Source organism: Anas acuta, chromosome 9 (genome assembly GCF_963932015.1).
Source record: "Anas acuta chromosome 9, bAnaAcu1.1, whole genome shotgun sequence".
Taxonomy (NCBI): domain Eukaryota; kingdom Metazoa; phylum Chordata; class Aves; order Anseriformes; family Anatidae; genus Anas; species Anas acuta.
The window spans coordinates 858,523-928,053 of NC_088987.1; the positions used below are offsets into that span (position 1 = coordinate 858,523).

The 69,531-nt window shown below is 41.7% G+C and overlaps 1 protein-coding gene and 1 long non-coding RNA gene across 2 annotated transcripts; both read left to right on the top strand.

Moving 5' to 3' along the window:
- Positions 1 to 7,798: 7,798 nt before the first annotated feature.
- On the top strand, positions 7,799 to 12,496 carry RAP2B (RAP2B, member of RAS oncogene family). Its single transcript, XM_068691709.1, has one exon. The coding sequence runs from the start codon at positions 8,052 to 8,054 to the stop codon at positions 8,601 to 8,603; it is 552 nt and encodes a 183-aa protein (XP_068547810.1). The 5' UTR covers positions 7,799 to 8,051; the 3' UTR covers positions 8,604 to 12,496.
- A 26,958-nt stretch (positions 12,497 to 39,454) lies between these two features.
- Positions 39,455 to 52,736, top strand: LOC137860909 (uncharacterized). The gene is made up of 4 exons (XR_011099243.1): positions 39,455 to 39,951; positions 45,210 to 45,366; positions 46,591 to 46,752; positions 47,728 to 52,736. It is a non-coding gene; the product is annotated as an uncharacterized lncRNA (long non-coding RNA).
- Positions 52,737 to 69,531: the final 16,795 nt, after the last annotated feature.

The window sequence follows — 69,531 nt, forward strand, 5'->3', positions numbered from 1 at the left end:
TCGAACGTGGCTTACAGATCAAGCAGTATCAACATCATTTCATCTTATCTGTTCATTCTCATGAGGTCATCTGTCAATACAACAGAGGCTGTTTATGTGCCATGACTTGGCCTAAAGTCAAGCTGGGTGGGGTTATCTGCAGGGGCCAGGTGTTGCAAGAGTTCGTTTGCTCCCACATTCACCTTAATCTGGCCCAGCAGCTGAAGGCCTGGAAGATGAAACAGTATTTAGTGAGTGCTCTGGTGACACAACCAGTGGTCAGACACCGTGATCCCTCCAGCCTTGACCAGACTGCAACAACCTAAGAGTAAGCTACAAGCAGCAGACCTTCTAAAACATTCAGAAAATGTGGCATTTTGTTCAAGAGATCCGAAGTCTATTGAGGCTGCAGATAACTTGCATTAGTCTGAGCCTGTTGTGTCTTACTTTCCCTCAGAAAAGCTTATCTCCTTTGTTGTTATGCTGACCCAAAATCTACTTAGAAATTAATACTCAAATATAAGGCTGTGCACATGTAAAGAATGCCCACCAGCATTTACTCTCAAACATTTTCAGTTTCCTAAGATGCAGCAAAAGAGCTCTGCTGGTTAGAAAGGAAGCACGGATACTTCATAAACAACCGTGTAAATTTCAGTGCTGAAATGATGCCATTTATCCTAAACTCCTGTTTTACATATTCTTCACAGATGACTGAAGAGTGAAATTATGTAACTGGCATTGAAATGGTTTTCACTGACCTACCATGTGGACATCATAAAGGCTGCCAAATTTGGCACAGTTGTTTCATAAACTGCCATTGCCCATATGGCCACATAGCTTGCAGAGATTTGCTGATCTTGCAGTCTGCCTGTGCATTACAAAATAAAGCTCAATTAAGCAGGCAGATCCTCTTGTCTAGTTTAATTTCTTTTCTCCTGCAGTCTTAAGGACTCAATCAGGGCAGGGCTGAGGGATCCAAGGCTTGCCTGTCTTCATGAGAGCTAGAGATGCTCAGCATCCCAAAGGGCCATACTGTAAATATTTTATGAGTTTGTGTCAAGCGCCTAAAATTGGGTGCAATTTTTGTGAGCTTCTGCAACTTTAGTAATATTATTATTGATAAAATCCCGTGGGCATAGGTTCAAAGAGCAAAACATGCTTGTGTATCAACCTTCCCTCTTGGACATCTCTTATTACCAGTTCTCTTGACCATGAACCACTAAACACTGTTCAAGAGACAATTAGAGATTTTGGTTAAATTATATTCTAGGGGATAGTTCCATTCTGTCCATTGAAAACTGTAAAAAAAAAACAACCCAAAAAAAACACCACCAACAACAAAAAAATCTGTTATGTGTTTTTGCCATGTTTAAATCCCTTTTCCTTAGTGATTGGAATAAGTATTTTCATTTCTCTTGTTCTGGTACATGGGGGAAACAGATCCTCTTACCTCTCTCAATTACCAGCCCCTTGCTTACACCTCTTTAATATTTACACAATGTCTATGGACTCACTGATTTTCTGGATATATCTATATATGAACGTTCTCCATAATGTTCATGGGAGTTACAGGAAATGAGAAAGGAAAGGAATAAAACTCTGATTTTATTTAGGACATTTCCTTCCAAAGATGAACTCTCATTCTTTAAAGTGAGAATGTGTTTCTTTCATTATTACCAAGGGAAAAAAGCCCTAGACTTCAGTTAAACTACCAATATTTACAACCATAGTTTTACATCACTAGTCTGAGACCAAAGGCAGACTGTTACAGTGATTCCTACACAGAAGACCACAGCGTAATGAGCTGCAAACACTACTGTCTGTTCTTTAGGACTCTGGAAACTCCCGTCTCACTTACGAAATATGATAAGATCACAGTTGAAAGCATTCATTCCTCACTGCCATGTGACCAGAAGTGTCTATCAAGAGAAACTCCTTGTTCCTGGTCAGGTGATGGAAGAATAAACAAATTCAACTAGTTGAAGAGGGAAGACTCTCAAAATTACACCTTTTACTGTTTGTGAATGTTGCTGCCAGCAGAGTTAATATTGCAATGCAATATAATACCAGTCAATGAAGAACAAGCATTTTCCTACAAAAAGGGCCTTTGCTGCAGACAGGAAGTCTATTTTTGGAATTAGTCATCAGTTTCACTTCATGCTGATCATACCATTTTCATTACCATACAATAGGATTGTTTCCATGCAAGTGCTATCAAGATTACATTTACGGTTCCAAGAGCTGTTTCAGTCCACCTACATACACCCTGACTGCTGCAGATAGTAAAAGAGAAGTGTTCTCTCTTTGTTTTGCATGCTTATCTAAATTCCCAATCTTCACCACCTTTTATTTAAACTGCTACTCTGGTAAATACAAAAGGATTGACACTTAGTGAATATTGATTGATAAGGATTGATATTTAGTGAAGAACAGAAATACAGCTGCACTTTGATAAACTATGCATATTTTGACTATAAACAAGACATCTAGGAGCGGGCTAGGAAACATGCCATTGAACACTCCCATCATAAAGAAAGATAAACTGGTATTGTCACACCAGATCTAGGGAGATGCCATGTAGTAAGTTGTGGCAGCATGGCTATTTTTTCAGTACCGATAAGATCTCTAGCAGGGCTTTTGTTGGAAATTATGGACTTTTTTTTCTGTATGTCCTACCTTTTTTATTATTTATTTACATCCAACAGCAACTGCTATTTTTTCATTAAAATGAAAGCTGGGTAATCCCGCATTTCAGAATTCGTTTTGCAGAGGGGAGTCACAGTAGGGCTGCATTTTCCAAAGAGGTGTGCTAGACCTGCTAATACAGACAGGCAGGAAAAGGATGACTCTGCATAAATCACTTCCTCCTCAGGAAGGAGCTGGCAGAAGGGAGACTGTTCAGCTGGTTGAGTCAGAGGAGAAACCAACTCATGCTCCTGCAAACATATCAAATTACGGCGTTAAGGAGTACCTTTGGCCTGAGTCACTTAGCAATTTGTCTTATCAGTTTCTTTCTGATTATCTAGGTGTTGAACAGATGGAACAGTTTCACTTATAATAAAACTACTCTGCCCATGGAATTACCCTAATTGACTATCTCATTTAACTCCTTGTGTAGACATCTTGGTTCTAGAATAAGAATAGTTAATACCATAGGATTAAGATAAACAGAAATTAGGCAGTCTTGTTTTAGATACATATTCATGAATAGAATTATCAGCAGTAACTCAAGGTGCAGACAAGTTAATTATTATTAGATTTAAATCCCGTTGGAATACCGGATTATTTTTATGAAGAATTTTGAAAGATCTTTTCTCTCTTAAATATGAATCTTCTGTAATGTAGCATAGGTAAACAAGTGCACTTCTATTAACAATCATAACAAGGACACAAGAGTGTCCAGCTTTTTGCACAGATTTTTGGGCAGAGCATGCGAGTAGCCTAGTTTATTAGAGCAGTATGTTTCATCGCCTTCTGATCAGTACTTGGGCTTCCTGTTACTGGAAAGAGGAAGGATGAAGCAGGAGAAGTAGAGATAGGATGACACAGATCTTCAGCCACCCATTGCCAGGATGTGGACAGATTTTAAAAATTAGTCAGCAGCTTCCACTGCTATTCTTAAAACGAGAATAATGCCCACTATGTAAATCTTTCTTGCTGATTTTAGGTTAAAGTTTACCAGCAAATTTTTAGGGCTGAGATTATCTCTTGCACAATGCTGAATGCATTACCATTATTTCAATAGGAGCAATCCAATTTAAATAAAGAAAAGTGAAGTTGTTTCAGAGCAAGAGATGCACTGAATGTCAGTACTAATGTTATTAGACAGTACTGTGACAAATAGAATTAAGTATCAACCAGAACCACTCTTAGTGCTATTAAAGGGGTGAGGGGATGATTTATGGATCAAATGTGCACACAAAATCTTAAAAATGTTGTTTATTGTATATTTATTAAAATTGGCAAATACTTTAAAATGTGAGTATTTACATTTTTGTGCTCAGAAGGTCATCTTCTCATTCCTCAGCTCCCACCAAATGAATCCTAAACCAACATACAATCATCCTGCTGATGAACCCAAAATAAAGACTTTTTTTGTATGCCACTGAATTAAAAACTGATTCAGGGCCAGAGAACTTACTCAAATTCATATATTCAAAATGAATATACATTGAAAAATTTCTCTGGATTTGTTCAATGCCAGAAAACACTTAGTGTAATTCTGTGCTTTGAACTCTACAGAGATTACTTTGTCATCTTAGTTTCCCTCAGTAAGTATTCGCCCTTTACCTTCTCCCTTTGCCTTACAGTACACTGCTAATATTAATGCCACATACTATCCGTACGGGAGTGAGCGAATAGCATCGCTTCCTCAGATCATTCCAAATCTTCTCATTTTAACTATTTTATATTGAATTTTGAACTGGTTAAGCCATTAAAACTTAAGTGGATTGAAACAGATCTCTATTATGTCCAGGGAACATTTCAGACATTAGGACGTTAAATGACCGTGTACAGTATTCTTTGACCATGACTTCCCGTAGGATTTATCAGCAGCAGTGCTGAATTAAGACATTCTCTGCCCCTTTAGTTCTGCTGAAAACACAGATCAATTCACTGCTCAGCTCTTTGTATTTAGCCCCAGTGGCCTGTAAGCAGTTAAGCAGAACCCACAATAGAAGGACCTATTCTCACCCACCACAGATCAGTTCATCATTTTTAGGGCCTATTTACACCGTGGACCTAAAGACTGTTGCTGTATAACTGAGAGCAAAAAAAGGTATGAAGTCCTTTGGCCACCATCACCATGAAATGCATATGGAATTGCATCTTCACGTGAAATTGAAAGTTGTTACATAAAAATATGCTACAATATTGTTATTAATATCACTATTACCTCATAAACCTTGAATGACAAAGTATGATATTTAGTATTATTTGTAGCTTTAAAGTTCAATTATCATCATACCTAGCTAGTAAATGGCAGAGCACTATGATCCCAGAGGAGTCTCCTTCACAGTCACAAGAGCTTCCGATGTATTAATAAAAATGATTTAAATGAATAGCCACTAACTGAAGTCAAAGAAAATCTAAATAAAGGCTATCATCTCTTTGCCACTTCCACAGCATTTTAGAGTTTCAAATACAAACGTGTTCATTCACACTCAACTAATTCTAAGCATACTTTCACAGGGTCTGTTTTAAGGAAAGCCACACACTTCCGACAGGTTCTAGCTCTGTTTCACTGACAGAGCTCAGGCTTTCTGAAATTCACAAACGTACAGATTCTAGCAAAGCAGGACATGTCTTGCAACTTAGCCCACTCTTCACATCATTTTTCTGTTCCCCAAGTATAGCACAGTTTTTCTGTAAAATATTCATCCTAAACAAGCTCAGTTGCACTTAATCAGCTCAAAGGTTACATGCCCCTTTGCTAACATTAACCTTGCCTGGGCCTAATCCCATGGCTGTAAGTGGTTTGGCTATGAGTCTTTTGAGAGAGTACCAGAGGACCTGGCTAGAAAGTCCCTCTAGTAACACCAGAAGATCTTCACCTATTTTCATAGTGCCAAATCTTGATGTTACCAGACACAGATGAACATTCATGGTACTGAAACCTTATACACAATAAAACACAATAAAAGGTAGTTATATATGTAAATATTGCACGGTAAACTACTTAGTAACCAAATTTATACTTTTAAGATGATTCCTACTTTGGCATTTTCAAGATGTCAACAGCGTAAAGATCAGTTTTTGCTTTGAACATAAAACATTTCCCTCAGAAATGACAGCAATCAACAGCATCATGAAGAATGAAAAAAATACATATACTGAAATTTTATTCTGTCCCTGAAATAAACAAATGATTCAACAGTGAATTGTGATTAAATGGATTGAATTTAAGCCAACATTACAATTGTCTGGTCTTTATAAAATCTTCTGCTGCCATGTTAGTGGAAAGTGCAGTGTAAGTAATTTACATGTGGGATGCTGTAGAGGTGATGGAGGTAAACAAATCTGTATGGTACCCAAAACCTTAGAGTAGCGCAAGCAAAGGAAGTCAGCAGAACAAGAAAATACAGTATTTTCTCAGTGATACTGTAGCCTTTCAACCAATTTTTTGTAGCTGCTTTTAAATATAACTGCAAACAATGGCTGGTTGATGACTGGTTTTGGCTGGTTTAGCTGAAGGTGGGAGTGCACTGTCAGGATTAGATGTGCTAGCCCCACCTCTGGAGTACCTCTAGAAGGGGGAGTCATACAGACAGCGAAATGAGGAACAGGGAGAGGTGGGGATTAAAAGCCTCATTCCGGGCTCAGTTAGTTTGTTTCCAAAACCAACATCTCTGCATGTCCATGCAGGAGGTGAGCAGTGGTCGAGGCTCATTCGGGAACATGCAGTTAGAGGTGCTCACAGAGGTGCATTTCACTTTTTCAAAGAACAACAGGCTCCTCTGGAATAAAATGGCCTTAGGTTTGTCACAAGTTAAGGGTAATGCGGTAGGTAGAGTCTAGAACAGAAAGGCAGCCGAAGCCCAGTCCTCGGGATTCAATATCAGGTAAAACATTCACTGGTTGATCTGTAGAGCTCTGTGCAGTGACCTAGCTGAGGGTCAGCCTGCAGGTGACACTTTGCCGACGGGCAAGAAGACTGCACCTGGGAGGAACCAGGCGGAGGAGGCCTGGCACACCGGCAGCCTGTCTGGGGACTCGGCAGAGACAGGCACAGGGCATGACCTACACCTACAAAACAAACACGGAGCGTGCCAGGCTTCAGCTACGCGATGCGTTTAAGGAAGTTGTGGCCCGCCACTTCTCTTCCACCCTGAGTGACTGCGACACCCTTTATCTGCAGTCACAGCAAGCCGTGGGCGCGGGCGTCCTCAGCACAAACGGCTGGAACTGTTAGCAGCCCCACAGCGCGGCTGGCAGAACACAGCTTTTGTCCTCACGGGGAGATGTTTCATTGCACAGACCCGCACAAACAGCACCGGGGTGTCATTGAAGCTCCTGCAGGGATGGGATTGCCAGAGTCGCAGCTCTCCCCTGAGGATCACTGGAGATGCAGCGCAGCCAGACCCAGCAGAGCAAATCCCCATAGTGAATTCTGGCAAAAATAATTTAATCGGGATGTAGCCGTGTGAGAACTGTCTGCTAGTAAGAGAATGCTGCTTGCAGTTTATTTCAAATATTTCTGTCTTTGTCTGCCAAGGCCTGTTGCACCAACTACTGTGTTTAAACTAGATTTGTAAGCACAAAGGTGTGATAAAAAGGCCTCACACGCCACAATTATCTGAATAAAGACTGAGAACAGTGAAGAACTGGATACAGTGTAAAAGCAAGGACCAGAGGGTGCCAAAAATAACTGCGGATATTTTATTGAAAGGAATGCCGGATTGATGTGAGGGTGACTTCTACCAACAGCGGCAAGCAGCCAGCCCCGGGACTCAACCCCACAGGGCGGGATGGCTGTGAGCAGGCCACGGGCCGCCGAAACAGCGACACGGGGCAGCTCCGGAGCCTCCCGGGCCGGGGGGGCACCACCGGGGGGAGCGGCCCCGGGAGGGCCTCGCCTGTGCCCGGCCCAGCCCCGAGGGCACGGCGACCCCTGCGGAGGGCCGATAGGGGCGGCAGGGGCGCTGCCGGGGCCGTGCCCGGCGATAAGGGGCGGCCAGGCCGGGCAGCCCCGGCCCCTTCCCCGCCGCCACCGGGGGGAGGCGGAGCGGGGCCGTGTGGGCGGGCCGCGGGGCGCCATGGGCGGCGGGGCCGGGCGCGGCCGCTCGGCGCTTCCCGCTCCTCCTCCTCCTCCTCCTCCTCCTCCTCCTCCTCCTTCGCCGCCGCCCGGCCCCGGGGCGCGGCGCTGCCGGGCTCGGGGCTGGCCCGCAGCGGGCCCGTGAGGCGCGGCCGGCCCCTGCCCGCCCCGGCGGGCCCCGCGGAGCGCCCCTCCCTGCCCGCCTTCCTCCTCCTCCTCCTCCTCCTCCGGCGAGGGCGGGCGGAGGGAGGGAGGGAGGGAGGGAGGGAAGCGGCAGCCCCGAGCGGGAGGCGAGGGAGGCGGCGCGCCGGGAGCCATGCGGGAGTACAAGGTGGTGGTGCTGGGCTCGGGCGGCGTGGGCAAGTCCGCCCTCACCGTCCAGTTCGTGACCGGCTCGTTCATCGAGAAGTACGACCCCACCATCGAGGACTTCTACCGCAAGGAGATCGAGGTGGACTCCTCGCCGTCGGTGCTGGAGATCCTGGACACGGCGGGCACCGAGCAGTTCGCCTCCATGCGGGACCTCTACATCAAGAACGGGCAGGGCTTCATCCTGGTCTACAGCCTGGTCAACCAGCAGAGCTTCCAGGACATCAAGCCCATGCGGGACCAGATCATCCGCGTCAAGAGGTACGAGCGGGTGCCCATGATCCTGGTGGGCAACAAGGTGGACCTGGAGGGCGAGCGGGAGGTCTCCTTCGGGGAAGGCAAGGCGCTGGCCGAGGAGTGGAGCTGCCCCTTCATGGAGACCTCGGCCAAAAACAAAGCCTCGGTGGACGAGCTCTTCGCCGAGATCGTCAGGCAGATGAACTACGCCTCGCAGCCCAACGGGGACGAGCAGTGCTGCGCCGCCTGCGCCATCCTCTGAGAGCGGCCGGCGGCCGGGGCTGCGGGAACAAAGGTCCGCGGCGGCCGGCACCGAGCTCCGGGACCGAGCACCGGGCACCGGCACCGGGACCGAGCACCGGGCATCGCCGCCGCCACGGGCACCGGCACCGGCACGGCCGGGGGGCGGGCGCGGCGCCCCGGGCATCCGCGGGGGGGAAGGAAAAAAAAAAAAAAAAAAAACACTTAAAAAAAAAAAAAATCGCGTTGGAAACGTGGCTTTTCGCAGCATGTACGTTCATCCAGTCTCCACCGTCGCGTGTTCCCTGTGGTGTCTGCCGCAGCCGGCCGTGGGCAGCGGGACCGGGAGGAGGCCGCGGATCTATGCAAAGCGGGCACCGCACGGCCACCGGCACCGGCGTGCGGCGCCGGGAGGCGTCTGCTGATCACTTGTGAAATAATTTTCTATTTTGTTTACCTGCTGTATCAGATGGGAGTTTGCAGAGAGTGGTAGCGTGTTGTTTTATTTTTTTTTCCTTTTTTTTTTTTTTAATCAGCTGTGAAAATGTTACAAATCTGCACAATTTTTTAGGCGTGCGTGTGTGTGTGATTTCGTTTTTGTTTTGCCCTTTGGCGGGTGGGAGCGGCGGTGTTTTGGTTTCTAGGGTTTTTTCTTTTTGGGTTGGCAATAACTGATTTTGATGACTAGCTCTCTAAAAAGTGCAAAGACTTCCTAAATGCGATACAGGGCCAACAGCAGCCCTGTGTCTGTAGAGTGCCTTCAAAACTCAGCTGTTCCAGCCGGTGCCAACCTGTGAAAGCTCCACAGAATCCCATTATCTACTACTCCAAAAACTACTTAACAGTTTCCTTTCAGTAATCATACTGAACAAGCCAGGACAAAAGGGCCTATTGTTAGTGGAATTTATTTCTTATTTCCATCTGAGCCTTTTAACTGTAATTTCCATGTCTTGCAAGTTCGGGCTTCATTTACTTCAAATTTGCAAGAATTTAGCCTTTTGGGATTTTGGGGGTGGGCTTTTTTGTTCTTTCAGTTTTTATTTTATTATATTTTATTATTTTCTAAGTGTGGGATGTACCTCCAGCCAGCAAAGAAAGAAACCTTAACGTTGTGATGTACCAAGAAAATTCTAACAACTGTCATTTTGTTTCCAGACATGCGTTTAAGAGATGTCTATCCATTTTCAGAATTTTAATACAAATGCTGTTTTTTAGAAAACAACTTTGTGCGCTTTTATGTATTACACAAAACACTTTCACATAGGCCGTTAATCCTGATTTATGTTGTAATAGATGCAAAAGTGGCGGGGGGGGGGCTAGGTTTAGCTAAGGACAGCGTTTAAAAAAAAAATAGACAAAAAACAAGCCCCAAGATTACTAAATATTGGGTAAAATAACAATTGGTGATGCAGCTTTTCATTTGTGTTTAGGTCCTGGGGCTGTGTGATGCCAGCATGCGTGTGGAACGCTGTGGGCAGTGGGCAGCTTTAGGAGGGTAGCGCGGCCTCAGTGGGAAAACATCTTGTAAGATTGGGACCTTATCCTTTACTAGGAACAGGTTTACTAGGAAGAGCAGAATTCTAAAGATCAATTATTTAAAAATTTAAACTTAATCTTGCTACATTTTAACTCTTTGAAATTATGCATCAAGACTATTGCTACTTCCCTCCAATGAGGAAGGATTGGGGTGGGAGGACACCTGTACCTTCTGTGATTTGGAAGATCTAGGGAGTTTGTTTACCTCCATTACCTTCCTCTCTTAGCCCCTTCTTTAAAGATTAGTACACAAAAAAACACAGTTCTTTTTCTGCATCCCAAGAAGACTTGAAGTTATCTATATGACATGGAAACAGAAATTAAGCAATGGTGTGTAAAGGCTTTTTAATTAGGCCAACTGAAAACAAACCGCCTTGATGTCTGCCATAAATCTGATCATTTCCTCTTCTAACTAGGAAAGTTTTCTGCTTCAACACTGGAAGGAGTGGTTTTAGTTTTAGCTTAATTCTACACAGTGAAACCTCAGTGATTGAAATTAAAATGATAATATTGTGTTCCAGTTGGGGATTGGATATTGATTTAGCAATATGCAGTATCTCCTGAAAATTTGGATAAGAGTATGTTCTGAATATTAGGGGCTTCTTTTAACAAAAAATACTGTATTGAAAATGATGAAAGCTTGATTGCAGGCATATCTTGCACTGAAGTTTTAAAAATACAATTTGCCATAAATTTATGTCTCAGCTATTGTGATGGTCCAATTTTGCCTTAAATTCAGTGGGATTATATATATATTTCTAGCACCTAACAAGCCTTGCTCCAGATCAGTGTATTGAAAGCAACTCACTCAGCTTGGTAAAAGCAGATACTCATTCTGTTCTCCACAACAGGTAGCAGAGTATTGATGTTTTGTAGTGCCTCCTGTTCGCCTATTGCCTGTGTTGTGATTGAGGAGTGATGCAAAAATGGGTGTAAGTAGCACACAGTGGGGCGTGAAGTCCAGTTTTCCTTAGCCTAACAGAGCAGCTGAAGGCAACTTGCTAAATTCTGGATTATGACTTTTTTTTTTTGTAGATATACTCTAGTTCTTGCCAAAAAGGTGTGTTTGTCAAACAGTGAAGGATTTAAAAAAAAAATCAAAAAAAAATATGGCATGGGTCTAATCAGAGTTTTGAATGTATTTAGATGTTCAATGTTCTCTATGACTTGGTGAGGACAGTACAAATAGTTGAGCTCAGTAGTCTGATCTTCCAAATACCTTGAAGTGTTTTGGTGCTTGTTAAACGTAGGCCTTGTCTATAAAGTAGAAAAAAAAAAACATACTGCTTTAACTTGACTGAATAATGAAAGCTATATTTGCTTCTACACTAGAGGAAAATATTGTATCAATATAAAGGTACTCTTATTTCTTTTCCCTGTGGGAATATGTTATACCAGTGTCAATATAAAGGTGGTATATAGCTCTTTTCACAGTGAGAATTGCAAAAATTTAATTGGTTTGGAAGAAAAATGACATGCCCAGCCAAAATACTTCCTGACAGTCCAGAAATCATGTAAACAAGGCCTTAGTTTAAGGCTGGTCCTATGGCCACATATTTTGCTGTACATTATGATTGTATCTTTAAAAATCCAAGCTTGTTCTATCGCAAGAAAGCATGCCTTTGAAATGCCAGTCTCTGTGATTGTAACTGTGCAGTATTTTAAACCTCATTTTCAATACAGTTGTGGTTCTTCTCAACGCAGTGCTCAGGCTTTATTGATGCTTACAGTTCTGCAGACCACGGTACGTTCTGTGGCTGTGGGGTTCCTTGGTGGTTCTGCTTCTCTCAAAAGAATGTTTGGCAAGTTTTTTGCAAAGGGCATTTTGAATAAAGGGCAGCTGGCTCTTTATGACTTCTTCATCTGGATGCTCCTTGCATGCAGGTGTTGTTAAGTATCAGATTTCTTTGAGGAGTGACAAAATGCAAGAAATTCCATTTTCTTTAAGAGTTTTATGTGAAAAGGAGTGGCATATGTGTCCTCTTGAATCTGCTGCCATTCAAATTAATGGACAGCTCCTGTGATGGTAAATGGAAAGTGTTTGGAGCTGTACTGCTATTAGAAGCTGTCTTACTTTCCAGATTTGTATAGCAGGCAACCCAAAAAAACATCTTGACAGACCTTCACTGTACCCTTGGGAATTTCTATTCTGAGTGCCCATTCATGCTCTGAAGAGGTTTGAGACTTGCTATAGAAGCAAGTTTATGTACATGAGCTCTGTTCAAAGGTGGAATAGTTTCAAATAATGATCTTTATAGCTTATAGCCTCCTCCTACAGTGTTTATAGCTTTATACAAAATGTGTATGTCAAAAAGATTCTCGTTCTTGTCATGTTGTTATAACATCATGATATAAAATCTCATTTTTGTAGGAATTCAACATTTGCCTGACTTGTAATTTTATTTTATTTTTTTTATTTGGGGGTGACAGTCTTTGGCAAACATATGAGTAGCAGCTGAGAGAATGATTGAAAAGTAGGTTTTAGTTCAAATGATTAAAGGAACTCGAGTGATAGTGATGATATTTGAAGCGTTTTGCTGGGAATGAGTCTTGTGTGTATGTTGGTTTGTTTTTAAGTAGACTAAGGATTTATTAGTCTGTAATCAAGAAGCTCACTGTATTTCCCAATGAAGAGTGTATGTGTGCATGTATTTCTTTTGACTTTGTTCAAGTTGGAGTCAAAATTATTGCCCTTGCCATAGGTGGTCTCACCCTTTGTGATCTCAATTCTGCATGCAGTTACCATCACGATGAAGAAAACACCCAATGAAACCTGAACTAGTCAAGTGATAAAGGCGTCAAGCAGCGATTTCTGCACAGAAAGCTTAAGAACAGCCATTTAAATCTCTGTATAGCAATCTTAAAATGCCTGCACAGGTATGACTGCTCTAATGCACAACAGTGCTGATTTAAAACTGTTGATGCTAGTGCAGTGCTGCACTGGATGACATTATGCATAAAGCAAATACTGTAGGTAGGTAAATACTTAATCTGCAAAATCTAACAATATGTCTTAGTTCCTATCTAAACCACTATAAAGTTAGAAGCAAGTTAACCAGAACTTGTAAGCTGTTCAAACAAGTTGCAAAAGATTGGAAGCAGCTGTTGTGTGATGACTTTATTTTGGCAGTCTCTGGGTCTTTTGGAGGTTTGGGCAAAGAGAAGACTAAGTGATCGAGAATCCTTGGCTTTGTTTGGGATACAGAGAGATTTTTAGGAAAATGGTGTATGACATGTAACGTAAGCTGTAATGACTTAAGAAACATTTACTAAACTCTTTGCTTTTAAGATAACATTATAAAAAGTGCATAGTAAATAGACCAAATGTCTCCTCTGCGTGACTACAAGTGTGCAAGAAGTTCCACAGCAACTGGTCTGATCAAAGTGACATTGTGATTTATTTTTTTCCTTTTGATAAAGGCTAGTTTTTCTGTTGTATTACAACTCTAGGATGAAAAGGGATGTTTGAGAGTAGTCTTGTGAATGGCTGTAAATCAGCTTCTGAGTAGAAAAACTAATCTTTAATGGAAGTGTTTTTTCTTTGACTTGGGTAGCGAAAAAGGTACAGGCCAGCCTGTGCATTGGTATTCCCTTGGTAAATTTCTCACAGGTCTATTGACCTAATGCTTTGTTTCTGCAGTGTTACTGTTAAACCAACGTAAATAACTAGTATGAATGCTTACAAGTTGGTGTTAAGCTGTTGAGGATAGCATTCCAGGTAAGGCAGCAAGCTCTGCGCTGCACCTGCGTTTGACCTACTGTTAGTAGGCCGTGTGAGCAGGTGTGGGCCCCGATGTGGGTGCTTGGAAGGAAGTCTCGTTTTAGCTGTTAGAAGTTGTGCACCTGATGGTATTCCTGAGAAGGGTGGCTGTCGGTTACCTGTGACACCTGTGCCTGGAGGCTGAGGGCAGGTCCCAGGCCGAGCCGTGTTTCCTGCTGCGATGGCTCGGGAGGCGCCGTGCCCGGGGCTCCCCCAGAGATGCCCACACCAGCAGGGCTCCTGCAGCCCTGATGCTGACAGTCCCGAGGAAAGGAGGCATTACATTGTCCTGATGAGGGGAATTGTTTAAATTCCTTGCCATCTTGCTGTCTCCAGGTAGTCTGCAGCACCTGTGACAATTAGAAATGAAAGGAGGGGCAAGGCCTCTCAGAGCTGTGGCAGGGGCTGTGCCCCCAGCCCTGCTCTGGTTTCCAGCTTCAGCACCTTTCTGGCACGCCTTTTTGGCTTCCTACACCTCCATTTTTCAACTGTGTGTCATGTCAAAGTGTTGATTCCAGTGAAGATTCATGGAATTCTCATGAAATTCTGGCTCTGGAGTTGCAGTACCAAATGAAGCAAAGGAAGAAGATCAAGAGGGAGCTTGAAGACAACAAAGTCTGCAGAAATGATGCTGTTCCTTAAAAGTGCATGTGACCTTTTCCCTCTAAGACAGACTTGAATGTTGGAAGAAATTTTTTTAAGAATGTCTAGCAGAAATCGTGGTTTAATTAAGCCCTATGCTTGAATCAGAAAAGATACTAAAAAGCACTTTGAGTTGGAGGTAGGATACTTGAATGATTTCAGAAAACATTGTTATTTTTACTGGCCTTGGTTTAAGTATTCTAATATTAATTATTGTGATCATTATTGCTAAATAGAGCGCATGCTTAAATATGATTTAACATTTGTGTTAATGTAGCACTATAAAAATCGCCATGCTGTAGGGACTGAGTTATTTTCTAAATTATTTTTTTTTTTTCAACCCAAAGGTTGAAAAAGGCGCTGAGAAACTGTTGGATTGTTTTCGTAAGCTGGTAGTATATGCTGTGTGGTTTGTAAGATCTTGTGAACATCTATTGTGGATTTTTCTGGTGCTAAATGAATTCAAAAGTGCAAAGCAAGGTTGCGCAATCAATGTGTTATCTACCAGGGATGATTTTACACTAAGTTTTCATAACTCCCCGACACTGCTGCCTACACTACTAATCACCAAAATCTCTGTTAACCTGCCTGGAGCTTTACAGTGATGATAGTTGCAAAGTGACTCAACGTAGTTGGAAGCCATATGTACTTAAAGATGATATTCATGGTAATTGTACTCCTTGAATGAACTACAGTAGTGCTACGTGCCTCAATTTAGTATTGGGAGTTTGCTGCCAAGTTTACTTGATGATTAACAAAGTTAAGATGAAAGCATGCTAATGAAGTACTTGAGTAATTAAGTTTCTAATGCTTGAGATCTTGATTTCCCATCTTTTTTGAATACTCTGCCACGTTCCAGATTGGCTGTCTATTTTCTGCTGTGTTTCTTGTTTCAAATATTATGTTTCCTTTAGTGTGGGTTTTGCTTTCTCTTTGGCTGTTGAATCTTTTGTTTTTTCCTTTAATTAAGGGAAAAAATAGAGAGGAGATTCACATTTGAATTACTGTACAGCACAAGCTGCCTGGATTCCAGAAATACATGCCATATGCTTCACGTATTTTTGCAATAAAACAAATATAAGGAGAACACTGTATATTTAAGGTATTTCCAAGGCTGGGACTCTCAGCTGAGAAGCAGCTTGAAAATCTGATTTACCAAAGAACTAGGTCGGTCTGGTAGAGGGAACTAGAGTGTTCACAGGTACTTTGATATTTATTTATTTACAGTATTGCTCTACTTCAACCTCAGTAGCGATAGCAAAAGTTACAGATTTCCAAGCATAAATATTTATGCATACATACAAAGTTGTATATGATATCTACAACTCAGGAAATGTCCACTTTTTTTTTTTTTTTCCAGTGTCCATGTGCATTGGGTATCAGACAGTAGCATAGAAACGTGGGTACCTGTTCATTCAGCCAATTATAAGCACCAAAAAGAGTCTTGTTCCTTTTCAAGCATTTTTGACCTGGCAGAAATTAATTTTCAGCATTGCTAAACCAGAAAATCACTGTGGTTGTTCAGCATGTACGATGTGTAGCCTTTTACCAGATGCAGGGATAGCAACCTGTCAAACGAGTCAGAATTGTTTGTGGTCAGCGCTGTCTGTGAATAAAACTCACAGCTCGTGTCCCGCTTGTGTATTTCTCGTGATAAGTAAGTTGAAACCAAACCTGTCTAGACTGAAACGCTAAGAGTTCAAGGATGGATATTCTTGGATTCTTTACAGACTTTATGATTAATTGGAATTGCTCAACGTGCATCTGGTTGTAGCTTGTTTCAGGTCTTTGTAAGATGCTGACTTCCTATATCAGTCACTCGGGATTTTTCAGCACTTAGCTAACAGAAATTAATTGACGGGTAACTGGAGTTCATTTGGCAAGCACATTAGTGCATGCTGATGTGAAGACATAAACTGTATTATTCCAGGATGTAAACAAACGCCCAACAAGTGTGTTAGGTGTCCTAATTGCCTTCGGTAGAATTTTCAGTATGACTTTAGTTGTGAAGTGATATTTGTGTTGATCTACTGCTATGGATCTGAACTGGACTGACTTATTCTCTGATTCTACAAGTGTATATGCTCAATTTACTGTTCTTCTGTAACCCTTTTGAAACCAGAGGCTTATTTGAGCAACCGAGAGCAGAATTTAACTCCAGTTGGTATTTTAATTATTTCCTGTGTACCTAATATTGTGACCTTTTGACCTTAAAAGCAGCAATTGCATTTAAAAGAAAATCCTAACTAATTCTGCAGGGTTTTTGAAGTCCAGTTTATTCTAAATTGTGTGGTTGGTTTAAGAAAAATATTGTAAAACATTGACATGTATTTAAAAAAAAAAAATACTGTTCTCTAAGCAGTAACCCCTTTAAAAAGTTTTTTTAATTGCTTACAAAGTCCATCGGTCACTAAATGTGCTTTGGGGCCCCACCCATGCTGGTGAATATTTTCAACATGCAAAATTGAGCAGATGACAGAATGATCTCTGGGATGTGGAGGTGGCGCTTTGTCCCTGAGGAGCGTGCTCGCCTGTGAGGACAGCAGGGGCCCTTCGGCTGCCCCAGCCTGGGGCTGGCTCCTGGGGCTGGAGCGGGGAGGCAGCGGGAGGAGGCTGGGGTGGCTGCGGGGGACGCGCCTCTGCTGCCTTCTGCCTGCCCCCAGCCTGCTAAGAGACTGCATTTCTGGTTTTGGCTTGCTGTTCCTGGATGTCTCCTTCAAAGACAGCTGCTTTACTGCCTCTCTTTACTCTTCAGAAGGCAGAAGGAAGTGAAAGCCTCGTGCGGGGTGCCGTGAGCTCATGGTGCTCAATGCTAGCGAGGCAACACTGGCAGATCTCAGGCTGCTCCGCGGTCTGGCAACTACCTGGTACATAAGGAAGAAGGCTTAATGAAATGCCTTTGCCTGTGCCTTTATTTATTTTTCCAAATGTCTAAAATGTAGGGTGTTTTTCTTTCTTTTCTCCTCTTAGTGGGTATTTCTGATCTTGAAGTCATGCTGGGTTGGTATAAATAGTTAATGCCATCTTGAAATGGCAATAGGTGGATATAAAATTTTTACTTTGTACAGTTCTTTCTTCCCCTTTCCATTGGGATTTATAGTATGTTGTATTCTAGTATCAGTAAGGTTTGTTCATACTCCTTATTCACACCCATTAGGCAACCTTTTATCCTTGCAGCATTATCTAACGCAACCTAACGTGCAGGAGAGCACGGGCCCTGCACACTGCCTGACCAGGAGGCTGGGGCACTGACAGGGTAAGAGCTCTCCTAGACCCTGGTGGTTCATTGCAAAACCTCAAGACACCAGTTCTAAACGGTACCAACTACCAAATCCATCATCTTTTTAGTATGTGTTTAACAGCATTTTCTTGTGAAAATGAAGGAAGAACGCTTTACTGTATGCTGCCCAAAGGATGTTGAGACAGGCTCCATGGGCACAAAGGTTTGTTTGAGTCCATAGCTGATAGCCTATGGTAGTTATAACAGAAAAAGTTTCTTTTGCTGAAAATGTGATTAAGAGGGGAAAAAAAAATTAAGTGTTTTAAGCAGCTACGGTGAGCACCTGCTGCTCACTGCCAGGCCGGGGCCGTGCGCTAAGCCCTGCAGCTGCTCTCTGCCCTATCCAAAGAGCAGTGTCAGAGGAAGGCATTGCTTTTTTTTTTTTTTTTTTTTCCTTTAATGGACGATGCCAGGAGCTACATAAGTCCCTGAAGTATGTCAGAATTGGAGGGAGAACAAAGGTGCCCCAAACTTGCCTTTTCCTCCTACCCTTCTGCCTCTTCTGCATTCAGAAACAGATGAACTCTGTGAGTCTGGGGGTCACTGCAGAGGCACATTGTCTACATATATGAAAACACACATATTCTAAAATAAAAAGTGTTGCAGTTCTGTACTTCTGGAAGCAAGACTTCTGTGTTGCTTTGGCGTAAGTACTACATCATGCTGCAGGACCTGTGAAAAGAGAAGCATTGGTTCCTTCGGATTGCCCCACTCTTGAAAAAAGCTGGAACTATTTTCCTGAAATCCAAAGGTTTGATGTAAAATATACAATTTGAATGTGCTCAGGAATTAATCTATTCGCAACTGTTACTATTTTAGTTCACTTCAAATTGGGTCTATTGGGTCTATATCTTTTGAAAGACTGACCACATTTCTAAAGGACTTTTGTGATGGCTCCTCACACTGCTCAACAAATTAACTGGAAGTTGATCCAGTAGCATGTTGAAAAACTTGTAACAGGTAAGAAGGTAAATACTCAGTAGAGGCTACAACTTCTTTCAAGGGTAGGTGTTAATTTTTAAGTCCAATAATTATCCTTAAGGAAAAGGAAAAAAAATGTTTAAAACACCCAAGAAAATTTCAATCTGAAAAATAGCGGTTGCAGGACTTGGGGAGGAGTATGGTAATTTATTTCAATTACCAATGCAAAATAGGCTATATGTATCTCTGTGCTTCACCGTCTTGTGAAAAAATTAACATAAAAAGTTGCATTCAAAATGTGGTGTTACCATACTTTGATTTATGCGAGCTCTCCCTGGAACGCAGCGTGCCCGTCCCCTGTTCTGCTGCCCATGAAGCCATGGCAGGTAGCGGTGCTGCCCTTCCCTGACGATGGGTTTCTAGCAAAGCTGAAATAAACCCTGACTGACCACGTGGGTGGCTGGGGAAGAATGGCTGATTGCTGGCATGGTGTGGAAATACAGCAGGAGTTTTTCTTCTGAAGTGGTGCAGGTAGGTAAACAATTAAGCAGTCTGTGTGTGTGCGGGGAGGACTCTCCATCACTTGAAGCCTTCAGGGCAGAGTGGCTTTCTCAGAGATTTACCAGGGCTGAAGCTGTGTCGGCGGTGCTGTGCTTGCTCCCCTGCTCCTGAAGGTAGTGGCAGGTGGTCGTGTTTGCACCCCTCAGAGCTGTGCAACTCAAAACCCTCAGCACGCCGCAGTTGTGCCCTCAGCTTGCTCTCCTTCACCTCCCTTCCACACCCACCTTCTTCTGCTTCCTCCCATTGTGCCCCAATTTAAAGAAGAGTGGTTGAGCTGGTATCTGGGTGCTTAAGAAGGAAGTAAATGTTCTCGTGTCCACACCTGAGGAAGCTGTGGGCAGGAAGCGGGGTTGGTGCAGGATGGATGGCTGTGCTGCTGGGCCCCGCGGGTGCCCCAGGGCACAGCTCTGCACGGCAGCACCGAGGGACGAGCTCAGGAGGGCTGCACAGGGGTTACAAACCCATCACTTAAGTTTCCAGTCACGGGTTGTTCCAGCTGATGGTGATTTCACTGGGTATAGAGCAGGTGCCACATGACAAATACGGCTGTGATTTAAAAAAGTAATCTAGCCAATTAACTGAAGTTCAGTCAGTCTGGGCACGGCACATTATGTGTGTTCTTCAAGCGCTGTGCAACAGCAATAGTACCTCCAGCCTCTAATTTTAAGCAATAAACTCTGATTAATGTTTGAAGTCGAAGCATTCTAAAAATAAAATAGCTCATTCTGCTGAGAAGCAGTCAGTACGCCATGGCCTTCTTTCTGTCTGGTGAAAGGTTGGTATTTATTGACCCTGGAATGCAATGCTAAAGAAAACGTTTACAATTATTGTTTACAGGCTGCTGATTCTCACTACTTACTGCTCAGGCATCTCGAGTAGCTGCACGTTGTGATTTTTATGTATTATTAATAATATTATTTATCTTAATGCACGTTTGTGCCATTTTTTGGTGTTGGTAACACATCCACTGGTGAGCACAGCGAGGCTTTTAATGGTGGCTGACGGGTGGTGTTTCCCAAGAGCTCCGGCCTTCCATAGGTTGTGTACTGGGATGGATGCTGAGCGGGAACAGTGCTATGGCTCCATATTTGTTTCTTGTGTGTGTCAATAATTCTCTGCTAAAGCCTTAGAGGAGAGCACATCCAAGCTCCCAGGCAGACCTAGCAAGCTTGTGATGTGGGGAGTACCTACAGAGCCAGAACCTCTCATTCCTCTAACCTGTGCACTTGGATCACACAGTGCTCAAAAAGACAAAGCCTGTGGATGGGAATGGGCATCGTGTAGCCTGAGATGACTAAATGGTATCTGGAGACACCTCAGAAAGCAGGGTCAAGCTTTGGGCTCCTGGCCTGAGCCGCAGCCACGTGTCCTGGTGGAGCACCTGTGCCAGCTCGCGCAGGCTGTGCAGAGCAGGAGTGCACGTGGAGCAGCTGCTTTCCGAAGGTTTGCAGCTGCTTAATTCACGCTTGGAAACCAGGGCAATTTGCTTCGTAAAAGAAAATCATCGTGGTTATTATACCCTTTTTCTCAGCCATACTAATTTCCTAATATGTTTTAGGAGTTGGCATTTATGTTTCTTCATAACAGGATAAAACAAAAAATGGCTGGTGTTTCAGAGCCTGTTAGTGGAAAACTGAGAATAAGCATACACTTTTAAAAACTTCTTAAATTTAAACACTGTCTCATATGAATTGCATTTGAATTGACAAATTCTAGATTGGATTCCTAGCAGGCACTACACTGGGTGTGTGAACTCCTCCTGGTAGCAAACCCCTTCCAAAAAAGCTTTGGCTGTGGGCAGATGATAGTCCTGGGTGCAGGGAAGATGTTCCAGAAGAATGTAGGTGATGCTTTTGCAGCTGAGAAGTGCTGACCAGTGATTTATTCTGTATTGGTTAACAAGGGCTGTCTTGTTGCCAGTGCTCGTTTTTATTATCCACACTTTCCTTTTGGGAATATCCTAAATAGCTGGAGTCAGTTAGCACTTCTGCTTAAAGAATGTTGCAGTCAGGACTCGTGATGTTTTCAGTATCATAAAAACCTGTGAGGGACTAACATTTTTATAAAGACGAGGCTTTGTACCATCGTTTATGAGGATGGTGAACACGCAGTAAAATGCCTTCTGCATAGCTTATAAAATCAGCTGGTTACAAAGTACATTAATTTCATTCATTCTTACCATTTGTTGTTTGCCTTATTGTTATGAGAGTAGCTGATATCTGAGATCAACTATTACATGCTTAATGCTTCAGTAGTATTTTATTTTAAGGAAAAAAATCTAGCTTTAATTTCTTTAAATGGGACTTCATAATAATGGCTGTCTACATGGGTGTTCATTGATAGGTGTATGTATGAAGTTGTTTTTCTGACCTGTTTGTTTGTTTGTGGGGGTTGTTATAGAAATGCCAATTCATTCCTTCCCTGTCTGCTCTCGACAGACGTGGCCTTTTAGCTCAGCTGGTGCAGCCTGGCCTGTCCGCAGTGCTCACAGGGGGTAACGCGGTGCCCTGCCTCGGGGCAAGTCAGGGCATCGAGTATGGGAAGGGCAGGTGGGGGAAGGTTAGAAATGGAAATGGATGTTACATCAAAAACAGTGTGGTATGAAATCTCATTTTTTTTCTTTACACTTAGTTTTCACATAACAGAAAGGAGAATATTTTGTGCTCAGGAATTTTCTGGAATTTCACTGTGAAATTTCAGATATGATATTTTTATATTTCATGCCATCTAAGCAGAAATAGTGTGTGTATTGCTCCACTGGTGTGTCAACAAATAGGTAATTATATGTATCTATATATATTAATCTGAAATCATTACTTACTACATTGAATATGCTTGTTTCAAAGTGTTTGCTTTCCATGTCTGATCAAAATCCAGATGTTCCCCGCAGAGCAGCAGCATTACCTGCTGGCTTGCCTGTCCTCCTCTGTGTCCTGCTGGATCCTGGGGCTGCACCATCCCCCTGCTGTGGGGCTGCCCTGCTCGTTCTGCTGGTGACAGGAAAATTGACCTCGTTCAGGGGAAATTTTGTTTTCTGAACTGAAACAAGCTTTTTCAATAGGAAAATGATGCATGGAGTCTCTCTCCATCTGCTTGTAAAACCATTTTTCGAGGTTTTTGGGTAGATCATGAAAGCTTTCTGTGCAGTATTTGGATGCTGACTTGGAGTGCTACAAATAAGATGCTCATCCCTAGATCGTAATTTGGTTTTGGATGGAACTGGAGTTCATCAGTTGTTTGACTGATGGGGAACCAGTGGAGGGACTCCCCACATAGATGATTCAAACCTTGAAGGAAGTTCCTATTTATGGTATATTCTTGTGTTTATTTTAATCATGTGTATTTGACCATAATTTACTTTTGTCAAACATACTTGTTCTGGGAGTAACGCCAGGACAAAAATTAAAGGAAATTAAGAAACCAGCATAAACCAGCCCTTTCTGCTCCACTCCAACTGTTCTCTTTATTTTTAGGGTATTTGTCTAATTAAAGAAATTGGCAGAATCTTAGCCCCATATATTCCATGAAGTTAAAGAAAGCACAAGCTTCAGTACAGGAATGTCACTGCGTCTCCAGGCCACGTTTCACTGGCTTCAGATCTCTTAATATCCTTTTCTGTCCCATGTTTCCTTTTCTTAATGGTGATAATAATCTCACAGAAGCATCATTTTTAAGTCCTTTAAAAGTTTCCACATCAGATCTCATAGTATGAATCCTTGTGTGCCTTTTACTCACTGCTCTGAGTTCCTGCCAGCTGTACCTTTCCCACATTTCCACACCAATGTCAGCTCGCCCAGGTGGTGCTGGGCTTTGCGCCGTGAGGCTCCGTGCTCTGACAGCCTCCTTCAGGGGCTGTTTTCTCTCCGCACGGCATTTGCAGTTTCTGGAAATGATGGTTCCTTTCACACGTGGCTGGGCAGGCAATTTATGTGCTGATCACCATAGAAACCTGCAGATACATCACTTGGTCAAACCGTTTCCATATTGTATCAGCCAGGCGGCATCGGAAAATGCAAATAAGGGATGAGAGAAGGTTGGTGAAAATGGATTCTCTGTTCTTCATGGCTCCAGTGCCGATAGCCCTCCAAGCCACCCATGCCCCTTTTTGGCCTCAGCCCCAGCCTCTCCCCTCAGTGCTCTCTCCCCAGGTCGTGCTGTGATCTCCGTGCTGTGGCGTCGAGGCTGCTGCTCTGTCCAGCCCGGCTTGTAAGCACTGCCCTATTCCTCTGCTGGCTGCTTAGGGCTGCAGACGATTTCATTACTGGGCAGGAGGGATCTTTTCCTGCCATGCTGCATTATTTACAGTTAGCGAGATGAAGGATTCTGGGGAATATTGAAAAAGGGTTTGCTTTCCTTAAAAAATGAAAAGGCAAGGGAAAGGCTGATTTATCCTTGCATAGTGTTGATAAATAGTCAAAATAATAGTGATTACAGCTAGCTGATAAATTAATAGAGGGAATTTTTTAACTGCAGTTCACCCTGGATGCTCTGTGCTTGGGCAGGGGGAAGCTGGCAGGAACAAAGTGCTGCTTCTGGAGGAGAACAACAGGAAAGTGCAGGAGGGAGGGAAAGAGGTTTTAGTCTAGAGCACAGAGATGGCAAAAAGGAGACAGTCCTCGTTACAGAGGAGTCTGTCTGGCAGTTCTCATCACCAAAATAAAATAAAATGAAGAAATCCTTGTCTCCTTGCAGAGCAGAGGAAATTGCAGAGGTGCTGGGAGGGTAGCAGAGCCCAGGCACTGCTTTTGCACAGCTCAGGCCTCCTCTCCCTGGATGGGGTAAGTGCGGTTTGGGTGCCTGAAGGCTCTGGTTACCTCTGAACACCCTGGTGTTCACGGCAGCCACGCAAAGTGGCTGAAGCCGCTGAGCTCTCCCAGGGGAGGCAGCACGCTGCTCACGTCCGACTGATCCTCAGCCTCCTTGGGGCACCTGCTGGTTGTGATCCAGGGGCTGCATTTTGAGGATTTCCCCCTAGTTAGAAAGGCGATAAACTGCTTAGAGCTAACTGTAATAGAGTGAAAAAAAGGGTGTAGGAAGGAAATGAATTCACCAGAGAACGGTGATTGCTTGTGTAAATGTAAGTGTGGGGTGGGGGCCGTGTGCTAGGTGAGAGGGGATGTGTGCGGGTGAGGGCATCCAATTCTGACATATTATGGGTGTTTCAGAGAGCTTAACAATTTACTTTTCTGTCAGTAATATTGTCACTGACACTTCGGCCAACTGTAAAGGCTGTAATACCTTTTCATACAGCATTTCGAATGGTGGTGGTGAATTCAGCCCCTCTCATGGCTGGCACAGAGTGCTGGGGAAGGAGATCCCTGATTCACCTGCTGGGGTCCATGTTCCATTAAACACCAAAAACCTGCGCAGCTGACAGGCAGCTGGACCAGGTTTTGCAGTAACCATCGAAGATGTGGTACGAGGGAGGTTCTTCTTTTAACTTCTCTTTTGAATACAGCAGTAAAAAGGGACTGAAGCTGTTCCTCAACCTGAGCTGAATATACCCAGTTTTTTGCATGGGGTTGGGAGGATGCTGGGTAAGTGATCAAAAGTGTGCTTTGTTTTGTATTTTCAAAACCAAGTTTCATCTAGGAAGTGCTAAAAATATTTTGCTTTAAGACATCATATTTTCAATTTCAAAACTGATCTAAGTTTCAATCTGAAACTGCTACAACAAAAATCAAAATATTTCTCTAATTTTTTTGTCCAATGAACTTATTTTTCTGAGCAAGCTTAGATTGGAACTCCTTTTACTTCCATGTAGTTTGATATATATATTTTTTTTATGTTATTTCTTGGTTTAACTGTCAGTAGAGAAGCAGAAAGTTTCTTTCAACACAACGTTGTGGTTGTGTGGTTGTGTGAATATTTGGGTCTTACCTCCACAAGAAGATTTATTTCCACAAGAATAGTTTTCCTTTTTATGTATTTGATTTTTAGAAATATATCTCAATGGTGTCTGAATGTTTGACATTATAATCACTTTTTCCTCTGTCAAACAAATTAAAATAAAAATTAAAATCAAGCTTATTGCAGCTTATCAAACTCATTCTTTTCCTGGTTTTGAGATGAACTGTTAAAATCCACTTACAATATTGTATTTTTTAATCAGCCATGATTTGACTTTGGAAGTAACTCAAGAACTGGTAGGATAAAACCAGCCTACTCTGGTGCCATTTCAGTCACATAGTGGTTTCCTCTGCATGAGGCAGCAATATGATTTATTATTTCTGCTGGTGACAGTCTTCCTTTGATAGAAAACAGGAAGGAGTTTGATTTTTTAGAAGACATACTGCATGGACGAATAAGGTTTGCATAATGTGAATGTTTATAGATTCTTTGTTCAGATTGCACCCATATAATATATACTATATTTCTGGTGACTTGGCAGTCATCTAGGAGCTCTGCATAATAAACCAGAAATTGCTGCTTCATATGCATAACTATATATATACACATTCTCTCTATTTAGAGCGCTATGCAGCAGAAATTTAATTCATATGCTCCTATTGCACAATGCTAGGTGATCCAGAATATGGTAACTAATCCATTAATAAATAATAAAAAAAAAAAACAATTTGGCATTTTTTGGTCTCACCAGGTTTTTCATTTGGATGTTTAGGAGAAGTGCTGTATTTCTAAAAGTTTTCTTTGCTGTTTGTTTCATCGTGTTTGTTTTTGGTTGCTTAACTTATTGCAGGTAGAACCACCTCAAGCTGCAGGTTGTATGCTGAGCTGAGCCATTTGTACATAGGCAAATGTTGGCTTGCAGCTGGGCTCTGACTCTTAAGGCAGAGACTGGTTTCTGGTCTGTTGAAGCTGGCTTAATACTTCGCTTGTTAAATTTGCTCTGTAGAGCTGCACCTCTATCACATTACTTGAAAAGTCTGCATAGAGGAGAGATGAGGCAAAGACAGTTCCTGGGAATGCTACTCCCTGCCCACAAAGAGATGCATTACCACTTCAGTTTGTTCCCAAAAAAACACTCACATTAATTTGTTTCACGTCTTCCAAATCTCAAGTGATCAAAATATAACAAGGTAAATATTTTATCATCAAGAGCCTTCTCCTACACATTTTTTTTTAAAGTCTAAACTAAAGTCTAGAATCAGATGGGCAAGGGCAGCTCTTCTAAATACAGTCCCTACAACTGAAATACCTGCTGTACCTTCTACATGCAATGACCATGTGGGTGGTGCTGTGATGCCTTTCTGCTGGGGCAGGTGAGCATAGACGGGGAGCTGGAGGATGTAACAAGGAGACCTGTGCTGCTTGCATCTGTGCAGATACAGCTGTGACTGACACCTGCTGTGAGGCTCAAAAGACATGGGAAACGCTAGGGTGTGGAATTGAAGTAGTGTATTTTTATTCCTCCTAATAGGAAAGAAGACATGAGTAGACTTTGGTTGCGACAGAACTAAAAATAATTCCTGCAGTCCTGTGAGCAGTTCATCTGGCAATGGAAGGCATCTGCCTTGGGTAGGGACAGAGAAATCATCTGCCGTCCTCGAGTTTCCTGTTGCTGGAAGGCCTTCTGCTTTCTAGCAGAGTAGTTTCCGTAGATGTTTCCCATGGTTTCATCTTCGTGGCTGTAGGAATACCTTCCCATTAAAATGGCACGTGAGGTGTAGCAGCATGCTCCTCGTGCTGCTCCTCTGCCGGACTGCCAGTGCTGGTGCAGGGGAGGGAGGTTTGCTTCCATCAGCAGCCGACATTCAGTGATGCTGTGATTCCTCCTTAGTCCCAGGAGGACATCGTGGCATCAGTGGGACGCTGCAGGGCCAGGGCGAGCTGGCAGCACGGCCTTGCTGCTTGCACTTCTCTGACTCACAGTGTGCTTTGAACCATCCCAGCTGCTGGTTAGGCTGGACCAGGGTAAGTGGAGGCAAAAAGCTGGCTTCCCTTCCCTTCCTCTCGCCAACCACCCCAGATCCTCAGGTGGCATTGCTGGTGCTCTCTGTGCCTGCCTGGGTGCCTGGCAGGTGGGTGAACACGGAGCACGTCTGTATGTGGCAGCTCACAGGGGTTTGCTTTCTGGACTGGGTAGTGAATCAGCCTGGAAAAAGCTGTTCGAGGAAGATGGTACGGCCTCCCAGCCTGCCTGTAAATACTAATAGCAGTGCAGAAAGCTGCCAAGAAACATATAACCTCACAGCCTGCCTTCCCTTGCCTGCAATACTCCCGCTGAGCTGCAGAACGCCGAATCAGTCTTTATAGACCTGCATCAGGCTCATCAGGGATTTGAATAAAAATAGATCTTAAATGATACCATTGTACAGCAGCGAGAAGTTTTAAAGAGTTGGGATGAAAACCCTGGCAGTCTGCAGCGTGTGCAGAGCCTCTTGTTTCCTTTTCTGCCAACAGCCCCGCTGGGTTAAAGAGCACCAAGCTGTATTTAATGATCCGGCTCAGCCTGGTGGCCGAGCTGCGTGCTCTGCTGTACAGCACGACTGGGGGGGCTTCGGTTACTGGCAGAAAGAACAAATGCTTCCTGGCCACTTTGTGCAAATGCTGCTCCGCTTAGCGGGGCTGAGCAGAGGTAGCTGCAAGCACAGGCCAGGGAGAACAAGTGCTGTCTGAGCGGGGCTTCGAGGGAAACGCACAAAGGGTGCTCAGCCAGGGCGTGGGGAAACTGCTTCTGGCTTGGTGTTCTGGGGGAGTTGGTTCAGTGGCTTGTTTTGGGCTTTGGTTGTGTTTGTTGTTGTTGTTTTATTTTGCTTTAAAAAAGCAATAATAATTCTGAAGAAAAAAAAATCGTGGTTGCAGTCAACTGTGTTGAAGGAGGGTTTTTTTTTACTTGTTAGAGATAGCACAAAGCCCCTGCACAGCACTGCCTCATTGCCCATCTTTGTAATGGAATAACTAGTTAAAAGTTTATGAAGTTGAAAGTGTGGATCAGGGTTCTTTACAGGGAAACCTCCCCCTGTTTCACAGGGACCAGATGTTGTCCTAACATCCAGCATTTGCCATGTCAGCTTTACTATTTCCAGCTTTCGGTATGCTGCAACATTCAGACAGCAGTTTTGTGGTTTCAGGGGTTGGTTGTTCTCTGCAAATAAATAAAATAAATAATGGACTTCATGGGCCCAAGCAAGGTTTGTATAAATTTAGGCCTTTTTAATTTCCTTAAGGTGATTGTAAAGTTCAGAATTACAAAATGTGATTAAAAAAAAAAAATTCTTTTTCTTCCTACAACGTGTTCTCTCATGCTTTGACATACAGAAGGTAGCTTTTCAGGATTTTGTGAAATACTGGTGTTATTCGACAGATGCTGCACGCAGCTGCAGGACTCCCGTTTCGGCTGGCCAGGCGCTGCCCCTGCCTGGGGCTGGGACCTGGCCAGGAAGGAAGGGTGGATCTGCTCGAGACTTCCTCTCCTGCCGCCCGCGCTGCTGCTCTTGCACTTCTCTTGCTGCGACAGTGGTGTCAGAAACGTGGCCCTTGAGCTGAGGCTGGAAGGGTGGCTTCACGTCGTGGTCAGCACATCAGCCTCGGGGAAGAGCGAGGCTCCCGTGTTCAGGAGACACATTGCTTTCACAGAACAGGAATGGTGAAAGGCGACTCCTGAAAGTTTGCTTTGGCTTCTTTAATTCAATTTATTGCTAAAAGTGCAAGGAACGAGCAGGCTGTCTGTTGCTGGACTTTGTCAGATGCCCCCCTGCATCTTTATCGGATGCAGCAGCACAGCAGGCGGCAGCTGAGGGTGGGCACCCATCGCAGCAGCGTCTGTGCCAGTCACACTGTGCTGGGGACCTTGCTGGTGGCTGCTCTCAGGAGTTCAGCTTCCCGCAGTGCTCTGAGCTGTGCAGTTGCTGAGTGCACACACAGCAGCTGGGAAAATGCTGTCTGCATTCACACCTTGACTTCCTCCTCCTCAAGAAACCAGCTGAGATACTGGCTCCTTGAAAGCCATTGCCTTGCTGCTGCAACATCCGCGTCTCCTGTCAGCAGCCACATTCACAACCCTTGTGAGCTTTTTAATCCTTTTTTTTTTATAATATGCATGGCCGCAGGAAGGATTCCTGCGGGGTACCTGCCCAGGTTGTGTGGTGTCTGTTAGGTCGCCAAGGTGTTTGCTGAACAGGTCGCTGTGGCTTGAAAATGTGGCTGGATCCAGAGGTCTTGTGTAAAATAAATAATGTAGGAAATACACAAATATATAGAAGTGCACTGAATGTATAGCATATACTGGCAAAGTAAGTGTGTTGTTCGTGTGAAGTGGGTCGTTCTGGTAACAAACAGGATTGCTGATGTTAAACCACATTGTTCCCGGGGAGTTGTGTTTTGGAGAGGAAGGGAGCAAGGCTGGTTTGGGAATACTTCCATTTCTGTTTGTCTAAGTTAGATTGCGTTTGCGCAGAAAAAAGGGAATTTTGTTAACTTTGTGTGCCTTTTTTTAGTTTGCCTGATACAATCTGGCTGTTGTCAGACGTGGTCACATAGCGCTGCTCTTGTGAGCCTCATAAAACTGCTCCTCTGTCGTCTGAAAGCTTACCTCGGGCTGAAATCAAGTTCTGGGGAAGGACATATGCTCATACAAGTCAGACAGCGGGCCATCCACAAGCAAAACTTAATGTTAAGGCTGTGCTTAGTGTTGTGCAACTGGTACTTGAGCAATGAATGAACAGTGTAAGATCATCTGATTGCTACTGTCAGCAGCTGAAGGAGCAGCCTCGTCATGTGTTCTCTTTTTCTTTTCTTGTAGGAATGATGTGGAAAAATGCAGTCATTATTCAAACAATTATATATTATGTTTCTGTAAATGTACAGTTCAGTATGAACTCTTTAGTATGGAATACAAAATCGCCTAAAATCACTCAAAAAATAACTTTTTTTTTTTTTCCCCTCTAGGTAAGTTCTTGGATGCCTTTACAATTTTTTGTCTACTAGTAAGAGATCTTTTGATTTAAATATGTGGAAGCATAGTTTCATTTGGGTGGGGGGGAGGGTCTGAAAGAAGGTCTGGGATCCAAAGGCTTGTCCAGACGTCCCCCCAGCTCCAACTTTTCTGGCCTTATTTTGTCACAGACAGGACAATCCCACAGTCCCTTTTTTTTTAATTATTATTATTATTATTATTATTATTATTATTACTACTTTTTTTTCTTTTCTTGCAGCTGGTTAGTGGAGGATGGGACAGCAATTCTACTGCCAGCCTCTGTTGAAAAGTATTTGGTAGGGTAGAGCTGAGGAACCTAAGCAGCCTGTTTGTTGCTGCCTGTACCGCTGGAGGGTAACTTGGCTTCTTCATGCAGCTTCTTGCACTGTGGGGGAAACTGTATATTCCACGCAGAACAGACCTGGATGGATCCAAGTAATTATCTCAGATCTTTGCTAATTGTTTCTATTCTCTCTCTTTTGGGCTCAGTCCGAAGGAGTGGGGAGCACCAGTTATTCTCAGCCCCAGTTAATTGCTTCTGGCGATCCTGTTTGATAGCTCTAGGTTTATTGGCTTTCCTCCAAGTTTGCTTAACTAACAGTGCTGATCAGAACAGTATGTGAAACTATGGATGTGTACTCAAGCATTTTCAGATCTCATTTAATTTCTGAGGCTTAACAGGATTTGTCAGGCCAAGTCATTTTCACCAAGATGAGTGACAATCACTAAGGAAATAGAGAAAGGCTCATTAGAGCAGCAAATTCCAAATTATGCATAAAGAAGCAATAACTGGTCCCACTAAATTCCCTCAGCTCTTTGACACCAAATGGCTCTCTTAATTGAATGTCGGGAGGGAGCATTTTTTTGCTCGTCTTTCCAAGCAGAAAATGATCAAATATCAGTGAACCAGGACTGGGCAATTATTTTCCAGGTCCCGCTGCCATCTCATGCAAAAGTACTCTCCAAATATAACAACAGAGTGCAAATTTCTCCAGCAGGCTTCTCTCCATATTTGGGCTGGAGATGACGTATTTGTATTATTTATTTATTTTTTTTTTTCATCCTGAGTGAAGAGTTTGAAAGGCTGTTATTGAAAATGAGACAAAGGATTTATGGTTATGTTCCTGGCTCTTAGAAGTATACATCATCATGCAAACAATGCCAAAACTTTATACACACATTCTTACAAAGCTTGAAGTACTTGTCCACTGCCCAGTGGGCTGTTGGGCTGGGACGCATCCTCATCTGCAGCCCCAGGTGAGCAGGCTGTGTCTGTCTTAGGGCCCATCTTACACTTGGCTTTCAAATATTTCTGTGCTAGTGAAGCTGTGCTCCTCCTGACGTTATTGCTTAACTTTCCATTAGCCTGCCGGGGGTGGAAGGAAAGCAGCACTACAGCTGAGCATTCTGATGAGCCAGGAACACGCCGGCCAGCACCTCAGTAAGTACTGCTGTAACAACTTCTTTTTTCCTAGGCTTGGTAACTTTTAAATGGATGGTACTGGCCTGAAAACTTCCAGGAAACCTGTGGGGTGTGACACCATGGAACCCCACAGAATTCCTTGGATAAGGAACTTATGCAACTTTAAACAACATTTAATACTTTGTCTTTTTCACATTAGTGGCTTCTTGCTTAAGAAAAGAATCGTTTATGGTATTTCCATGCAAGTGAAAGGCTGCGTTGCTTCCAGTTCCATCTCAGAACAGCTGTCTTAAAGCTGAAATCTTCATATCACTATTGGTAACAGCATTTTAAATACGTTCTCTTAAAATGAACTAATAAAGAAAATCTTAAATATCTGTGTCTTACACAGTGATTTGTATATTTTATGCAAAGATATCTCACAAATCCCTGAAATGAAACAAATAGAAAACACATGTTGTATTGCCCAAACCACTCTACTGCCTCATTCTTACTGTAACATGACCTACAGTTCTCTTCATGGTGAGTGAAAAATCTTTTTTATCCAAAAGAGTGTCCACGTTGTCTCTAGCTGGATGGACAGTCCCAGCCCTGGGAATTCTGTGAATGTGTTCTTTGGGTCACTAGATTGTCTGCAGAAAGGGGAAGAACCTGCCTATGTTGATACAGATAGGAGTTTTTCTGACTTCCATCATTTCTGTTTTTCACTGGGCATGAACAGAAGAAAGAATTTTTGTATTTAAATACATCCAGAAACTGTCTCTCCCTGTTCTCCTATAGCCCCTCCCCTTTCCGGCCATTGTACATCCCAGTTACAATGATGTGAGTGAGAAGCCCAACACAAAGATTGATCTATACTGATCAGCTTCTTCACAATGTAAGCTGTGAAGCTGTTCAACCACAGAATCCCAATTAGAAGTTGGTCAGACTGTCATGGGGTTTAATTTCTCTTTACATAGTTGTTTTCAGTCTTAAACCTATTGATTTTAACTAACTTCCAATTAGCGCTGTTATTTTTACCAGATGAGTAATATTTGAACTTTAGATGTGTGTGCAACTTTATTTCATGGGTGTAATGATTCGTGATGGAGAACTGTTAACACAAACTCAATACCCTCCAGTTAAAAATATTAGATCATTCTTTCTAGCACCAGCCTAATTGCACAAGAAATGGATCTTGTCTATTTGTTTTCATTTATTTTCTTTTGGAGCTTTGGTTAAATACTATGAAATATTCATGTAGATGTGAAAGAATTCATCTCAAAAGCTGAAATTACTTTTTTAATAAAGTTCCTGTGCAAAAACCTGTTGTACATGTAATGATAGCAGGTAACTGCTGCTATGTTCATTAACCCACATCCCTGTTCTCTGGTGACTGTGAGTTCAGAGAGAGCTGCAGTTAGTGGATGGGTGCCGGAATTCTTCATGATTTCAAATTGTTTGTTGCTAACATATATTACAACAAATGTATAGTTTTAAAAAAAATGCAACAAAGGCTCTTTTCTTTCTCTTCTCTGAAAGAAATCTTTTTCTTCTGATGAAACAGAATCAAAGAAAAAAGATAATTAGAAAGACTTCTTAACGTTTATTTCTTGGAGTAGTTTTCAAAGAATACTGATCATGATTGATCATCTCCTTTATTCAAAAATAAGAACGGGCATTGTGTGTTAAATAGCAGAATACATAATGTTTTGTCTCTCTGTAAAAATTATTCTATAAACTGCTTTAATACAGCTGGCGAGGAGGCAAATAAACAAAATGGCCAATTCCGTTTTATGTGTATTGCCTGACGATGAGTAACGGCTGGCAGCCCACCAAGCCGGCGGCAGGGATGGAAGGGTTAATAGATGCTGCAGCTCTAGGCCCCGATACAGGCAGCAGCAGATCGCTGCTGATGAATTCTGGTAATGATACACGACCTGTAATTATCGAGCAATGCAAGTAACGAGCACAGAAAGGCAATAATGAACAGGGTAGTTTGGAGACGTAATTTAGGTTACAGCTCTGAAAATATGCGAGTCCCGCACCGCCAGCTGCTCAGCTCCAGCCTCCGCAGCGCTGTGCCTTGGAAGAAGATGGTTTTGGAATGGACTCCTCCTCATTTAGAGCCCAGACCTGTTCTTTTGACCCATTCTGTATAGCTAGAGGTCTGTTAATCAAACAAGGCGGTAGTTCTCAGTCCCAAAAGAAACTTAAATTGCTGTATTGTTTTTCTGCAGTTGAACTGCTCAAAGCTGCTGCATGAGCTGTGCGTCTCCATGAGTGGCCTAGCATGAGCAATTTGGATATATCTGTGAATCTGAGCCTGGATATATCTGTGAAGAGTTCACCCAAGGTAGAAATTACAGTGTACAAACGGTGCTTTCTGCCAGCACTGGTGAACGGGCACTTTCCCTGCAGGCAGGTGCCCGGCTCGCCACGCAGCCCGCTCTGGCACAAGCACTGTTGGCTGCAGGATGTGCATGCGGGATGCTCTGCCTCAGCTGGAGCATGTCCTTTAGAAGAAAATAATAGCACTGCTTAAACTGTTTTCAGTGTACAGAAACCATCAAGGTCCTCTGTTTTTCAGTGGCCAAACTCTTCTGCTTCTTCACTACTCATCATCTTGTTGCCTACCTACATGCCCTGGGTGGTGGCTTGGTACAAGCACCTGTGGGCAGAGCGCCCCGCTTCGTGCAGCTGCTGTTTTCATGGGACAGCACTGGGAAGAATGAGAGCTCCCATACTGCTAACTCATCACAGAGATGGGCTGGTGCTTATTGAAATAATTTTGTAGAGGAAGATTGATGGGAGACGAAAAAGTGTATCTTCTGACACTGAGACACTCGTTAAATTTACAATTTTTCTCAAAGCTGATTTAAGGAGAAGAAACAGTCTGCAGCTTTTAAAAAAGAACAAATGCATTTTGACACATCTAATTTAAAAGTTTTCTTTTTTTTCTTTCTTCTTTTTTTTTTTTTTTTTAATCTGGTTTGCTTGGCTCATGGCACCTCTCTTATTTTTTCATAATTTCCAACAAATTAGAAGTAAAGTTAGAATAGGAAGCATACCATCTGTCACCTCGTCTTCCTTAACATTGGACTCGTGCTTCATTTTGGTTGCAGAACTCCCCCCTGAGCTTCATTTGTCAGCTTCTTTCACAAGCTAAAGACATGCCTATGAAAGGTACGCTTATACATAAGACTGTTCATGGGGTCTTTCATACCAGTTTGACTACAGTTTGTTGATTCAGAATTAATAAATAGATCAGAATTATTCATCGTGACATCATTAGCTGAACCAAGAAGGGTGGGAACTGTAAGTTAAAAGTCTGAAACAAAGAAATGCTTACAGAAATAGCACAACCAACAATAATGCACATTTTTGTTATAGCACAGGTCCTTTGTCTAACTATTTATTTATTTTCTTAAAAGCTTCATCTTTAAGAATACATAAAATGTTTGCTAGGAGATAGGTGAGTTAGATCATTTCTCAGTATATTTGAGGAAGTGAGAGATTCCTCTTTGTAACTTCCAAACCTGCTCTAAAAATTTTAATTCCTTATGTAGGTCCTCTCAGCACCTTCTTTTTTTAAGTGAATCTTTTGTTCTCACAGTGCTGTTAAATTCAGTCTTCCTGGAAGTTCACAAATAACACGGACTGTCTGAAATGCTGCTGCTTTTTCATTTGGGGAGAAAGCTGCTAATTAATCTGAATGTACTTGTCCCAGCTATAAATACGTGCTTTCCGATACACACTGTCAATGGCAAGTCATTTAGGTGACATAAATTGGTTTCATGTCATTTCACATCATGCAATATGGCACCTGAAGTGCTAGGATGCCAGCTGCTCTCTGGAGATAGAAAGGACATGTGTGTTCCTCTATTTTTCTTCTTCTCTCTCTCTCTTTTTTTTTTTTTTTTTTAATTGCAGAAAAACAGGTAAAATAGCTTTACAATTCAATACAATTTTCCTCTTTGTACTAGTATTGCAGGGCAGCATTGCTGGGTTTTCTTTTTTGTTTTTGTTCAAGGGAGTATAGGAAGCCAATGACTGCTTGCTAATTAGAGACCCCATTTGGCTGCATGCTTTGTTTTATTAGACTGTTTGGAGAATGTAATTAGCTATCAAGCCAGAATAAGGCTGTATATCTCCAACCACACTTAATCAAAAAACGTGTCTTGGTTGATATTCAGTTTTTGGTTTTAATATGAGGTTGTCCGCATATTGCAATTTCAACATCTGCAGGGATTCCCCTCCCTCCGCCCCCCTTTTAAAAACCTCTGTTTGTTCTTCTCACAGTTACACCGCCAATGTTCTGTAGGAAATACAGTGACCAAAGCACCTCTGGCGTACTCTCAGGAAGCACAGGTGTGCTTTTACGCTGGATGTAGGATGTTCAAAATTCTCCTCATCAAAGTTAACAGAAGCAGAATTGGGGAAAGCTCTGTCCTCTGTCCTTTGAAAAAAAAATAAATATTTTTCCCCAGTCATGTGAATCAGGAATCTCATAAACTAGACAACGCTGAAGAAGTCCTGGAAGAACTAACAATGTGTGGTAATTATATTTATGGATCTTATCACACCAAGGCAGATAATTCTGTTTTTGCAGTGCAGTTCTAGAAAGACAAGTAAAACAGCAGAATATTTCTGTCGCATTTCATTGCTCTGATTCTCCTTTAGGTATAGCTGTACTGGAGACCAACAAATGAGGGACGGGGGGGAGAGATGTTGATTTCTTCCTTTTCACTTGCATCATCTGCTTCTCAGACAAACCACCATCTCCTTGTTTGTAGCTGTGGAGATCATAACACCACAAGGAAATCTTACTTGGTGTTAACAAAGCACTTTGTGCTGAACAGTGTATTTTGCCATGGTTTAGATGCATTAATTGCTCTGAGAACAGAAGAGAGAGATAGCAGTGCCCACATTTGCCTTTGGAAGTTGCTGGCAGCCTGGCAGCAGCAGGGAAGAGAGAGGCATGAGTTTTTGGTTTTGTGGTCTTGGTTTGGATATAATGGCTGCTGTTTATTTTTGCCTTTTCTAATCAGTATGCTTTCTGGCAGCTTTATTTTTAATGTTATATAAAACAGACATGTCTGCCAGTGGAAATAAAATGATTGCACCCAAAGTATTCTAATGTGATACTAAGATCCAAATGGAAAATTTGTCACTGACTGCAGCAGGATTGGACCTCAGCTCCATGATAATGAATTTTATAGAAGAAAACATACATGAAAGATTGATATTTTCCAGGTTCATGCAAAGACTATTTCATTGTAAGCTCTCATTCCAGCATTTAAATAAAATATAGGATGAAGATGTAAAATAAGCAGCCAGATCTTCACTGTTTTTACAGTAAAAATGTATTTTGCCTATTAGTTGTGCATTGTGTATGTGCACAAGGATGGTAATCTTATGCAAGCTACTGAAAACAATGGCAGCTTGATGTTTCAGTGTGGTAGGATACACATTAGTATCATGTGCATTGTAATACGCATTGTGCAAGCTGTATTGGACAGCTTGTTTTTAAACTAGACAGAAAATTAGCTTTTCTAGACAGAATATAACTTTTCTGAAAAGTCTTAGTCTATCCTAGTGTCTCCCAGCATCTCTGCGAAAACAGATTTGTCCGTGTGCTACCACGTGGATGGCCCGTTGGAAAATTCCCAGGCAGTGCGTATAAAAACACATCACAGCTACAGCTCGTCAGCACTGGTGCTGGACTAGGACTGTTCAGAAAATGGACAGAGCCTGGTGACTAACATCTTCCTAGAGAACACCTGTGCCTCTGCAACCACAATCACAGCTCTTTCTGCATAGCTCTTTCCTTTCTCCTAAGTACCCATCTCCGTGCTGGTTAGCCAGGCTCTGGAGCTCTCTTCAGCAGCTTTCTCCTCACTTTTGAGGAAGAAAATTTAGAAATATTTTTTTGACACTTAGACTAGAATATAATAAATGTGGCATTTCTTTCACACGTGGCTCCTTTACCTGCTGAGTTCACTCACTTACTCCCTTTCAATTCTTAAAAAAATGACCTTATGAAGTATGTAATTACAGACATTTGCTTATTATAAGTTTGCTTATTTGTTTTATCTTAACTTTTGATTTTAATACGTAATCTGTTCACAGTCAGTATTAGTCCTACTTTTTCCTTGTGGCTATGTTTTTGTAGATGACCTCTCCTCTAAGACAGACCTGCAGTTCCTGAGGTTTTTGTGCAGCATCTTCATCCCCTCCTCTGTTCCATCTTAACTCTTCTGTCATTTATTTTCTAGACACATTTTAATCATCTGATATGCCCTTTGTGAGATGTCTGAGCTCATTCCACACATAAATAACTTCTACTAGGTATCCTTTCATGGCTAATGTATGTCCCACAGCTTCTACATCCATCTGGTGATGTTTTCTCCTGCATTGACAGAGCTGTATTCCATGACCACCTCAGTAAATAATCATGGTTTCTCCCCATTGTCTCCCATTTTTATACTGAAAAGAAAAAAGGGAAAAGGTCCAACCAACTCTTCTGTTTACCGCTAATTCTTTCTCCAACTTCTCCAATTCCTGGACTTGCGCCTAGCTCAGCCCTTCCTCGCCCGTTCCCCCACCCTTTTGGCTCCGCAGCCCATCAGCTGTGTTCGAAGGCAGGAAGCCTCCCCCACACCCTCTGTCTTACTCACAGCCTAGCCCCAAGCACGCTCTGCAAGCTCTGAGCTCCAGCAGACCACAGATGCTATAAATTGCCACTGAGCAGCCCACCAAGCAAGGCAGTCGCAATCAAATCCACTCACTGGCCTCCCTCTGTCGTGGTCAAGAATTTCTCCAGGAGAGCAGGTTCTTGCCAGTTCCTCTGGCGTTGCTGCAGAAGTCCCGTGGGGTGGTGCAGGAGCACGCTGCTCCTGCGGGCAAGGGCTGGACCCCGGCGCGTGGGGGTCTGCCTCACCCCAGCAGCGCTTGCCCGAGATAATTTTCCCATACCCAAATGGTGATGTTTCCACTATCCTTCAGACACAAACAGGAATGCTTTCCTTCCGGCTGTGGTAAATACATTACCTCACCTTGTGATAGCATTCCTTACAATGCTGCTTTATCGTTCTGGGGTGCTGGACACAACCCCAGGAGGCTGAGGATTTCCATCCAAGGTCTGTGAGCCCAGGGAGGAATATCCACAGCGTGCCTGTACCACAGGACGGGGAGCTGGCAAAGGAACTTAGAGGCTGTAAGTGTGATGCGTCAGGCTTCACAGCGAAAAGCTGATCCCTTTTAAAGGAAGGACAGTAGAGGATTAATGTTTTCCACCATATGGATCTGTGGAATACACCTCATTACATTACTTTGACAATGTCTAGGTTTTGGCAGTCTTAATACCTTAATTTTCTTCTTATAGACTTCCCCTAAGGAGATTTCTAGGTGGCTGGTAGTCACGTAAATGAAAAATACTCTCTTAAATATACAAAGTTTAATTTCTTATCATTAGGCAGTGTATCAGCTCAGGACCTAATCTGACAAGATGTTAAAAAATATCAAATGCTTAATGCTATGTAGGGTAGTCAGTCCTTAGGGTCTGTTTATCAGACCTGGGATGCTGATTCCCATGCCTTGATCAAAAACAACCTTTTTCTTAAGCAGCTCCTGAATTCAACACTGGATTATCAGCCACTTGTTCTGCACGTAACTTTTTGATCCATAGTTTGAAAAGCCAAGACTGAACCACATATTTTGAAACACTCAGTTTCTGTACCCCCAATAAAAAAATCCTTTAAATAAACATTTTAGCCCACTGCCATATCAGAGTATGCTTTGCAAATATGTTTCCAGTCCCTGCTGGACCACAAGGAATCTCAGTCTCTGACTTCCTATTTTAAATCAGTTTTAGGGTAGTGAGGCAGCACCGCAGTAATGTCCTGCTGAGCCTGGTTACAAAGAAACCCCATTTAGATCTCAACAAGCTTCTGTCTCAACAACAAGTAGGAATGTTCAGTGGTGCTTAGTGCTTCATGTAGGTTGTATCAAATGCCTGCAATTTTATGTGTCAGTAGGTAAATCCAAAGCCTCTTGTTATGAGAAGGGATAATGGCATACAATATGTTAGGAAACAGGAGGCGTGCTGTTAGGATCCCGAAGGCACTGAGAATGCCACGTCCCGTGAAGGCCCCTTAGTCACGGGTGAAGGGATCTGCCCGCGCTCTAGCGCACGACCAGGAAATGAGAAAGCAGCGAGGGCAGCTCAGGGTCTGGTTCTCATCTTCTCCCTGCGAGATTCATAAAGAAATAACCTCATGAATTTCTGGCAATATATTCTTGAGCTACAACTTGACAAGAAGAGGTGTTTCCAGGGTGCTTAGGTTGGAGTACGTTTTAAAACTGCATGCAGTGTAAGTTAAATAAGGTAAGCTACATAACAAGTATGTGCTCATAAAGCATCTTTTTTTTTTTTTTCCATTAAAAATGCGTTTCATTGGAAATGCATTTACATCCTATGTAACCCATTTTCTCAAGTCTACAGAATGTAGGCTAGCATTTACAGCTTGCTTCCCATGCAAGCTTAAAACAAACCACCTTTGTAACAACTTGCCATGCATCTCTTTAACCTGACCCTAGTGGGATCTGTGGGTACCAGCTGTCCCCAGCAGCGCTCACACCGAGCTGAGATGTGTGGACACTCTGCTGAGGGGCTGGGCTCTGCTGCCGCCCTCCCGTGAGCTCTGCCGTGGAATTCTGTGGGAGGAGGAAAAACCACAAAGGTTTTCATCAGAAGTAGCCTAAACAGGTGAATGGGAATTTTGGGCGAGAAAAACTGATAGCTTTCAGTGGTGTCACAGGAGCGGCACTGTCCCAGCTGAGCTGCTGGGATCTACCAGGAGGGAAGGGCAGCAGGGTGGAGGTCTTTGGCTTTTTTGCTTTCCCGATTTTGGTAGCAGAGGCCTATGTGTTAGGCTGTTTACTGTAAAATCCTAGTGCCTATGAAATCAGTAGTAACAAAATTGTTCCTGCTGATTTCTGTAGAGCCAGAACTTAACTTTTTTATGTTTAGTTTGAAGGAAGGAAGGAACAACCTCTTGATCCAGGCTACATGAATATTTTTAAATGTTAAGTATTTCTTTATATTTAACATGAAGTCATCTTTCAGGACCAAATTACAGTTACTTATTATTTCATAACAATAAGCCTTTTCATTACTAGTATTTTACAGAGTCTTACTGTTGGGTATGCGTCTAATTTAAAAGAAAGCTTTTAGATTTTCTTTTGTAGCGTGTTACCATATGTAGACATGGCTGAAGTGCTCAGGAGGACACGGGTACACACTTGTACATGCGCTCCTGTAGGAGTGTTTTCATGACCCCATTTCGGTGACGTGAGTGGCCCATACTGTGCTGCTACAGATCAACTGCTTCTAGTTTCCTGTAAAATAACCTGAAACAATTGGGAAAGCAAAAGGGGAACAAATGAGATAGAAAGCAGCAATCAGCAAGCACGGGCTCTCTCATTTTTGGTTTTGGTTTTAATTATTGCTTAAAGCAAAACTCATGGTCTTGAAAATTGAGACATCAGCAGTCTTGCAGCTGAATGTAGCAAGAAATATTTTATTTTAAGAAAGACATGTTTGACTGTTTCTACAGTGTTTTAAAGGTTATAAAAGTCTCTAGACAATAATACTATTTCAAAATGCACCATGAATGCCAAAAAAAAAAAAGCTCAGAGATGTTGGTTTATTATCCTTACAGCTTTATGGAAAAATCTTTCACTTTAAAATTAGTAAAAACTAATCATATCGTAAAATAAACAAATGAAGTTCCTGCAGAAACAAAGTATACACGGCAGCAGGCTGTACTAGCTTGCTTATCTCCTGGCTCAATGTATAATGAAGCACATTTTCCTTTATTAAGATTCCTGCTTCAGCATGATGGTGATCCAATGGAGAATAACGCATGCATAGATGGATATTCTTTGTCAAAGATAGCAGTTTGTGAAAACTACATTTTTTATGATATTAAAACTGAAAATATTTTTAGCACTTCCCATTTTTTAAATTAAAATATATTTTTGTTGAAGAATATCTAAATAGAGATTTTGTCTGTTTGGGATTAAAAAACACTAAACCCCAGTGTTTCTAATGGACTATGTCTAACCAAATCTTTTTTTTTTTTTTTTCTTCATTGAAACTGTTTTTTAAGCAGCTTGAGATTTATGTGAAAATATCTTACACTTCCTGTAAAGTCTCACAACCACAGTTGCACATTTTTTTTATTCATAGGTTACTAAAGCACATTCCAAAGAGAAAGTTTGTATTACTGATTCCCATAAAGCTAGAACGTCTCTTTCATCAGAAGAATTTCAAAGTATAATTAGAACAAAACTGTGCTGAACTTTTTTTTCTAGTGTCTTTTAATTTAAATGGTGTTCACTTAAAATCCTACTGAGAAAGATTCTAATTTGTTATGGCTCTTTAACTTGGTAATATAAATAATCCTTAAATATATGTGCAAGAGAGAGGTTTTACATAAGTTGTGGTTGTTGCTGGAGTGACTGTTCCTTCACATGTAGGGAAAATTCTATTAAGCTTACCATGAATATTATTGTAAATAATTATAATATTACTGAGAATAATCCGTGTTGAACTAAACTCTGTTTTATGACTGTGCTTTCTTCTTCAGACAAAAAGAGGGACATTATGGCTTAAATTATTTGTGTAATGACACGTATTGTTGATTTGTGTGCAATTCACCATGAAATTCTGGCTCATGGTCAAATTCAAAACTATTTAGGACTAAGATTAATTTAAGAAATACAGAAATTTCTTGAAACTCAGGAACATAGTAGTCACAGATAAAGCAATATACAAAGCACAAAGCACTGGGAATCAAAGGCAAATCATTTCTTTCATGACCAAAATAAATAAATAAATAAATCATTCTTAGTAGCTCAAGATCATTGGCTTAGAAGAATATCAAATTTGTGCTTTCTCTGAAGCTGGACTTTTGCTGAACTCAGTTCGGATGCAGGTCTACAAAACAGAAAGTTGAGCTAGATGATATGAAGAGGTTCCTTTCATCCTCAGCTTGTCTATGACTCTAAATCAGGATGGCTAAAAGCAGGAATTGCATCTCCCAGGATTTTTTATGATGATGATGGCCTGGAACCAAAACTTGTATGCATGGAAATGCTGCATGAACAGTTAGAAGTTGTGAGTGACTGGTCATAAAACAAACTAGCGAGCAAACAAAAAAACTCCACATCCTGCAACCCGTCAGTTGTTTGTCCTTGTCAAACTCTGCTGTGGTTTTGTCACAGGACACTGTCATAGCCCCAGCTCTTGTTTCGGATGGCTGACCAGAGGTTTAAAGAACGGGAAAATAAAAAGGATGCATTGGAGTCAGACCTCTTTGCTTAGCATGTGCTTCATCGAGACTCTGGGCAGGCAGAGGTGAGCCTCCAGCAGCAGGCAGCCCCTGCCTGCCTGTGAGCACCAGGAGAGCCAGCCCAGCAGTGCTGGAGGGGCTGGGCCATGTGGTTGAATTTTCCTTCTCTTAGGTGATACCCAGGCTAAGGGAGGTGTGTTTCTGTTTAGTTACATTACTGAATGCTCCTTTCCAAAACGTATGTGACTTGTAATGGCTGATGCTTTCAGGCTTTCGTACCTATTGTACATGTACATCAATCTTTGGGGGTCAAAATATTTTATTTTTCCCTTTGAGACTCATGTAATTAAGAAGTGAAAGCATTTATAATTCTGGTGTTCAATTCTAGTGCTCTGAAACATGATTTACTTGTAGCTGGGAGTATAAGTTAAAAACAAAATGCTAGACAATCCAATTTTAACAGCTTCAGGGTAGAGATGTAAGAAAATATTGTTGGGAACCTTTTGTGTTTCTGAAGATAATAGTGAGAGCTGCACAGATATAGTGAGATATAGTGACAGCTGCTGAAGATAATAGTGAGAGCTGCACAGACCTTTATAGAGGGAAAACTTAACATAAGTCTTCTCTGGCCTGCAGAAATGTGTCAGAATTGTAAAAAGGAAATAGCATCCGGTCAATAGCAAACACCTCAGTGACATTAAATTGTTAGAAAAAAATTGCTGTCCTTGAAGAACTGTCTGAAAAGCACAAAACACTATTCATGCATCTAGTTTGGGCAAACATAATGATGGTTGACCAGGAAGAATGTGTAGCAGACTAAAATTCTGTTTAAGTCAAATACAGAAAAAGGAAAGGCATTTGTTTTACATATAAGGTTTATTTAGATGTTATATTAAACTGAGGCAGACTGGCATGCTTCTCTAAACAGCTCAGAAAGGGATGAAGATAAAACTTGAGGACTGATGCAGAGTATTTGGAAGGCTAAATATGGTTGACATGAAGGAAAAAAATACTAAAAATGATTCCAATGTATGAAAGCCTACTCCAGACAGCTTTGTTCTACTAAAATTACTGATGGAGACGGTCAAGTGATAGTCAGAGATTTTACCTGTGGGCTACTGAGTCAGCCTGCTAGTCCGTGCCTTTTACCTCTGAAGAATATCAAGCAGTTGCTCCAGCTAATTCTTCCTTTTCCATTCTTTGTCATCTTTCATAGCTTCCAGTGTGGTTGAGCAACAGCAGCAGAGGCAGTGTGGTAAGAGGCGGCGTCAGCTGGTGCTGCAGCACGCCAGTCCCCTTCCCTGCAGAGCCAGCAGTCTGCCCTCCAGCTGGCTTTGTGCTTCACCAGCACCTAAAGATGCCCTCGAGCACAGGTTATGCAATAACTGAATGCCTTCCCTGACCAATAAATAAACACAGGAAGGCAGCTGATCTAATAATATATGTTAAACAGCATGAAAAGTGGAAGAGGAACTGTGAATTAGTTTAAAATCAACAATTCCTTGGGGAAATACCACAACAGGATCTGCTATACTTGTTCTCCTTGATCAAATATTTAATAGTTAGTATAGCTGCTCCTAACAGCTCAGCAGTAAAGAGACCCAAACATTATATCTCTTTTTCCTTCAGTTGATTTCCCATTTCAAATGAAATTTAAATACCTTAAGATGAGAATATATAATATTATCATCTGTGTCTGTCTCCCATCCCTTTTAATGTGAATGTACTAAAGGCAAAAATCATATGAAACTTCCTTGTAGGGTCTGTCTCTGGACAGTTTTATTATTATTATTATTATTCTATTTTTTATGTGAACAGTTTGCTCAATGAAAAAGGTTGAGTTTGGGTTAAGTTGAATTAACTATATTGTTTGGCTGGGAAATATTTTTTAAAAACTAACATTTAATTTCAATGTTATTCAGTTACATATTTTGATATTTTCGTTCAGAAAATTAGATGAATTTAATAATAATAATAATAATAATAATAAAGATTAAAAATTTTAAGTAAACCATTTATTTTATAGAAAAAGAAGTGGTTTGTTTGTTTTTTCCTGTTTTCCTGATAAAACTGAGAGAACTCACTGTGACATTTTCTTTGCCTCTAAATTTTTTCCATACATTCCCCACACACACCTGTATTGGAAAACACAGAACAGGACCATAGGTATCACATGAGGGTGGTTGTCATTCCTGCCTGTGAGCACATTTGGGAAGAGCAGGGATTTTGAGAGTGTGTGTGAATGTGTGCATTATTTAAATCCCTTTTTTATTACTTTATTTTGCAGATTGTTGCAAGTCAGGAAATAAAAGGTAAGGCACGATGAGCAAATAGAAACTTGACAGTTTTTTGGAGGAAGTAGAGAAGCCACAACAGGGAAAGGCACAAAACAAGGGCAAAACATTTTTGCAGCTGCCTTTGGATGCTCTGAAATAAGAGAAAAGGTATGGACAAGAATCAGATAGTTGGAGAGTTGCATGGAATAAGGAAAAAAAAAAAAAGGCAGTGTGGATGATTTGCCAATAAAGTTTAGGAGGAAAAATTGTTGAGAGATGATGTTAAAGAATAAGGGTGTGAGTTATCTAATGTCTGGTTGTGAAAAGAAATGGGGAAAGGAGACTCATAGCTGATTCCGAGGTGACAAGCTCAGGTCAGTGAAAGGACAGTGGGTGTGAACTGACGGTCAGCAAGGATGAGCAAAGGCAAAAGCAGCAGGCTGAGGGTCAGACTGAGGAGCAATGGGATTTGGGGCTGCAGCTGAATCAGGAATGAATAATTTGAAGGCAGAAGTAGAAAAGGAGATCACAGAAGATATAAATCTGGATCCTTTAGGGATCTGAGCAGGGAGAAGTAAAACAAAGAGAAGTTGATTCAAGGAAGTACAGAAACGTGGGAGGCACAGAACCACAGCCTTTGAAGAACTCGGCCATGAGCAGAGGGGGTCTGTAGCTGTGCTACACATTCTTCAGGTAGGCAGGGAAGAAGAACAACACAAAAAAAAATTACCCACCAAAAGCATAAGCTTAGCACTGAATACTTTCCAACAGAGTTTCAGTTAAAGTAATAGGAGTCTAAAAGGAAAGTACAAACTAAATCACTACATTTATTTCATCAAACATTTGTTGTGCATTTTGAAAAAGGTAGGAAAATGTAGACAGAAAGGGGAAGTAGCTACTAGAAATTTCCAGTGGTTAGTATAAAATAAGTGTTTGTATGGAGGGCTTAAGTACAAATGTCTATGAATTCATCTGGGATAACTCTAAACTGCTGGTGTTTTTTAAATCCATAAAGCACATTAGGTCACTAGACTGCCCACAGTTTTTGCAGAAAACTAGGCTAGAAGCAAACAACTATTCTATATTCTGGAAAAATTAAATTCTCTAATGTGTTGGTTAATCATTAAAAAAAATAGAATAAATCAGGCATTAATTAGCATAGCGCATGTTTTGAAGTTTCTTTTCAATATCAAGGTTGTAGTCCCTGCACATATGATCTGTCCTTCCACTTGCTTTCTGGTGAGCCTGGGCAGAATTCTTTCAGAGGTAATGGAGTCTGGTGTTTGTTTGTTTGTTTTTAATCAGCATAAAATGAAGAACAACTAAAAACTCTTTCTGATGCTAAGACTTTAAGTTTATATTGCTGTTATGTTTATTTATGTTTATTATCAGAATGTGCAAGCAATTGCAGTCAGTGGCAGGAGCCGCAGTGCCTGGGGGCATGCAGGACACGAGGGGAGCAGGTTGTGATGGGCTTCCTCCAACACCTGGTGACTGGTGCTCGCTGCCGCCCTTCTGGAAGGTTCTGCATGGGGTGGGAATGCTGGCAGTAAGGTGAGTGACCGGGGGTGTTGCGGTGCGGGGAGGTGGGCTGGGGGGGCAGGCAGGATAACGCGGCACAGGTCGGCCACACGGTGCCGTGAGCTAAAAAAAGAGCGGCCACAACTGGTATTGCAGTGGGAGCCTAAAATGCATGGGGTTTTGTATCCAAATAACTATCAGGGTGACTGCTGTTCTCCTGGACTAACTTCATATTTTATTCATTGACCTCAATTCTTATAATTTAAATTCCTGTCAATTGTAGGAGGATGATGCAGCAATTATTTTGTGTAAGCTACACGTTTTATATCTTGTGTTATAATTCATGGTTCCTTCCATAAGTGTTGTTCAAATTACAACAGTAGTCCCCATGAGTCTCATGATGTGAGAACTGGGGACCTCGCTATGGAAGTTTACATCCAGCTTCCATAAGTACAGGAGTTGTGATCACTGGACCAGGGAGGCGAGTGGGAACACAACCTCCCAGCCTGCTTTTCCAGATCACATCTTGAGATAGTTGTGGCTGTGCAGGCATCCTGATCCAGATCCAGAGCATCTGAAGGTGTTTTCATCTTCAGCTGCTTCTCAGCCCTTCTACAGGAGGCTCCTCTGTCTGAACCAGCACTATGATTTAGCTGCTATTACTGTTTGCTGAACCTGCAGCAGAGAAAATCGTCCAAATGCTGCTTGATCTATCCTGTTAAAATGATTGTGCCTGAAGTGAGCTTAAATCATATTACTAAACTGCAGTGGGAGCAGGAGCACGGTGACGAACCTCAGCGAGCAGCTGAAGTGCTGTAGCTGTTTGCTGGATAATGGGCCTTTAGTTACGAGACACTGCTGGAGAAAGAAGTGGCTTTGATAGACTCCTGCTTCCATATCCAGCACGTGTTCTGGGTCTGCTTGCTGTGTTTGTCAGCCAGCCCCAGGATGCTTGTCATTCACAGAGATTCTCCAGCTGCTGCAATTTTAGCTGTGTTCCTTTTGCAGAAGCGTTTAACAAACATCTGCAGAGGTGGTCACGTAAAAGGATCAAGCTTTCTGGCTCATGGTTCCAAGTGGTTCCAAAGTGGTTCTTCCTTCTGGAGAATGGCAACTCCAGGAAGGAGTTGGCTCTTCCTGGGCTCTGTGAGAGATGTGGACATTGTGGTTCAGGTGCAGGTGCCTGCCCCTGGTAGCACAGTGCTGACACCCAGCTCTGACGCTTTGGTGCACCTGCTCCTGCTTTGCTGCTTTGTTGTCCCTTGACATTAGTCTGCTGGGATGTGCTACAATGCAATATGTGGAATCAGGAATCAGGCTATTGCAGTAAGCGGTAAAGAAAACGTTGGGAGCGTCTCTAGGAGATATTTTAATTTTTTATTTATTTATTTATTTATTTTAATATCAGAACTCTTACTGGAAACAAGAGTTGTTCTCACTTGGCTGGGAGACCCCCAAAAAGTGCTGTGTGATCCCTGCGTCAAAACAATTCTGAGTATCTTGAAAGAGAGATAATTGCCTGGGAGCAACATTAATCCTGATCAAAATAACTACTCTCAGTTATTTGCTGTGGTACTTCAAAATAAATGGAGTGAGGAGGCTGTGTCCATTTAAATCCTTTACTCTGAATTGTTTGCTTCCATCTACAACAAAACGTTTTTGAAGAACTGCTTCTACTTCCACAGTGTGAATATAAGCATTTTGCAAAAGAGGCTAATCGCCAGCAATTAACGCTGTGTTGTGTATCTTTGTGCATTTTGCTCACAGCTTTAACAAGCAGATAAAGAGACAGAGGAGACATTGTAAAAATGTGCATTCCGTTTCCTAGCTAAAAGTCCTCAGAGCTCTATTATTGCTCTCCTGTTACTATGCAGAGTCCTTGCTTTATTTTCTCAGGCTTGCTGTAGCAAAAAAACAAGAGTACTGTAATAACACAAACAGCCTTGCAGAACCTGAAAGCTGACTAAATAATTCTAATTCAGTTGGAAATCATACCATGTTTACAATATCATACCATATATTTACTGCTTCTCCTTTAGAGTACTATACTTTACTTGAATATTTTTTTTTTAATTCTTTATTTAAATTTGCACAAGTGAAAACTGGGGACACAGAAGACTTGCGCACTGCTCACCTCTAACAAGTTCCAAACTAACTGCACTTTCAACCCCATTGCAATTTATGCGTTCCCCTTCCACAATATAATTTACTCAGTGTTTTTTTTTCACACACAAAAAATAACTACTCATTTATTCAGTAAGTAATAACTAACTTCTTCAGATACTGAAGGAGTATCTGAAAAAAGGAAAACAAGAAATATGGCAAATTAAGTTGGGGAGAAAAAATTGAGATGTGAAGTTGAAGGGGAAGGAAGATAACTTCTTGTTCTGGAGTGGGTATATTGGTTGGTTGGTTGGTTGGTTTTATTTGGTTGTGCATCACCACAGTACTGTAGTGTTCGAATAGTTTCTAGAAACACTTACAGCCCAAACCTAAATGTGAAAGTTCTTAATAGATGCTCAGAAGCATGAAAAACCACCACTAATATAACGACATTCAATGAGTGTAACACCTGTGCTTTTCATCAACAACCTTAAGCAGCACTTAATTTTTCATGTTTGCAGTAGACTTTCCACAACAAAAGCTGTGCTGAACTATGATCTATTATATTTATACAACTATTGTACTGAATATCACTTATTTACTAAAATAAAATTACCCTCTTCCCAAATTCTTATCTGTCTTATGCACAAAGGAATAAAATTACAAGATGGTTAAGCATCAAGAGCACATAGCAAAGATTTTATTTCTGAAGCATTAATGTCTGAATACAATCTGAATATTTTTCTGGTGAAGGCTTTAATTGCATGTTGGTAACAGCGAGTCTTTTGTGGCAACATTCGTTCACTGGATCATGCTCAGCAAACAAAGGAACAGAAAGAGGAAGGAGAGACCAACTCTTCCTGTTTGTGTTCCCTCCTGCTTCAAGCGCAATTATGATGCATTTCTGCATTCCAGAATGTAGGAAAAAAGAAGATGGGGGAGGGAATTCAAGCACTTGGGTAGTCTTGACTCACAAGAAATGTGTCCTTATTCAAAGAGAGATCTGTCTCCATCAGTGTTCAGAAACCAGTGATCGTGCTCAGCAGTGCTGGAGTGAATGAGCTGCATGCTGGGCCCAGCCAGCACAGCACCAAGTCTGTGCAGGGGGACGTGGGGTTTGTGTGCAGAACACCAGCGCTTCAAACAAGCTCTCAGCAGTTAATAAACAGAAATTACAGAGGGGTAGCTTATTCCTGTTCAACTCTGAGATATATATATATAAAAAATAAAAAAAATAAAAAGCACAGTTATTTAGGCAAGGGGAAACGTTAACTCGACTCTTCTGGTCTGTGCTGGTAGAAAAGTTTTCCAGGTTTTTGCAGATTGTTTCTTTTTGGTTTGTTTGTTTGTTTGTTTTCCTAGAGCCTGTTTTAACCATCCTTGAACTCATCTTTTTTTATCCAGGTTCAAAATTTCTATTAAGTGGTGTTCCATGACTGAGCATAAGCTAGGAAGAGTGGGCAATGGACCTTTCGATTAGAACTGTGGAATCCCTGTAGTAGGCTCTAGCCTTGGTCAATAAGTAATTGGGCATTTTGCTGCTTTATGACAGAGCCCTGGGGCTGGCAGACACTGAACACCCTTTCATCCTTCCGACTTCAAAGTACTGCTCAGAACTTTGCAGAAACAGTCTTTTAATTAGATCTGTAATTGAAACATCTATCGGACTAGCCTACATCATCTTTTCAAAGTATCTTGTATGTAATGTTGCAGCAAATGAATGTGATTTGCAAATGGAGCACAGTCTCATGTATAATTATCACATCTCTTTAGCTTCCTGTAAGTGCACCTTTCAGGAATTCCATTTCAGAGATGATTAAACCCTAGTTTATCTCACAAGTTGTACATATTTAAGAAAATATTCAAGGCTTTCGGAGAACTGGAAATTAATTATTTTGTTATAAAGCTGACCTTACCATTTTTTAAGTGACCCACAGACTTGCTCCTTTTCATTTAGAGGGGCTAAGGAAGTTGTGATCAAAGAGCTAAAACTCAGCCTGGCTTAGGGGATATGGTAGGCATTAATATATAAATGCTTTCGTGAACATCCTAAAAATTCTCTGCCTCTTTCATACCCAACCTTGTTGCTTTGTGTTGCATTATATCTGCTGATATTCTGGCAGTGCAGCTGCCAAGTGGATGAAGGATTTTCAGAGTTAAAAACTTGATTAACTGTAGTTGAGTTTAAAATTTTATCACTAAAACTCTTCCTATGAAATTTTTACTCTGAAAACAAGTGTTTCCCTTACATTAAAAAAGTGTTTCCTTTACATTAAAAACAGTTGCTTCTCAAAACACGTATACATGTGTTTTAGGGATTGCAATGTTCTCTTTAGCAAAGCAAAAAGCTATTTTATTTTACTTTTTTACTGGAGGTGATATTTTTCTCTTGGAGGCTTTGCAAATCTCCATGTGACTTATCTCTAAAAGATGTTTTGCAGGAGTTGCTAAGGTGATTTTGTGGGCTGGAAATGCACTGGTAATTTGTTGTTGTTTGTGGAAGAGTATGAATGAAATTTCACCACGCACAGCAAGGCAAACATCCATGTCTGGTGGTATTTCTTAAGGGGCTCAGTAGAGAAGAGAACAGCTGTACAAAAGCACCATTCTCAGCCCCTTCAAGGATGATCACACGCAATCTGGCTGTCCATAGGGTAGAGGACATAAACATTTTGATCATGCTTCATCTTTTCATCATTTTAATCAGAATGTGAAGCATTTTAGATTTTTGTCTTTTTGTTTTTCTTTTCTTTTTGCAAACGAATGATTTGACAACTGCTTATTGACAATATCTAAGGTTCAAAAGTTGATATTTGCCCTGAGTCCTAGCAAGCACTCTGAAGCTGTGAGCAAACCCATTGCTCCCATGTAGCTTTCTTATGGAGCAGGTACGTGGAAGGTGAGGGTGCGCACCGGGGCTGGCAGCCTGCAGCCTGCTCACGGTAACGGGGCTCTCAGGTCAACAGGACTTCGTCCGGCTCCTCAGGAGTGTTCATCATCACACAGACTGTTTTTGTGACTTGGTGATGATTCTGTTTTGTATTGGCCAGGAAGACCTGACTCCTGAGTAAAACCACTCAAAATAAACAACGTGAAATATTCACTGCTTTCTGCGTAACAGCCTGAGCTATTTGAGAGCCTGTCAGACCTCAGGCTGCCTGGCTCTTTTTATTTTGATTCTACCCTGAATGCACTGTCAATTTCACTTGTAAATATGGTCTCTGTAATTAAAATAAATTTCCAAATCTTGTGAATTATTCTCTTCCATTTCCTTTTATATATTCTCGGTTTGTCTTTCTATATTGCTATTATTCTTTATGCACCTCTGAAAGATGGAAGCATTCTCAAGTTTAAGCCTTCACTTTTCAGACCTCCGATTCATAACTTAATATTTTTTCCCCTCCCTTTTAATGAAATTCTGAGCATAACAGTGATAATTAGAGATCTTAAAAAGAGATGAAGAAAGGGAAATATTAACTTTGTGCTTTTTTGATAAGAAATGCAGATTCTGCTACTTTGCAGGTAAGATGCTGGTTAGCCATTCTGCTGGGTACTTGCCTGAGATACAACAGTAATGTTCATCTATTAGCTTCTCTTTGTGCAAGTCTGTGCCAGGAGAGTATGTGAAGAGGGCAGGTAGAATTTTACAAGCTCTTCAGTTTCTTTATGATTACCAAGATTTCATTTGTTTTCCCTCAAACAGAAGAAGCTTTTACCTATTTTTTCTTTTGCCAATATAAACACAAAAAGCACCAAATCTTACACAAAATAACAACAACAACAACAAAAAAATAGCAATTAATTCAGTCTCTTTTTTCCATGAGGGGCAACATGAATGAGATTTCAAAGGTGCCAAAAAGGGGTTGGTAGATGTTCAGTGCTTTTACCTGGTTCCAAGAGACTGCTGCCCCAGTCCTTTCAAATATACCACTAGAAATATTTTAGTGTGTTTTGTTGCTTTGTTTTATTTTGTAAAAAGCAATAAAAGCTCCTTATTGCATGCATTGCTTCCAAGGATTTGTCTGCCATTTTCTGGACCTGCAGCGGAACTTGAATTATAAAAAGCAGCACAAAAATGAAGCTAAGGAAAGGAAGTTCCTTAAAATACAATTTCATATGTACTGTATTTTTTTTTAAAGTCTTTAAACCATAATCAATCTACTTTCTACTTTAAAATAGGTAGAGTTTTGATACATTGTGAAGCATGTAACAGAAGTGGAGTCTTGTGAGAATGCTTTTGCCATTGAATGCCATATAGTGAAGAAGCAAAATGACTGTTGGGAAGGAGCTGGGTTTAAAACGCTGGCTTTAGGACAATCACTTTGCTGTTTGAAGAGAACAGAAGGCAGCACAGAGGTCAGTTGCTTCAGAAGCAGCACTCGTTTAATTTTCTCCTTGTGCAATTACTGAATGTCGTAATGACACTATAATGAAATCGCACTGCTTTGTTTCAATGGAACAGCACCCCAGTTTTGTTCATTCAGTAATATCTTGGTACAATAACTTTCAGAGGTTATTGTTTATGACATTGGTTTTCAGTCAGAGGCACGCAGATCTTTGTGGGCTGATATGCTATTAAAAGAAATCATGCAGATTATCTAAGAATAGCAAGTCAAGTATCGTGAGGCTTATACTTCCATTGGAATTTCAGATTTCTGTTTCTTTTTGCAGAGCCAAAAAATAGAGAAATATGATATTATTTTTTTCTTTAAAGGAGCCTCTGATTAAATCAGGATTAAAAAGTTATTAATCCTGCCAGATTTCCTGAGAAATGCTATACAGCATAGTTTTAATAACAACAACAACAACAATAATAATAGTAATAATAATGATGTTGGTATAGTCAAACACTTTCCATCCTATTTTTCTACATGATGGTTTATTTGCCACTCAGATGTTAGTAAATGGTACTGTACAGTGCATTCAAAATATTTGCAGTCCTGCGGGGCTTATATCCATGTTGCAGAACAATAAATACTGTTGGCAAAGAATAGAGTAATCCAGAAATTACAGCTGCATACTTTGGAGGGATTTGGTTTAGAGAGTAGGTATAGAGGGAGCTTTTCTGCCTTGAAATGCACTTTCCTGGCTGAAGTAGGACCCGATTAATGGAGCAAATATTCCAGTGCTCTCAGTTCTGTTCATGTTTTACACAGAATGTAAAATCCAAAAGCGTGTAGATGCGTAGTAGTGTTTCTGAGAGATGGGTGTTTCCATGGCTACGCTCAAGCACCCGACGAGCTTGTGTCACTGCGAAGCACTCGCTTTCCTCCTCGCTGCAGGAGGGTTTGTTCTGATAAGGAGCTCATGCTGCCTGCTTTCCACCTGGTGTGCTGGAGAAGCAGCACAGTTCTGGGACGCTGTGTGTTATGCCGAAGGACAATTACTCCCATATTTGTGTGCATCCACTGTCCGGGGTTAACGTTTCTGTGCAGCTCAGGGAGTTGACCTAAATCTTATTTCACATGAATGACTGAATAATGTAACTGATTCATTTTGTATGCTGCAAATTCTTGCATTGTGACCAAGTACCCTCTTCTCAAACTCCAGCTGTATGTGACCATGCCTGCCTTTGCTGAGTAGCTGGGTGGTCACAGTGGAAGGAAAAAAAAAAAAAAAAAACATTTTTGTGCAGCGAGAAGTAGGGAAAGAGATAAAGTGGTTTCATTTTTAAGAGTTCTGTCAGGATTCAGAAGTTCTCTCCATTCTCAGGGACCTAAACATACGTGGAGGCTTGGGTTCTGAGGATAAACAGACCCTTGCAGATGAGTTCAGACCTCTCTGAGAAATGTACTTTGGGAAGCTGTAAGATTACTTGTGCATTATGTGAAGCAAAGTGGGGCTTCCTTTTTATGGAGACTCTTAAGAGTGCTAAATTATTCCCATGTAGCAGTTCCTTCTGGTTATTCTGCAGTCAGTATTATGACAGGTAATGTTCTCAGCATGCCTGTCACTCTTAGAAAGGTAATGTCAGCCCATGGCAGCAGATTCTGGAGGTGGCATATTATATTGCAAGACATTCACGTCTGGTATTAAAAACATGGAGAATATGGCCTTTCCTATTTTCTCTCAATCATTAGCCATTTTGGCTTTGCAGCTAGGTGTCCAGAAAAGCTTCGTATCATTGAGAAAATGTCAAAGGCCATCATTTATAATTTTCATAAAACTGGCTTATCCACACTAACACTAGATGATTATTTGGTGTGCAGGTCAGTAGAGAAGAGTCTATTATTTAATCATTGTGTGTATAGCTTTGGCTTTCAACTCTGTGTGTTGATTTAATCCAGGTGAGTAATGAGAATCAAAATCTGTCCATTGCAAGGACCTGTGCCAAGCAGGCGTGTCTGTTAAAGCAGCTCCGTGGTGTTGGTACCTGCAATGTCTTGACAAGCCAGTGGGATTCTTCATTCTCCAACTTCTATCCAAATGTGCTGGCTGTCACGTAGATGTGCTTTTTTCCATGCTGAGGGAACTTCTTCATGGTCTGAACAAGTCTTCATGGTTTGAACCAAATCTGAGACCAAAACACCTGCTAGCCTTGAAATCCATGCCCTTAGCTTATTTTACAGTCGTTTGGCTCTGTAGACAAGCCTTCCTTGTTGAGGAGAATTGCAGGACTGGCAGGAACACATGGCTGGGCAAGGTTGCTGAGACAAAGCCACCGGGATGTATCGGTCTTGAAGAAAGCTGGAGCAGAACTCAGCCTTCATACATGTTGTGTCCTCCACAGTTTGCTGGGACTTAATTGGCGGTGCTGCTGGTGTCGCAATGCTTTAATGCTTACGTTACTGAAGGGAACAACATACATCCAGCATGGCTCTGTCTTACATCTTACCCTCTTTTGCCCTCTTGGCCTGAAAAATATAAAGCAAAAGAAAACCAGCGAACACATGCAAGTTGGACCATCTAACGTACTGATATTAGGCTTTCTGAGCCATCAGACCCAACTGCAAATATTTTGACTTTTCGTGCTCAGAAAGGCTAAAATGAAAACCTCAAAGCTATTCTCTCTTAGTTTTGCCATTGTGGTGAGCTGCTTTCCTTCTGCTTGGTTTTCTGCAGTCATGCTAAAACTGCTTCACTTCACCACTGCCAATAAAGGTAAAAGACAGAAAATGAGTGAGAGAAAGGCTGGCATACGTGGGGAGTGGGGAAGGCCAATACCCCTGATATTTGTTACCACTGAATTTCCTTCTAGGAAGAGATTTTATTAGATGCCAAGTCTTTAATTTAAAACAAAATCAGTGTCATGTTGTTCTGTGGGTGAGATACACCAAAATGTAATTAATCAATACTCAGAATCATAACACAAATTAATACATTTTGTAGACGTTCCCTTCTCATATTGTTATGTTTTCACAATGAGGAACTGGACCTTAGGCAGGACTGTTACACAGTGTGATACTGTGCCTCCCGGCCGAGTTGCAGAGAAACCCAATTTTAAAGAATCCTAAGCGTATTTCACAGGTCTGAATTTCTTTCTAAGTAGAAAGAGCAGTTGTTGTTGCAGAGCAAAGAGGGAATAGGTTGTTAAATATTTGCATTAGGTGTAAACCAAATACTACTCTGCTCCAAAATAGCTCTTAGTTTCTTTCTTGCTTACTATGTAGACCAGTCCATGTGCCTCAGGGAGGAGGTGGTAGCAGTTCTGAGATTTGATGAATCACCATCCAAAGAATTAGAAAGTGTTATGATCCAATTATGATCGTAACAAGCCACTGAGTATCTGCAAACAAAAGAATAAACCACAGATGTATTGGCCTGGAATGTCTTCCAGATGAAAGATACTATAGTTTGCTTGAATACCAGTTATTACACATTCTGAAGCAATAACAGAGAAATTAATTTATTTTATTTTATTTTTTTTTAATCTTTTTGTTTTCCCACATCAATTAAAATTTGTTTTACTCTATGGCTCAATGTCTAATTAATTACATTTATTCTTGGGATAAGAAAATACTCAGTAAAGAAGAATGTGGAAAGAAACATCACAGAGTTGAATCTGTTCATGTTCTGAGATCCTGCCCTGAAGCCCAGGAAAGGGATGGAGATCCTTTTCCCACACTCATGCTTTACAAAAGGGTCTGAGTCAAATTCAGCAACATTAAAGTAAAAAAAAACTTATCTCAATTTTAGGAGGGCAGGAGTCATGTTCCTCCTGAAACCTGAACTCTCCTTGTAGCTCTTAATTCCCCAACTGTGGGGAATATGTGCAGACTCTCCCAGTTTTAACTGAGTCTTCTAAACTAAACAACAAGAAAACCAGCAATTGAATGGTTTTCTCTCCTTGGCTTATTTTTTCTCTTTCCCCCTCATGTGCAGGCAGCAGTGCCACCAGCCCCGCCAGGATGGCGCCCGTCTGCGGGCTGCGTGCGTGCGGCTGCTGAATGACAGCAGTGAGTTTGTATTCAGCCACTGCTCTGAAACGGGTGAAGAACAGGCAGAATGGTGTGTTAGAAAAGGTCGGTACGTTCTATGGACTTGTGGCTTGCACAAAAGAAGTGCACTGCACAAATGGAGATTTAATATTTTCTTTGTTTATTGTGATTTATGCAGTCTGAGCGCTCACATTCCTCAGCAAAATACATTAAATATTTGTCGTGCCAATATACCAACTCTTTCCAAGTTCTAATTCTGAAAAAGGAACATACCTTATCTCATAAAGCTTGAGGAAGTTCTGCTTTTTATTTTTATTTATTTATTATTTATTTTTTTTTGCCTTTTTCCCGATTTTTGACCATGATAATTTTAACTTTTGACAGAAGCACACAAACAGTGCTGGAGTGAAAATACTGGGAAGTGTGCTCGTTCCACCAGTGGAGTTTTTATGGCTCTCCTTGTCTCCCTGTCTCCCACACGTTCAGGACTGTGAGAGAGATTAGCTCATGAGTCGAGGCAATGTATGCCATGGCAGATTCCGTGATCATATTAAGTGACAAAATCATTATAGACATACTTGAAAAGACTGACTTCCTCGTCATCTCAGACAGCGATTACTAATCGCTCCTGTATTGTTCTGTGCTGCTCTGCCTGGGCTATTTCTAGGTGTCTCCTGACTGTTGATGCATGTCGGTGACTTTAACTGAAACAGTACTGTACGTGGCTTATGAGGCTCTGCTGCAGATTTTGTTGAAGCGGATGGAAGACCACAGTGTTCAAAGCCACTGATGTTTAAAAACTGGAGAGAGGCACATAGATCTGTGACATTTTTCCAATGATAAAATGAAGTGGAAAGTTTGAGTGTAGCCGCTATAAAAAGGGTGAGGACCTTAATGCCTCACAGGGGAACGCAGAATTTCCATCCTTGGTGTATTTATGTGGGCAGTATATATTTGGGTCTGCATCAGACTCGGGCCTAAGGCACAGACGCTTCCCTACAGCAAGTGGGGCAGAGCTCGTGCTTGCTCTCCAGGGCCCCCCAGCAGTGCTTCACCTGCCTGCAGCACAGCCTCCTGATTTTGGACAGGTTTCTGCAGTGCTCTAGACCTGTGTAACCCCCCCTGTCAGAAACACAGCTTACATCCAGTGTGGTGACAAACCTCTTTGTTTTCTGATGAAAACAAATTTTTACAGGTAGGGACTTAAGATGTAGTTTGTCCTAGTGAACTTGAGCTGTGCACGTCAAAGCACATTTGACAAAGAAGAAAAACAGTGATGTTTGGTGTCAACAAGACAGATTACTCAGTTGGCACTGCTAAATCAATTCCTTCTTCTCTGTGAGGCAGAATTCCCTGCTGCTGAGGTAAATCCCCTGAGGGAAGGAGGGGGCATCCAGGGCTGCAAGGAATTTTTTCCAAGTGCAGTGGAAGCAGAGTTTCAAAGACTTGCCTTAAGAGCCAACCTGAAGTGGGACAAAAAAGAGAACTCTACTCTTGTTGTTGAAAAAGTTTGGATAGCTCCTTTTCCATTTTGTCTTCAGAAAGTAAAATCATTTGTTTGGTAAACTGGTACTATCATGTATAATTTTGTTCTGATGAGTGACTTGTTTTATAATTGCTTAGATTTTACAGGAGAAATTCCAATTTTATCTCATCTTAAGACTCGTAAGTGATAGCAATTCATGCTGTAAAACATAGTTTGTGTGAGTCTGTTGCTGACAATTGATTAAATTTCTGGACTTCATGTACTTAACATCATGGCTATGTGAAGAAACAATTAAAAAAAAAACAAACAATATTGATGGTGTGCTGTATTAAAATTGGAAAAGTCAAAGGAACATGATAGTTATGCAGTAGGAAATGATTGAGGGATATACAAGAGTGTTGGAGAGAACCGAAACCACTGAGTTAGTCATGTTATTTTTAGCAGCATGTGGATGAACAGTAAAAGAAAATGCAGGACACTTCCTTTGCTAGCATAGTGTTTTGGAAAGCCCTAAGCATCCTGAGGAAATGAAGAGGAAATCCTTAAAATTGAGGTGGAACTGGCTGGTGGAAAGGTCAATTACAATTTAGTCTGGTCTCTGAGAAAGCAGTTGGTAAGGTCAGAGAGAAGTTTTCCAATAAATTTATGAATGAAAATGAGTATGAATGGCAGGAACATAAAACATGTCTCTCCAGTTACGAAACGTGAATGGCACAAACTGTGTTAACTAAAGCAGAATTGGTTACAAAGAATAGCACTGGGGTAACACTTCTTTTGTATCCAACCAGGTGCTCTCCTCAAAGCCATTCAGAATTCAGTGTTGTCAGAACATTGCACTGGGCAGGGAGAGGCAGAACCTTTCATTCCTCTGGGAGGAAACCTTAGCGTGATCTTGAATTTTAAAGTAATCCAAAATTAGGTAGAGTAACAGATACCACTGTCAAAAAATAAAAATTAAAAAGGGTTTAATGCAAAGTTCAAACAGAACTGCTATGATGTTGATGTGAAGTATGTAAAGAACGTTCCCATATTGGCTGGCTGTCTTAAAGGCCATCCTGCTGCTGTGGCAGGAACATGTGAGAATCCTTGGCGTCAGAAATAGTAGAAAAGTGTTTCAAACTCTCTATAGAAAGAGCAGTGTAAAAAAACTAACCCTACTCAAGATGTTATTTTCAGTGCTTTCAGGGGAAAAATGTCTGTGTGAATGTGATGTGGGTAGTCTTACATTTTAGTCTAAATACCAGTTTATTCTTCAACTCTTTGATGTGCCATGCCATCACCCAAAGAATGCAGTAGTTATTTAAAAATCATATGATGCTGAATCAGACGATCAGACCATGCAATTTCTTTTTTTTCTTTTTATTTTGTGCTTACTGTGATTTTTTTCATGCTTTCCTTTAACAATACTTTGAAGATAAAATTTAACATTTAGAAAAAGTGGTTTCTGCTGTTAAGAGAAAAAAGTGGTTTCCTTCTGATTCTTGCATGGACTTGAATGTCAGGTTAGTGCCAGGCAAGCTGACATGCTCTATCTTACAGCGTCGATCTGAGGACTGGATAATAAAGTATTTCACAAGAGCCTTCACATATGTCTAATACTAGCATTATACTCAGCCATCAATGAGCTGCAGACTAGAAAAGAAACTATTTCTGTTGCCCACATTAAAAGAAACATTACAATAGTTCTACTGAGCATTTTCATGCTTTGGAGCAGGAACTTTCCATTAGTTTGAGAAATTCCTGTAGTCAAGGATGTGCTGTACTCTGTCTTTGTAGAAAAACACCCAGATTTGATTAAGATACAAGACCCCGTGAAGCCTCAGTTTGCCTGTGCTGCACAGCACCGTGTGGTGGTTGCTGACATCGCCCTGCGTGGAGCAGGATGAGTCCCAGGAGAGTGCGGCCATCACTGGCCTGCAGCTGCACACACACTGCCCAAAAGAGCAAGGCTGAGTTTCTGGGGCTCTGCTGCTCTCCTGGATGTTACAGGAGGTACACGGGCTGACATGTGCTGGTGTTGAGGCTGCCTGCAGGTTCTCCCCAAGCCAAGCAGCAAGCGGAAATCAAGATGGGGTTTCCTGGTATGTGGTTGCCGTGGGCCTGTGCTAGGTAAGAGCAAAACCAAATGGGTTGAGTTTAGCATAGGAAAAAAAGGGTCTGCACACCAGTAACGCATACTCTTCTCCAAAGTGCCTGTTCTGCAGTAGAAGCCAAAATTTCAGTGCCTTCAGGAAAAAAGAAATAAAAAAATCTGTGTGAATGTGGTTGGCCCAACAATATCCTGTTGTCAAGAAAATGTCATTTACTTGTACTGGCAAAGGGGGTTTCTCAGGGTCTCTTTTACCAGCCAGCGCACAGAGGGATAATCAATAAAAGCTATAACATCCCCATTACCTATGTTGTTAACTGAGATTTATGCTGTGGCCCTGGAAAACATAACCCTCTTTACCATGCGCACGTCAGTAAGATGCCATGAGCTGGATTTTCTTTTCTTCGTATTCCTTCCAAGTGTAAGAAAATGCAGATGGGCAATGCTATTGAAAGCATTAGAGCTCGACGTGAGCTTTCAGCAGATGGAACAGGCATCAACAGCAGGAGTTGTCCCACTCAGGTTCTTGCTGTTAACATCAGGCAGTGGCTCCATGGCTTTGCCCAGTCGAGGCTATGAGCGGAGGCATCACCCATCAGGGAGAGCTGCCGCAGGTGCCTGGTTTGCTCTGGTGGCAAACACTCCTCACCTTTCTGTGCGTGCAGGGGAATTTTGCATCTCACAGTGCAAAATGTCATCCTGGTTTTAGATGTTAACAACAGGCACAAGGACAGGGATATATCCCGGTGTTCAGTGCTGGTAATTTTCTCCTATTACTTTCCTAAGCTGTTGTTTGCCAGCTCCTTGAGGGTGGGCTTTTACTTTGATGTTTTATTGTCTTTCAAATCAGTAGCTTTACCACTAGTAATTTTTGAAGGGCTTTGGAGGGAGAGGGTAGGGAGAAATAAGAGATGTAGTAATTATGAATGTACTTGGTTAGATTATAAAGTCTCAAAGCTTATTAAAAATGAAAAACCATGGCAACCTCAATAATACATCCCACACATAGTATACCTAACTAACAATGTGTAAAGTACATTTAGAAAAAAGAAATTAAGTAGAAAGAAAAGGGGAGAGAAAGCATTCCCATTTTATGTTGCTATTTTTAATTCTTTGATCATGAGTATTGACATACTCGTGCTGGCAGCACCTCTAACTTTTACATAAATGCGGGATCTCTTCTCAGTATTGTCCTTTATTCTCCTGAGACTTCCAGTAGGACTTTTAGTAAAGGACAGATTTTAGCCAGGGAATCAAAAGTGAACATAGCAGTTTCCCTGAAGCTGCTTCTTCCAAGAAACATTTGGAGTTTGGAGCAGTTCTGCCTCTCCTTGACTCTTTGGATCACAAGAAAATGTGCAGAAATGTATTTCCCTTTCTGTGCTAACACATGCCTGATACATGGTATAAATACAACGTCAGTATCTGTTATCTAATTCATGGTCAGTGAGGCTGCAGATACCAGAGAAGGGGACGGTGTTTCCTTGGTAAGGCGTGCTGCTCCCGAGCTGGGGGGGTCTGTCTGGTGTCCGTACTGCTCCTCAAGGGAGTGGAAGCTGAGGAGAGGCTCCGCAGGAGTCAGATAAGCAGTGCAGTGTTATTTACCTTCAGAGCATTGGTTTCAGTCAGTCACAACCAGGGTTTCATTCTGAGGCATTCAGGATCTCTGAAACCGGTGGACTAAATTATTCAGATGGGAACAGGAGGAGCTTGGGGAATCCCCCAAAAAATGGCTCCGAAACCCAAGCCCAGCATTCTGTTGATGACTAGGAAACTTTGGACAAACGGCTTTTGCAAATGTCTTCATAGCAACAACAGTCATTTTATGGATTTTGGTGCTAAAATTGTAAAGTGAGTCTGTCCTCCTGGAAATTCATGGAACTAGCTTAGTAAAGTATTTGTGTGATTTTTCTAGGGGAGCCTGTGTTACGGCGTCCTTGCCCTTCAGGCCTGTCATGGTTGGTGCCCCCCATGCCCCTCCAGCAGCAGGCTGCACCAACAGCCTGCTCACAGCAATGCCTTAGTGGGAGAGAAGCTGGGGGCTCGTGTCCCTGCTCAGGACTTCCTTGCATCAACGCAGACTTGGATACACTAAAATTTCAGCAAGTGTAGCAAATTGTTGGGCAAAAAAGGTGTTTGATGAAGGCTGGTTTTGGCATTTAAATGAATATTTTGTTGTTTGGCCTCTTTCCCATCTTCTCCCTTACTGCACATCGGAGTAGCTCTCTCCTCAGATGGCACTGCATCGTGTTCCTCCCCCGTGCTACTCCCACTCCAAGATGTGCAAGTGGATTTAGTGATAGCAAGGAAGTCTTGGAAGAGTAATCTATTTCTGTTTTGACTCAAGAAATAGCGTGCACGTAAAGGAAGGTTATATATTATAATGTATGCTAAAGTCAAATAGCAACGTGCCTCGCAGCAGATCACAATTCTAATAGCACACGTATGTGCTGTGCTTGCTGGCCTTTTAAATGCTTGATACGAAGAACAGCACAGTACAGCTAATCAGAATACCTCACCCAGAAGAAACATACCCTAGTGCAGATGTGGCACATCTTAGAAGCAGGATTGTGCCTCACACACTTAAGTACTATCAGGTGGAACCAGAGCCAGGTGAAATGCAGTCTGTAAGATTGGTACTTCCCACCTGAGTGCTCATAAGGTCTCTGCTGAATCAGGCAGGTCTTGCAGGAGAGGAGAGGGGGGGACTGCTGAGCAGCCAGAGACCTGCTGCAGCAATACAACTGCATCCCCCTGGGGAAGATGCAGCACTTTGGGAAGTCCTGTGTTAGCTGCTGCAAACCCAAATGGAATCATCACTGCTGTGTTGTGGGATTAGGCACAACCAGCCCTGGGGTTATGGTGGTGCTGTAGGGATAATGAAGCTGAGGGTGTGGGAGGCAGTAAGGCTGGGAGTGAGGACTGGGCTCAGTGCAATAGCACATGGGGCATCTGCAGAGCTTCCTGTGCCCAGCCATACCCACAGCAGGCTCCCAGCTCCCAAAGGGATGGTTGCAGCTTGCTGGAAGGCTCTGACTTACTTCTTTTCCTCAGTCATCAATAGTCCTTGCCAGGACAGGATGGGTTAGAGGTGTGGGGGCTCCACACAGTAAATGCTGCAGAAGGAAAGGCAGCAGGTCTCACCTGTGGGCATTGGAGGGCATTCTGTCAGCCTTGCACAGGGGGGATGGAAATTCCCTGCAATGCAGGTGGGATTTTGCTGCTTCCACACAGGCTGTGTAGATTGGCATTTGTTTTTCTGGGTAAGTATAGGAATGTGTACAGCAGGAGCAAAGCCTATGTTCAGCCAGTAATGGTGAGATGACTCCTGGAATTTCATAGCAAGAAAGGAAAGAGTTCCTGGTGACTAGAAAAATCTTTTAGGCATCAATGTATTAGACAGAAATGTGTGTGGGAGTACTGAGCTTGTCATTCGTACAGTACATGCAGTACAATACTGAAATAGCTCATTTATCACCCTAGAGACTGCCTGTGGACACTGATAGTTTCTGTGCTTTCTTTGCAGTAAAAAACGTGTATATATATATATATATGTATATATTTTTTTTAATGCTGAAGGGGTGTAGCAATCTTGGGCAAAAGCAACCTTCAGCTTTAGCCTAGCTAAGTGCCCTGAAAGATTTAAAATGGTTTAGAGAGAGCTTATGAGTAACAGTTTTGCCAGATGCTATGCATAGTTAGGAATCCCAAGGCCGAGGTTAATTAATTTTATTTATCTAATGTACCTTCTGCATGCTGTGATCATGGCAACAGTTAGTACTGCCTGAAATTTAGGGATACTTCTAAGAGGCTGTTTAGCTACAGGCAGCTAAATGTTAATGACCTTTTTTTCTTTGCCTCCCGTTTCAGTCCCTTGCCGTAGCAGGGTTCTGAATGGCGAGGCACTGCGTAAAGCAGCGCGAAGGGTGTTGTAATGGAGACAAACCAAAGGGATTTTCTCTCTGCGTGAATTCATAAAATCCGATGATTATGACTTTCTTAATGGCTTCTTTTTAGCAAAAGTCACTATCACGCTGTGTTTTCAAGGAAGGATGAATTCTGCTTGTTTTACTGCCACAGTTAATACAACTTTTTTATGAAATGGCACATTCTGTTTGTTTGTTTTTTTTTCTTCTTCTGAGTGAATAATGCGCTAATTACAAAGGTGAACTGTATAAGAATGAGTAAAGGGGGATTGGGTGTTTGCTGTCTTGCTGGCCATCCTGTTACTTAGTACATTTTGCTTGTTTTTATAATAATGGTTTTGACTTCCCATAGCCACACCAAGCTGCCTCTGTCCTGAGCAGTGAGCTTGCGCAGCCTCCTAGATGCAAACCCTGCTGTTGAAGCCCGGCAGTAGGCTTGAAAGGCTTTGCCTACGAATTTCTGAGGTGCCTTGGAGTATTGGCTCAAATATATAAACTTAGAAAATGTTAATGCTCTATCCTGGTAACTGGACAGGGTGCTCTTCAGCACTGCTTCGGGGAGAAGTCAGAGCAGAATGGCAGGAAAGGCGGCCTATGGACTCCCTGCAGGTGCGTGCTGCTGGCTGGTTAGCAGCAGGCAAACAGTTAAATGGTTGGATAATTGTGTGGATAATTACAGGACTCCATGTTTTAGTAGTAACCTGCATTCAAGATCATCTTCTGTGCATAATTAACAACAAAACACCCGGCTATCTTAGTCCTCTGTTTACTACGCTTTATGATATCTGGCCCAATATAATGGTTAGCAGCCTCTTCTCATTTTCCAACATGCAATTAATATATAAAAACTGTAGCATGTTTTAGTCTTTTGTTCACTAAATATGCTGCAGTAGGTCAGTATGCTATAGCTGTTAAGATAAATAATTAAGCAGGATGGTTGTCAAAATTACTTAATGTTCTATTTTGATGTGTTATTCTTACTGCTTTAAGTTCTGCTTCATCATTTGATGATTAATTCATGAATTTCAGCCTTTCTGAATTATGTCATGAGTATGAATTGTTGCTGTAAAAAAAAAAAAAAACTTATACATTGAAATGGGAAGTTTTCCTTCCTTTCCAGTAGAAGAGGTGAGACTGCTTGTTGTTCACACAACACTTGGTTGATGGCCACCTAAATATTGCATAAGGCTCGATATTACATGCTTGAAGGCATCAGAAATGAGAATAACCTGAACTTCACATGTAGATGGCCTCCATGGAGGTGTAATAAAACTGCTGTAATGTTGAAATAAGCCAGATTCTTCCTCTGAAGATCTTGTCCTGTAAAGAAGGTGTACGGGGTGCTTGGGGTAGTGGATGTTCTTCATGCCAGTGGCATGGGCACCAGCACTGGGAAGAGCAAGGCAGCACCCTTCCTGGCCACATGGGCTGCTAAAGGGTGCCATGCTGCACTGGGCTCATCCTTCCAGAGTTTCCTTTCATTGGCTTTTGATTAGTTTGAGCATTCAGGGGGGAGGGAAGTAGATTGGAACCTTTTTGCAAGCATCGTTATTGTCAGATGAATAAATATTGTCATCGAAGGTGAACTGTTGTTATTTATTTAAAGAAGTATTCACTTATTTATGGTCAAGAGGGGCTTTTGTAGTTTGTGATGCTGACATTTTTGATGTGACTTCTATGTTTTTATTATTAGCTTATGCAGATTAGTGGGCTTTACTGAGAGTTGCACGTGTGTAATCACGTCTAAGTTGAAACAGAGTTCCTTTGAATTACAGCAGATCTAATTTATCATTATTTGAGTTGACAAATTAAATGCATTGTTTTGGATGAATCCTGTTTGGCTGCATTAATTGAGCACAACTGAATCTATTTACATAAATAATTTTAGAACAATGTTATTTTTTGATAAGTAAAAGTTTGCCTGCCTTCTGTATTACCTCAGTGCTTTTATTAGAGTATGAGAAATAATTGTAGTTCTCTAAATGAATAGGTTTGAATATGAGATGTAAGTGTTGTTATGAATTTATCATATATAGGAAATATATGGATTTGAGCTCTGTCAGTCCTCTGTAAGAAAAATCCTTCTGTGTGCAATGGGAGCAGGCATCCCAGGACCTGCTATCGGTATGGATCTTGAGAAAAGCTCTGGAGGTGACTTGCTCTGGAGATCCTGCACAGTGCCCCTTGGGGAGCTGTGCCCACTCCCCCAGGTGCGACCCATGCTGTGCTGCCCCTGGGGTGGGCGCCAGTCCCCAGCTGGCACTGGGGGGTGACTCGGGTCCTGCTCCCATGGACACACCAAGGCTTAAAGGTAGGTAACAGTGCAGGCATGCTTCTTAAATCCGATGAGACATTTAGGTACTATTTCTATTTAATTGGTCTCTCTTGAGAGTAAGAAAGAAGTTAGTCCTTTTTTTTGGCCCCCAATCCTGTCTGTTGGGGAACCCAAATGCAGTGCTATTTGTTCTGCTACCCGCTGAGAAACAGACAGAAATTCAGCAGCTGCGAGCAGCCCCACAGCTCAGTCTGTCACTGTCCCCTGTCTGTGCTGCTCTGGGACCACCTGGGAATTGTGTCAGTGGGAATGAGGTTTTAATTTTGTCCCTGAGGCAAGATCCTCTTCCTCCCTCCCCCCCCATCATCATTCTCCTTAGGTTTCAGTACTGGTTAGAGCCCCTAAAATCATCCCCTTAGGCCTGGAGGCAAACTGTTTAAGGCATGCTTTTTTATTTCTTCTAGATATATGGAACTTTTCTGACACAGGATTATTATTATGACACATAATTATGATTGGATGTCTTCATTATATAATTGCATGATATATAATGAGTAGCAAAAGCTTATTTCCTTTGCTCTTTGAATACTGAACTTCTGAGATTAATTAAGCTGATACTGAAAATGCTTTTAATTATATATGCTGCATAAACATCACTATTAAGATCAGATGAGAATATTATTGCCTGAACAGTTTCTTTTTTTTTTTTTTAAATATCCACTGTGCATTTTATATTACTGTCTAAAGAAATGGCTTTTTTTGTGGGTGTATGTGTGTGGGGAATCTTCTCGGACAGTGGATGAAATAATAGGGTAGTACCTGAATATTTGCTAGACCAGCTACTTTGGTCTAATTGCAGTATATAAAAGCAAGCCACTGTAAAATTAAGAACACTTTATTTCAGTAAATAAATGCTTCCATATGTTTAATTGACAATCTAATGACCCTCCATAGGTAGGAAACTGATGAAGTACATTCCCATCCTTCCTTCTGGAGCTCCTCACCCTAAAATCCTGCTAAAATTAACAGCAGAAATGATGCAATCAGTGAAGAGAATTACAGCTGGTTTTCAGTGACTGGGTTTGCATGAACAGTCAGTTCAGAGGAAGATGAGCATCTCTGCTGAAATCAGTCAGATGGAAGAAGGAATCTGGATTTGGATAACACTGGATGAAGCGATGGGCTAACATAATGGGATAGAGATCTTCACACATTTGGATTTTAAAAGATAGGTTGTTAGGTTTATTTAAGATTCAGCAGTTTGCAGGACTAATGTAAATGAGGCCAAAAAAAGAAGTTAGATTTGTGGATTTGACAAGTTACTCGGTGTTTGCGGAGTCACTTTGCACACCAGGAGTTAGGATTTCTGCCTGTTACATGCCATGTTGTTTAATACTTGTGCGACTCTGTTACTATTACCTGTGATTGCATGAGTAGTTTACTCATCCAGTGTATGTGTACGCGGTCCTGGTTCAGGGAAATAAACTGGAGAAGGGGATATATGAATTGAATGGTTCTGGTTTGATGTGATTTAGTAGCAGTGACCTCATGATACTCGTGGCAATCTGCTTTCTAGCCCTTCTCCACCATGGCTGTGTGCTCTGTTTGCCCATTCCCCTTTTGATGGGCTTTCTCAGGAGTCAGTCTTGCTTTTGCTTCTGTGGTTTCAGAGATTTTGTTTGAATTCCACTGTTCCATTTAATCTCTGGCAAAGTGGCACTGTGTGTCTACAAGTTATAAAGGACAAACTTCTGAGTCATATCTATGGTCTTCCTCACAGCAGCTTGCACCTACTACTGGTCTTGAAACAGGACAAAAATAAGCTGTAGTCTAAACCAGTTGTCTCGCTCTGTTTTATGTTCACATTTCTGCTTGGTGGGAGAACTCTACTGTCAGTCAAACATTAGTGATTTACAGGATTATCAGCACGCAGAAGGTAATATGTGAATGAAAGGGAGGTGGAAAATCAGGATGTACTAAAATCGTACATGAACATTTTTTGTAGGTTGTGTCAAAAGTGTGATTTAGCTACCCTTTGGTAGTGAAAATTGCCCTGAAGAAAAACTGCTTCTGTTTTTACACAACAGCCATAATCCTCTCTGAGGATTAGTATGGACACGTTGTGTTGAGCACAATAGGAAGTTTTTTGTTTGGGCCTGGCTTGACTACAGCCTTGTCAGCTGAATCTACAAGCAGTTTCTTCCCTCCCTTTTCTTTCCAACTCCAGTCCGCAAGAGATGTCTTGTTCTAGGCACGGGTAGCCAGAAAGAACAGATGAAATAAGAATTAATAAATAACAGATGGTCTTGTGAACTTTCCATTTCATTGAAGGCTTTTGGGAACATATGCTTAAATTAGCAAAAGACAATAGGCAAGGTAATTGTTACCACATGTAATGAATGTATGAATGTGTCAGCAAAACCTGGGGTTCCCTGTATTGTAGTGCATGCAAAGGTCTTCATTTTCTGAAGAGAACTTCCTGGAAAGTGAGCAGAAAGATTTGCCACCATCTCCCCTTCTGTCCAAAGGAAAACACTGGTTTTTAGTGACAGTGT

Excerpts from the sequence above, each read along its gene's own strand:
- RAP2B (XM_068691709.1), top strand. The coding sequence starts at position 8,052 with ATGCGGGAGTACAAGGTGGTGGTGCTGGGCTCGGGCGGCGTGGGCAAG.